The following is a 51715-nucleotide window of genomic DNA, read 5'->3' on the forward strand; positions in this document are numbered from 1 at the left end:
AAATTATAGGAGTGTACGAAGAGACACCAAAGATCTCCATATTGATGATGCATGACTAGAAGAATAGCAATAGGAAGAGAATGATAATAGGAGAGATAAATCATCATGCACTTGCCATAATTTAAGCAGGTAGAGGGGCAGGAGTATGGGAAGTTAAATAACCTGCCACATTTACAATGCTGCATCTGATATCCGTGGAGGATGGGATACTGCAGGGCTATTATACAAAGGTTTATGTTTAAGAGGGCTGTGTAAGATCACCCTGCTTTTACTGAATGTTAGTGGCAGAAATTTCCATTTTTCAAGAGTGACGGAAGCAGGCAACAGGATGGCGCAGGATTGGTAACAGGCTAGGAAGCCTTTTGCCATTGGGAAGCTTGTTTGTTCAAATCTAGCCCAGGTTTAAATAGCGGCTGGAAGTGGATATTACCTCACTGCTGTTTTTACTCTGAGAAACTTACTGTTGGATATGCCGACATTTTAAAGCAAAAAAGCCTAAACATTTCATATTGATTTAAATCCTGTATGATACTATGTCAGAAAACGCTAAATAAGTGGCTTTAATAAGTATACTTGCATATTTAGGTCCTAGTCCTGCAAACACTTATGCACATGTGTTGAGTTTGTAGCACTGGGTCCCTAAAATTCTGTCTCTCTCCATATTCCATATATCTTCTGCCACTTAAGGTAAATGAATGAAATATATTCCCCAAGCAGGCAAAATACCTGCTGCAGTCAAAGGGAGCATTATCCAGGAAAGAATTACAGGATTTTACTTATACACAAAGATTAAACCAAGGCCCTTGGGCTGGAAATTTTGCTCATACAAATTTTTCAGTAGAATATTGCTCCCCATTACTCATTCTGTGCCCAATTTCTTCCTGGCTGGGACTTTCACAGCTCCATCTTATTCATCTGTTGACTTTACATGGTGCCTGGAGTCCAGATCTGGACCTTCAGAACCACTTGAAGTATATGGGCTCTCTCTCTCTTTCTCTCTGGCATTTCTACAGCATCTAGCTCAATGAGCCCCTGATCTCTGTTGGAGCCTCTAGGCACACCTATCATAAATATATATATATTTTTTTTAAAAATGCATTAGACAGAAGAGCTTTATCTTTATCTAAAGGTTTTAGAGGTGGACCCATACCACTTAGTTCAGATCCAGATCCTAACTTCCCTGAAGTTGAAGTGTGCTCAGAGCTGGCCTTGGGTTTGAGCTCATCTCCGGTGGTTCCATCCCTGAGTACAAAGGAGCCAATGAATAGCCAAATGATGGCATTCTGAAGATGCTCAAGGGCTTCATTAGCCACTTCTATACACATGTTTTTAAAAAAAAAATAAAATGCTGTAGTTCAAACAGGAATTCATTCAGAGAAGTCCTATGGCCTCTGAGATCAGGCTACATGATCAGTGGTTCCTTCTGGTTTTATAATCTCTGAACTTGAGAAATCCAAGAGCACGGAGTATAGTAGGAAGGAAGCAGAAGATACAACAGCCGACAAGGTCATGAGGCAAATGACACTTCTCCAGACTCTCCAGCCCCTGTTCTTAGAGCTCTTAGCATATGTATTTTGTTGTTGCTGAAATCTCCAGAACCCTTTCAGAAGTCTAGATACGTGAGAGAAGTAGTACACAAGTGTCTGTCAAGGGGAAAACAAAGCAAGAAAAGAAGGAGGAAACAGTGAGTTGTAGACCACCATTGGTGGGCTCTTGAATAGGGCCACTGTGCTTGACTCACTGTGACTTTGAACAAAACCGGAGTCATACAGCTATTTGTCAAGTGTAAAAATGCACCAAAGTTGTGAGAACATGGCTCGTCTGTATAAATGTGTCAAGGACTTTCTGTAGGGCTGAGCTGAGACCCCTGATGGATTGTTGTACTATAAGTGCACCATTGTCCAAGGTAATAAAGAGACATCTGGTCAGTTTTCTTTCTGAAAGAATATTCTGCCTCAAGTAGAATCACATGATCAATTCCACGTATTATGCACAGACTAGACTGCCTTTATTTCCACAGCATTTCCAGTACTGATCTGTTATTCAGTAGTTGTAACTTAGAGCTACAGTGCTTTCCAAATCCAGCTTCCAATCTGCCCTCAAAGTGTTTTTATCCAGAGATTAGGTTTAATAATACTTCAATATCCAAAACATCCAGCCAGAGTTGTCAGTTGCCCCACTGAATTTTTTCCTTGAGTGTCTTAAAGACAGTGATTTCTCTTTAAAAGAGTATTTGTATTTTTACAGTACAAGCATATACTGCCACGTTTGGAGAAGAGTCAGTTACTTGCTATAAGAAAAGGAGGACTTGTGGCACCTTAGAGACTAACCAATTTATTTGAGCATAAGCTTTCGTGAGCTACAGCTCACTTCATCGGATGCATACTGTGGAAAGTGTAGAAGATCTTTTATACACACAAAGCATGAAAAAATACCTCCCCCCCACCCTACTCTCCTGCTGGGAATAGCTTATCTAAAGTGATCACTCTCCTTACAATGTGTATGATAATCAAGTTGGGCCATTTCCAGCACAAATCCAGGTTTTCTCACCCACACCACACACACACACAAACCCACTCTCCTGCTGGTAATAGCTTATCTAAAGTGACCACTCTCCTTACAATGTGTATGATAATCAAGGTGGGCCTCTAAGGTGCCACAAGTACTCCTTTTCTTTTTGCGAATACAGACTAACACGGCTGTTACTCTGAAACCTGTTACTTGCTATAAGACGCTTCCCCAGATGAAGTACATAAGAGCGAACAAAAGCATCCAGATGAACAGCTTAAAAGTGATACAAGACATTGTAAAATCCCAAGGATTGGGCTTCTTGAGAAGCCAGTTAACCACTTCAGAACTGAATTCTTTGCTACCATGTGCAGAATGCAGCATCCTGGGTTCATAAACAGAATATCCTGCCTTTCTTCATGGAGGAATCAGAGCCTGGAAACTGTGCATTTATAACGTGGAATTGCAGTATGGGAACATTTTCTCTCTTCAGTCCTTATACGGTCTCCATTGCTAGAGCATCTGAACATTTCACACTCCTATGGATTTATCCACACAACACCCCACATGGAGCAAAGGAATACTATTAACGCCATTTGACTGATGGTGAACTGAGCACCGACTTGTGGCAGAGCAGGGTCTGCTGGACTATCCTTCCTCTTTGAGAACGTACCTAATAGACACACATCTATGACAGCCTGAAATGATGATTTAGATGCTTACAGGCAGGACCACAAAATAATTCTAATGTATAAAGGCAGTTCATTGAAAGGAATAAGTAGCATTTGTTATAACAGCGCTTTTGACCAGTAAAACTTTAAGTTTCCAAAGAAACCACCGGTGTGGCTCTCCAGATGGCATAGTACATTAGGAGCAGCCCGTATTCATTGCCTCAGCTTAATGTTCAAAGCTGGCAGGAGCTAGGAAGGCTTCACCTCACTCTGGGGAAGGAAGTTTCTCGTCTCTGAGCTCTAGCAAAGTCTGCGGCTGACTCACGGAGCCGTATTGATGAGCTCAGGTCTCTGGCAGGCACCTCATTGAGCTCTTCTGAGCTAGGGGCCGGTGTCACGGACTCAGGACCAGAGGATACTGGGAAGTTTCCTGAGTGGGGACAAATGCCAGAGTGATTCAGGGGAAAGGAGTGGGACAGGGAAAGATGTATGGGCATGTTAGCCAGCTGCCAATGCAAGCAGGATCCTATGATGGCCAGTAAAACAGGCAGCTCTTTGTCATCCACCTTCCCTCCCTATGTGCACAGCAGGCCCATGTGCAGCCAGCAGTGGACCGGCCTATGCACTCAGGCACTCCAGTCTTTGCTCTGCTGTCAGTGCAATGAGTTCAGCTGTGAAAGCATTAGCAGCCCGCACTATAGAGCCATTTAATAGACCTTCCATGGGTATTGTATACCCCCCCCCCCCCTCGGTGAGTGGAGGAATGGGGGGAGCAAAGAAAACAGGAGGAGCAAAAAATACCAAGAAAATAAAAAAAAATTACATCAAAGACAAAAACCAAAGTAAATAAATAGAGGAAAAATAGATAAAGTGATCAAATAGACCAGAGCTAGCCAAAAAACATCAATTAATTTGTGTGGGAAATTTAAACAAAAATAATTGACAGTCTCCAGAATTTCCAGTGAAGAGCTCCATTTTTGGTAAAAAGTGCTCTCTTTCTATTTTATTACTGTCATCCCCCCCTCATGTCATATGTCTGGTTTCTCTGACAAGTTGTCAAATTGCACTATTCTATTGGTGGTCTCATGAAGTGTACAGTATTTTGGAAAATACACAAGCTGTACGTCAGTTATCTTTTTGTACTTTTCCTCGTCTGTCTCCTTATGAAAGATTAATAAAGAGAAAAATCACAATCCCTCCCCACCCCCAAATGAAGATTTTTACTAAAAAAAAGTTTAAACCAGAAAATTTTGCTCCACATACATTTCTTTGGATCAAAAAGATATTTTTTACTTGAAAAAAATAATCTTCCAAAAGATTTAACTGCTGTAAAGCAGACACCCATGTGCCAGGAGATGGCATAGGAGGTTTAGGGTAAAGAATAGTCCATCCACTAATACACAGATCCGCTCTGGGAATTACTTTGGGGAAGTTCTCTGGCCTGTGTTATACAGCAGGTCAGACTAGATTATCACAATGGTCCCTTCTGGCCTTGAAATCTAAGAACCTATGAAAATAGCAAAGTAGAAGGGCTAAAAGATAGGGTGCAAACTGCTGAGGTAAGGGAAAGGAAAGAAAATTATGGCAATCCCCAATGCTTCAGGGGCTTCCCTAACCAGGAGGGAAGGTGTTTTAGCTGCTAATCACTGCTTGGAAGGCTTTCCTCTGAAGAGAGCCAACTGCCATACGGAAGTTGGCAAGACAAGGTGGGTGAGGTAAATCTTTTATTGAACCAACATCTGTTGGTGAGAGACAAGCTCTTTCAAGCCACACAGAGCACTTCTTCAGGTCTGGGAAAGCTACTCCCAGCGTCACAGCTAAATGCAACATGGAACAGATTGTTTAACATAAGTAGTTAACACATATTCTAAGGAACTACTCTAGGTACTGAGGCCCATTAGCGCCTCTGCAGTCATAGGACAAAAAGGGGTGTTAGTGGGTAACAAACTGTTATAATAAGCCATAAATCCAGGGTCTTTGTTCAGCCTGTGATTTTTAGTGTCTAGCAGAGTTATGAATTTAAGCTCCAGGCTCGTCCTTCTGAATGTGCTGTGTAGGTTTCCTTTGAGGATGAGGCCTGAGAGGTCAGATATGCAGTGATCGCTTTGTGAAAAGTGTTCACCCACAGGTGACAGGGTGTTTTTGACTTTTATTGGTTTCCTGTCTGAGCTCATTCAAGCTGGTTTCATCCACATAGTTATTATTGGGGCATTTAGTGCACTGGATAAGGCACACCTCATGTTGTGATAAGCATGTGTAGGATCCCTGGATCTTGAAAGTTGTGTTGTGGGGGGGGGGGGGGGGTTGTTGATCATTGTAGCAGGGGAGATATGTCTGCAGGTTTTGCATCTCTTCTGGCAGGTTCTGATGCTACTTTGAGTTGGTGTGTCTTGGTCTGTGGGGCGCTTGCTTCTGATGATGAACTTTGAGAGGCTGAGGAGTTGTTTGAAGGTCAGAAGTGGGGGGTTCAGGAAATATTATGGGTTTGAGTTATATGATGATACCCTGTACAGGTTCCAGTGTGGGGCAGTAGGTGAAACTAGGAGTGTGCGGTTGAAGGGGGTTTTATTTCTGTATTGAAGCAGATTCTCTCCGGATATTTGAGTGGCCCATTCTATAATCTACTTCTCTTGTGGCGTGTCCCTGTTTGGTGAAGGCAGTTTTGAGCATGGTAAGGTGTATGCCCCTGGACTTTCTCCTGGAAGCATATTATATGGTATCTACAGCCTGGCATTCAGATAACAGATTTCCTGATGTATTTTGCGTGGTGACTGGATCTATGAAAGTAGTTGTGGTGATCTGTGGGGTTTTTTGTATATGGTTATCTGTAGAGTTCCATTGTTGAAGCCAATTGTGGTGTCCAGGAAGTTGATGCTAGTGTGGGAGTGTTCCAGAGAGAGTTTAATGGATGGATGGTGGTTGCTGAAGTTGTGGTGGAAATCTCTGAAGGAGTTTAAGCTGTCTGTCCAGAGGATGAAAATATCATCAATGTATCTCACATATATCACTGGTTCTGTGCTGCATTTGTCCAGAAATTCTTCTTCAAAGATAGCCCATGAAGAGGCTGGCATATTGGGGAGCCATCGTAGTACCCACAGCTGTTCCCATGGTTTGGGAAAAGTATTTGTAGTTTAATGTAAAATTGTTAAGGGTCAGGACGAAATGGAAGAGTTTGGCGATGTGTTTGGGGTCGGTATCTGACTTGTAAATATTTGAGGCAGGCAGCAATGCCTTCATTTTGCAGGATGTTGGTGTACAGGGAATTGACATCCATGGTGGCAAGGATGGTGTTCTGAGGGAGGTTGTTAATGTTGCAAAGTTTGTGGAGGAAGTCAGTTGTGTGGTGGAGGTGTTTTTGTGTTGAATGACAATCATCAGATTTTTTTGATACTTGTTTTGGATTTCTTGCATGATTTCTAGGTGAATTTCCTTGTTTTTTGACTCCAGTATGTGGGAGTATGTGTTTGGGGTCGTCCCTTCTGGAGTATGAGAGGTGAAGCAAGGGGTTCCTCAGTTTCTCTGAAGTCCACCTACAGAGCTGTTCAGAGTATTTGGAGTTGTATGTAGTGGTCAGAGGGTTATAGACAATGAGACTTGAAGAAGAGCTCTCTGTGGCTTGAAAGCTTGTCTCGCTCACCAAACAGAAGTTGGTCCAGTAAAAGATATTACCTCACTGTGACAGAATATACCCCTGTATTCACACCCTACAGTAATAATCTTTGTACGAAGTATGTCTTGAAAGGTAAGATTGGAAAATTTGTAATTTGCTGGTCAGTATAGTCCTGGTAAAGTATATGTGGCAACTTTGTATGTGAAGTTATAAGATTCCCCTGTATGGTGTTATTAACACTTGTTCTAAACCCCACAGCCCTGCCCAAACAGAAGTTGGCTAACTGATCTGTCCGAAACAAAGGAATGTGTGCTCAAGCAGGAAGGGAAGACAAAAGAAGTTCAAACAAATGAAAAAAAGAACCCAGAAACCAGCAGGGAATATCCTTCCACATATACTCTGTCTCCTTGTTCTCAGCTGGAAAAGTTTTTCATGGGGGGGACTGAAACTATAAAAAGGAGGAACAAGCACCCGAAGGCACCCCTTTTTCTCTCGCTACCTATCACATTTACTGCACCTGAAGAGACAAAGGAAGCAGTCGTTTGACTGAGGGAGGGTCCTGACACGAGAGTTTGGTCAGTAATCTGCTGGATCACATGATGAAAAACTTTGCTGAATCTAATATATAGTTTGTTAGGTTAGGCATTAGTAAGCATTTTATCTTTGTTTTTCTTGTAACCATTTCTGACTTATGTCTCATTGCTGGTACTCACTTAAAACAATAAAACAAGTTCGATTTTAGCTAATCCAGTGTGTTCAAGTTGAAGTGTCTGGGTAACTCCATTTGGGGTAACAAGGAATAACAGACTCAGTGTATTTGTACTGTCCAGGAGAGGGCTGGGCATGTTTCTAGGCGGAAATCTGAGACTCGGAGTGTGGTGGGGTCACCCTGGGCTAAGCTTAAAGGCTGGCAAGAGCCAAGGTGTGGCTGGCTGGCTGCAGCACACACATAGCTGGGAGTGACTCAGGCTGGAGGCTGTTTGTGAGCAGCAAAGCAGGATAAAGGGCACTCCAGATTAGAGGGCAGGGGTGACAAAGCTACTCACTAGTCTGGATTGTGTCCTGGTATGTCACACTCACCCATCTTGGCTCTCCAATATTCTGGGACCGACACAGCTATTTTGGGACCGACACTGCATACTGAAGTTGCCCATTTCAGCATGCGCTTTGCCGGGTGTGAGGAAGATGGGTGTTTTTGCTCTGTTTTTAGAGTCGTTTCGATCTTAGCATTGCCACACAAGAACTTCCCAAGAGATACCATGTTCCAGCCAACTCCCTTCTCTTTTGTGCTGCTAACTATTAGCCTAACATCAGCGCTGTCTTCATTCTGCAGACAGGAAAAGCTTTACCCACTTAGAATGCGGCAGGTCTAAACTGCAACCATTTAACATGTATGAAAGCCGTTGTTTGGGCTGCATAACAGAGAGAGGCAGATTCCTGAATTAACACAAATGTACAAAGTCACAGCCTTGGATGAAGCGAACACAGACCAGTCTGTGCTACAAGCAGTCTGTTCTGTGCTGTTTTGTTATTTGCAGACTATTTCAAAAAAAGGAAAGTGCAATCTTAAAACCAGTTCAACCATGCTCTGGGAGTGATGAGATAAATGTGCTCAGCATGTGTGAGGGTGATAAATTGTACCCTTGGTAAAGCAACTGAAATGTGCATCATTACCAGCACAAATCCTTTCCTGCACCACAACAAATTTACCAGAGAAATGAAGACTCCAATTCTCTTTCGGTTTTTGTTTTTTTAAATCCTTTCCTAAAGAACAAGGCGGGTCCTGGAATTTGTAGCTCGTGACAAATAATCTGGGTGTTTTAATGTGAACAGCAAGAAGGATCTGTCCCATGTCAGGGCTCTTTAGCCCTTGTGAGCTTCTGAATTTGAAAGGGAACAGAGTCTGACCATGCAAGTGGAGGAGGTAATGGCTTTTATTGCTGAGAATTGAGTAAGGCTGCAGCTGCCTAAGAGTCTGTCACTTTGCTGCACACCTGACAGAAGTCTCACAGCCACGGGGAGGAGAGAACTTAGAGCCCCCGCAGTGTATCCTGTCAGAACCTGAGGGATTGGGAGGGGCAGAGTACAGGACATATGTGTGTGCTAGATAGCTTGAGCAGGCAGATAACTGCTGGTGAAGCTCATAGAATCAACTAGCAGAGGGAGTCTGTGGAAAGCTGATTGGCATCTAACTCTGCCAGGTTCCTCACTCTGTTCAAACCTGGGGTCCACTCATCAGCCAACAAAATAGTTTCAGGTACCTGAAACCATCAACCTTTTGTCAGGAGGGGAGTTGCTTGCAGCTGCTGAGATGGAAGCCACCATGGGAATGGAGACCTTTGTTTGCAGCTGCAAGGCTTATCGGTGGAGTCTTTCAGAACTACCCAAGGGAAACAAGTGCCCCAATCCCTCCCCTTCCCCTCCCCCCCTGCCCACGCACATCCCCATCAATTTTAAAGAGTTTCAGCATCCTCCTTTAATTTAGTGGTGCACACATCTGGTTCCAGGCAGCATTGCATTAGCTTCACCAATGGGAATGAATTTGCATTCTGGCCTCCTGGGGAAGGGCTTTAGGGCCTGGTGAATTGGGCACAGCCAGCAAGAGGAGCCGAGTCAAAGGTCTTTCAGGGAAAACTAATATGTACTGGCCACTACTCCCATGGATGTCTTTCCCTTCTACACTGCTACCTGGGCCCCATCATGACAGGAAGGCTCCACTAGGAGCATTGACAGGATCCCCTCTCTGACAGATGAAAAGCCTCACTGGGGAGATATTGTTGCCTGCATTCAAGAGCATAGACTTCATACAGGACATCGGCCATGTCCTGAGGGCACCATGCCACAAAAACCCTCCCACATACAATAACTCCCGCCCTTCAAAGCTCAAGCTACCTGGTAGGCCTGGAGCAGGGGTTCTATGGACTCCCAAGCGGGTGGGAAGTACAGCTGACCTGAGAACGACAACCCCATTTCACTGCAATTTGGAATCTTCAAACATTGCTTTTGTTCCGCATTGGAATGAAACCAACAGCTTTCAAGAATGTTCGTGCAAACAGAGTTGGGTCAGCATGGGTCCGTTTCTGGAGCAGAACCTGAGCGTCCCACCGCAGGAAGGCAGGTGTGTGCATGTACTGATGATTAAGGCACTGTCCCAGGAGGTGAGAGACCCAGGTTCAAGCCCCTGCTCTGCCTGATTCAGAGCAGAGTTTTTCCTCGCAGATCACAGACTTGAACCTGGGTTTCCTGCATCCCAGCCCAGGGCTCTATCTACCAGTCTCCAGAGTGTGAGTCGTGTCTCCTCCTTCACCTTCAGCAGAAGTGTTCCAATTAGCTGTAGTTCCACAGATCAGTTGCTGATCCTCTGCAGCACACAGGAGAACATTGGGGTCCTTGGCTTTTGGTCACTCTCCCCCATGTATATTTCTCCCTCTCTCTCCATGGGGAGCTGGACACATTTTATCCCCCCTGCTTCAAATCAGTCCTAATCTCATTGTTAAATTGAATTCTGCACTCATTTTTAAGAGATAAGAATCTGGAAACTGTCACAGGTGTTGTCAGGGCCAATGACCCCACATCCTTTTAATCATATTTGGTAGGAAATTGGCCCCAGTGTGATGCACTAAAGTTACAGTTTCACTTGACAGAGCCTGCGACCAAGAGTGTAATAAAATAAACCCTGAAGAGAAGCTGGCTTGCTGTCATTAAAGTGAATGGTAGCAGAGACTATGAATCGCCCCAGGCATGGCTCCTACTTCCAACCCTCGAAACCTCCTCCTAGGGCTCACAGAGGGATCATCAGCTACACATGTGCCATAAACACAGCAGCAGCTCAGCAACTGCCCTGCAATATAACGATATAGTAGGCCCCTGTCGTCGGGTTCAGGGCTTCCATCACTCTGCCAGAGCTCAAACAGAGCTGCTACAGAAAGACTTTTAGAGAAAGGAAGGGGGAAGTCATCAGTGGGTCACAGCTGCTGTTTGTTTCAAGCTCTAAGGGCAGACAAGAGTAGAAGTTAGCCAAGCCACAAGATTTGGAACCAGATTTCCAGCGCCTTCGAGTTAAGATCACAAGTTCCGTTCTGGGCTTACTCCTAATAATTAGGGCCAAAAACTTTCCCTGTATAGGCTTGCAGAGCACTCTCACCAACCATAGCAAAGAGGCAGGATGAAGAGGCAGAATAAAGAAGAACTGAGATGAAGCAGCTCTATTTTAAAAAAGAACAGGGTAGTTATTACTTCTGTAGACACTAGATTGCACATAACTAGCTCCCACAAAGTACCCAGTAATCACTACCCCAAAACCAGTCTATATACAGCTAGACTCTGCCACGTAGGATGCTCCTTCCTACCTGTATGTCCCCTTTCAGGGCTTACAACCTAGCATTCTTCCCAGCACAGCAACCATCATCTCCTTCCTCAGCAACATCTTGCCTATCAGTGACAGAAGATTAGTGCCTGCTAAAGGAGACTGACGTCTAGCACCCCTTCCTTGACTCTTTCCCTGTGCTGTGGCAACACCTTGAGTCTACTCTCCAGAGACAGATAAACTTCCCAGGGCCTGCTTCCTGGCCTTTATCCTGAAACCAAACAGTCCCAGTCTGGTGTCTAATGATATCCTCACCCAGGCTTCTCTGAGGGCTCCATCCTTGTGGGCCTGATACAAACAAACTTTCTCCTAACTCTTGTCAATGTCTCCCCTGTCACAGGCTCCCATGGTAGCTTGCCTTCTGAACGGCCTGATCTACCTCAGTGTCTTCATTACCTGTTGCCCTCAGACACGCTTCACATCACAACAGGGGAACCATGCTAAGTTGGTGCTGACAGATTCTCTATGTATTTTTTGCCTGGGCCCATCAGAGTGGTATATGACTGCCTGGCTGGGGCCTGGGGATAAGGATGATGCTGTCACCTCCAGCCCCCACTCATGGAGCACATGCAGAGATCCATCCTTCAGATCCACCTCTGACTGCAGAACCATCAGAGAGCATTTGGCTGAAGGTGACCACCAGAAGCAAAGTGCACGGCATTATGGGTAGCAAACCAGTAGCTTGGTAAATACACTCATATTTCCTTTTCAGTATTAAAGTCCGCAAGTAGTACAGCTAAAACTATCCCTTTTACATTTACTTGACTATATCTGATCCAGATCTGCATGAGGTTGAATAAACAAAGGTCACCAGGAGAATGTGGTCGGAACAACATGCAGGCAAAATGCAAAAACGCATCCAAAATGGTTTCATACACTACCACTGAACAACCACAGACAGTGCAGCAATTCATCCCCATCTGCACAGTGTAAATTTTACACCATGTTTATTTTTCCGAGTTGGCTAATTAAATGTGATGGGATCCGGCAGTTCTGGTGAGTAAACAAGGAGGACAGACTGTCTGAATGGAGTCAGTGCACACAAGAGGTATTCATGGAAATAACTCATTGCAATATTTTCTATTTCATTTCCCTTTAATCAGGCTCAAGAGCTGGGTTCTGCTTGGGGAGTGATGACATTATGCTGCCATCTTTCAAGGGAGCAGGGAAAAGAAAGAAAAGTTCATGAATAATAATGCATTAGTTTACTGAACTGTCACGTACTTCATGGGCTTCCTGAAAAGAATCCTGTATGCTTCTGGAAGCCCTTGAGACAGTACTGTGCTCTGTACGAATGGTACTCAGCACATACAAAAGGATTTGTTGGCGTTCAGCACCTCTGAAAATCAGGCCACACAGCTCCAGCCAAACATGGCCCACACTTAGATTTTTTCATTATCCTTCTATTTTTCTGTAGTAGAAGGACACTGAGCATCTAATAGTTCCCACTCCCTCAGTTCCTGGCGTCTATCCAGTCTGCATGCTCCCAAGGCCTCATCTCTGCAGCACAATGATTGGCCCTGGGATTTGGCCAATTTCAAGCAGACAGAAAGCTGGAGTAGTGGTTAGGGATTGGGACTCAGAAGACCCAGGTTCACTCCCTAGTGTTACCATTGGCATAGCAATCCGTCTCTCTTGCTATTCTTTGTCTATCCTGGCTATTTAAAGTGTCAACTCTTTGGGGCAGGAACTGCTTGTGCTTTGTATTTGTATAGCAGCCAGACAATGGGACTCTGACTGCAACAATAAATGGGTTAAAATAAGGGTCTACTTCCAGCAGATGTCATTTTTCATCCTCTCCCTTTCCTAGCACCCATTCTGCATGCCTGCTGCCCCATCACCTGTTCTCACTTGATCCAGTGATGCTTTCTGACCAGTTAGAACACCTCTTTCCTTGTTCAGCCTTCTAATGTTACCCAGTAACAAAGGTACATCAAGGTCACAATGCCTTTGTGAGTAACATATTGTTCCTTCTCGGGCTGAGCCTCGGGAAGCCAGCTGGCAAGTCAGACTGATTTCTCTGATGAACTAAGGAATTGTAAGTGACATGATTGGAGAAAACAAGTTCAAATCCCCCTTTGCAGGACGTGAATGTAGAAATATCCAGTGTCAGCACCCCGAATCAGACTAAATTGGCATTCTGGTTTTCATCATGTCAGACTGCATGTAAATATGACATAGAAACTAATTGGAGGTAATAGCTTAATGCTTCTAAAAAGAAGGATCACAACCTGAGAGAACCAACTCTTGATTCGGTGAGATCGGTGCCTTCTGATTTTCCTCTAGGTACCTTAGGTACGGATATAGTCCCATTACCTTAGCATCAGAGCACCTCACAATCTTCAATATATGTATTCTCATAGCAACCCATTATTATCCCCATTTTACAGATGGAGAACTGAGGCATAGAAGTCTAAGTCATTTGCCCAATGTCATACAGAAAGTCTGTGGAGAAGCAGGGCATTGAATGCAGGTCTCTGGGTAGTGTCCTAACCACTGGACCCTCCTTCCTGTCTATGGTATAATTCTCTCTAGTGTTTCTTGTACCATAGAGACAGAATTGAGTCCTGGTTGGAAAAAGCAGAATGTCTTGCAGGGAAAGGGGAAAATAGGAAGAAGGGGTGGAGGAGAGAAAACCCCCAATGTACAATTTTGGATTTTCATTGAAAAAAACTTCTGAAAAATTTCATCCAAAACTTTTCAAAACTTGTGGCACAAAATAGCATTTTTCAACCAGCTCCAGTAATAAGCACCTCATTGCCTAGGCAGGCATACTCTTCAGTCATCGCTTTGCTTTAATCGTTGCTGTTCTTTAGACTACGACAAGGAAAAGGTTTGGAGCAATGTCACATCCACTTCTCTGCTGTGTGTTTGAGATCTGATGATTGTACTGTATGAAACGATATGCTGGTTTTCATGGCAGACCTAATGCCTGGCAGCTGTCCCAGGGAGCCCTGTGAAACGAGCTATTGCCTTTCATGAGGCTATCCTCAAATACACCATTGCAAATAAATAATGTGGAAGCTGGAGGCTGGCCATAATCTAGTGCACACTGTGTGTCTGAAAATACAGTTTTGTTCTTTGACCTGGTAAACCAAAGAGTCAAAAGATCAGCGCTACACCGAATCAGCAAGAATCAAATGATTTTTCTGAAGAATGAATGAAAAAGCTTCTCTTTTTTTTCCTATTCAGTTTGCAAAACCATATCAAGATAATACTCAAAGTTAACAATCACATAATGCACAGGGCAGGTCTTAAATCCTGCTATTCAGATCTTTCATCTCGTATTCATTAGATATTAATTTTATTAAGCTGTAGGAGGTTAGGAAAGGACATAGTCACTGGAGACATAAGGGCATTAAAATACATGCTACCTGCATCCACCATCAGGACAATGTCATTCGTGAAAGTAATATAACTGTACCAGCAGAGCAGCATTGCTGGTGAGGAAATGTCATTTGCACAAGAGTGTCATCTACTAGAAATGTTGCTTTACAAACTGCTGTTGCAAATACAGAGGCAGCTCCCAAATTCCCTGGAAAGGTTTGTTTGTCAGCTGCAGACTCCTTGGCGCTATCACTGAAAACACCTCTATTTTACTGCAAATTGCAATGGACCAAATTCATCTGAAGTCAGTGGAGTTAGCCCCAGGGATAAATTTCCCTTAAGATGTTGGGTTTTCTCGTTACTTGGGTCTTCTGGTAACTGTCTTCATGCTAGTAGTAAAGAGTTCAAGTTTGCTGAAAGCCATGAAGGTTTCCCAAACTTTCTGGTGGGAATACTGCATAGAAATGTATGAGCATTTGGCTTGTGTTTTGTACCATTATCATTTCCAGCTGTTAATGCTCTCAAAGAACTTCCATGGGGGAATGAGCTGTAGTTTGCTTAATTAAATTCAATAATCTAAATCACAGTAGCAAACCAGCGATTCTAAGATCATTCTGTGATCTCTCTGGAGATAGCCTGGAGTCTGGTGGGAAAGATGGGACTTCATTTCCATGTTCCAATTAATTTCTATCAGGTTTCTCACATGACTGTATGTATACTCTGGTAACTCAATGGCATTGTTTCAATCGTAGCTCTTACAGTTCTGAAAAGGAGCGGATAGGCAGCCTATCTCCATCTTCTGTAAATAACTAAGATCAGTGCTTGTCAAAGGGGGATTGATGGAGCAAAACAAAAAAATGAACCCACTAGCAAGAATCCAAGTGGCTTCTGAGAACCACTCAGCGAAACAGTTGCTAACTCTCCTACAATCAGTTATGGCCAAGTCCCAGGATAGGGTTTCAGTCGTAAATGCTGTATGAGTGGACCACACATATTAAGACTGAGAGGAAAAACACATGTAGGGATCATGGAAGTCTAGGGGCAAGGAAATTACTGTTAATTGTGAAACCTTTGATTGGAAGAGGGTCCAGATGGCCAGCCATATGGTTCTGATTATAAAATTAAACACAATTAATAAAAACAGGGTTTCCACAGCATTCTTCTAGCACAGGCTTGGAAATACTTTCTTAGCACCTTACTGGGCTACATTATAGTTACAGTTTGGTGAGATAGTCTTCCCTGGCTTTTCTAAACTGACTGGGCCAAATGCTGTGCTGATTTATGCCCTGCAATTAGAGGCATGGAGCAATTTTCAGATGAGAGCTTGAAAAGCTTGAGACAGTTTAGTATAAGGGAAGACGATTATTAAGAGGGGTCATTTCAAAGGGATACAAAATAATTCATGCAAAAGACCAGGGTGCTCCTATTTACTGTCTCACACACAAGATTACAGGGGTTATTTACTGAAATTTAAAGGCAATTATCTGAAAACTGGTGAAGGAAAATATTTTGACACAATGCATAACTAACTCGTGGAACTCATTGCCACATGATGACACTGAGACCAAGTGCTTGGCAGGATATTAAAACGGATTCCCCCCTAGTTGGTGATGTGACTGTTTTAACTAGTCAAGACTCCAGGTCAGAAAGATACTTGAAGGTAGGGAGGTGAAAATACCAAGTGGATAGAGCAGTGAGCTAGGACTGAGGACACCAGCATGTTATTCTTGATTCTGTCCCGGCCTGCTGAGTGACCTTAAACAAGTCACTTCCTAGCTCTGTGCCTAAGTTTCTTCATTTCCAAAGTGGGGATCATGACACTGTAAAGTGCTTTTGCGAGCTACTGCTGAAAAAGAGTTGGGGATTACTGGCATTCTTAGTATGAAGCACCTGTCTAATTTGAAGCATGTAAGTGGTGTCACTGAGTTAAATGCTTAAATTGAGGCACATGCATCTGTACTTTGCGGGCCAAGTTTCCAAGGAGCTTTCTGAATGAAAAACTCTCTGTGTCATGTCAAGCCAGTTAAAATATGCTAGCTCCATGATTCTTCACATTTATTTTAGTCCTTAGTTCACAGCTGAAATAGCATTTCAAATTATATTGTCACTCATAGGGGATTTTTACCATTATGTGTGTGCACTTCATTTGCAACGTTATGCAATATTTAGTTTTCGCTGTCAAGAGCTCTGCATCCCTCAAAGTCAATCCCCTCCTCAAGCCCCCGGATAGGCAATGCTGTGGCAGCTTCTTCTTTGCTTCTAGTGGTTAGCAACCACAAACACACCACACGCCAGACCTGCTCCCGCAAGGTGCTGAACACCCTCATCTCCAGTTGGCTTGTGTCCCTTGCAAGATTGGGCCTATGACTTGCTACCAGACAATAGCCCTGATCCCGGGGAATGGGCTCAGAGTGGGAGTTCTGCCTCTCTATGAAGGATTGCAGGACTGAGCCCAGTAATTGTAGGATTTTTACAGTCACTCCCAAATCTGCTACTGTATTCAGCTGCCATGAATGCTTTACCTGCAGGCTGGAGTGCAGCCAGAAAGATTCCTCTGGACTCCACGCTGTTATCATAGGCACACGCGGCATAACTCGGCATAATTCGGCACAGGCATAACTCGGAGCTAAAATTGGCAAGACACTTGTCTAGTTACAAGCCTTTCTCATGCAGATTACTCATTTATTCAAAGCAAATTAATTATAAATTGGAAATAAATATGTATTATGCTACCATGCTTTGTATAAATTCCCCTGGCATAGGGTGCCTTGCTTTCAACTGTGTTCTGAACTTCTCAATAACCATCTCACTCCAGCCTGCCTTTCTTATCATGCCCAGCCAGAATTAGGGTAATAATATTGCATCAGTTACAAACAGACCAGAGCTGCAAGTCATGTCAACTGAAGTAGTAATTTTTTTTTTAGCCTTGAATGTCTTTGCTTTCAGGATTCATTTAGACTGAAAAATACCTTTGTGTTCTACCAAAATGTCTTTTCCTTAGAGGGACAGCTCATTGACCCATGTCCCAAGCCACGGGTTTTGTTTGCTTCCTTTTTTCTTTTTCTAGGCAGCAGAAGGGCTTAGGATAGGAGCAGGAGCTAAGAATGGGAGCAGAGAGGGGCAAGTACAGAGGCTAGTGGTAAAGGAAAACAGACAGAGGGGAAAGGATCTATTACCATTAAAAAACACTCCGCTCCAGAGATTGGAATTGAACCCAGGATTCCTCAGTTCCAGCATTGCTCTGTTGTCAGTACATAGCTGTGACACCCACTGGCAAAGTGTGTAAGTTATCTTTCTAGTGGCTGCTCCACCTACAGATTAACAACCTACTACTGCTACCAGTTACTCTGTTATCTCAACTGGTAGAAACTTGTCTTGTGGATCTTAATGTCCTAACCCTGCTGTTGACAGGAGGTCAATAAGGTTCCATGTGTTGGATTTTCTATTTGTTTCAGTTTCCTTTGTTAAAAAACTGAGGCAATTACATACAATTTCAAAAGAAGGTTGAGGTTGCAAAGTCGAGCAATGTAAAGATAAGAAAGGCTAGAATTAACATCACACATGCACCCTTGATTGTGTCTTCTTGTGGATATGCTTTATGAAACAGTCTTCAACTACCTCATCATACACTAGTTTTTCTCTACAGGAAACCTGCCTCTTATCAGAGCAATCTAATATAGGGTGTGATCCTCCTTTCACATTGGCTTTATAGTATTGTTACTCATTTAGCTTCAACAGAATAATTCTGGATTTACACTAGCGTGAGCAGAGAAGTTGTCCCTGGAGTATCTAACACCATTTGTTACCGTGTCCGTTCCCTTTATCTGCAGAACCTACCTCTCAGGATAATATACTGTGATGGTTTCCGTCCGCATGGTCTGGTATTTAAAGCAGGGGGGGCTGGGAGCCAGCTCCTGAATTCTTCTGAGAGCTCTAGCATTGATTTGCTGTGTGCCAAGCCATTTAGCAGCTCAACGGCTCAGTTCTCTCATATGTAAAATGGGGGCAAAATAACACCCCCTCCAGGGATATGTGGTGAAGCAGATTGCACTCGTGTTTGTAAAATTCTTTGCAATCATCCAATGAAAAGCATTACTATTAGCAGTAGTGGCTGGTGTTTGGGGGCTTGGATGCAAAATTCCTGCGGCAGCCCCTGAGCTGAGTAATGTGACCTGTGGTGATGGGGTGTGTTGCTCATTTTGGGCCTCATTTGAGTTAGTGTGAGCTTTTCCATTGCTTTCAGTGGCAACACATCAAGCCCCAGTAGAACAGCCATTCCAAATGGAGATTCCAGCCTGGCTTTGACGAGCTGCTCAGCAGCATTCTGGAGACCAGCTTTAAGCAGGTTCGTGTGTATCAAATGACTTCTGTCATTATGTTTTGCAGAGTTTCCTGGAAAACAATTCCCAGGAGGGCTTGGAAGTAGGCTGAGCTCATCCCCTTCATTCCCAACCCACATCTGTCTGCTGGCAGCCACTGCAGAGGAGGGATTTCCTGCCACCACCATCACCCCAACTGGAAGGAGATCCTAACTCTAGCAATTCCCTTTCAGTCCTCAGACTATTCATGTGTCAGTCTATGGATATCCAGGGTCCAATCCTCAGCTGATGTAAATCATGATAGCTCCAATGGAGCCACACCAGTTTATATCAGCAGAGGATCTAGTCTCCAGATACTACAATGAGCTTAATCAGCTACTAGAGACAGTTCCCCGTAGGATGGCTAGAATCACTGTGAGTACATCCTGCAGCTGACCTTGAACCAGGATCTTCAGCTCTCCCAGGGGAGCCAAAGTGAGTCTCCAGATGGATCTGTGCTAAGCTTGGCTCAGCTGGAAATGGCTGTAACAAAAAGCTGTTTTTAACAGAGACCAGGTTAGCTCAGATCCTAACTCAATGGACTCAACTGGTCGGGCTGCCACCTTTGAACAACAAGGGCTCATGGTCAGTGCTCGATAATGATAATGTGCAGGATGCACATACACTGAGGCCGCCAGCAGATGGAGGACTGTGCTAAATGGTCAAATCCACTCTCGTGTGTGACCACCAGCTAACACGAGGCACCAACTGCCAAATTTCAGGTCCCTGCTCCAAAACCATAACCAGACAAAAGCATCTCAACGAAAAGGTTGCCAAAAACGTTAACATGGCGAAACAATGTTTTTTCCCTTAGTCTCATTCTCAGAAACAGCTGAACCATTTTGGCTGAAATTTTCCAAAAATAATACAGCCTGGGGCAAACACCCAGCATGGAAAATTTCAGTACAGAGCATTAAAATTTGACAAAGATTGACAAAGATGGTTAACGTTTGAAAACAGGGTCTTATAATGGGAAGTGTCAGGAAACCTTAACAATAGGTAGTGCTACCAGCCCCACCTATAATAATATTTAGTATTATAAAATGCATCTGAAAAGCCAGTGTGACATTACCTAGGATATAATCTGGACTGTTGGACGGCTTTGTCTCCTCAGTTCTCCAACCTGAGGTGCCTTTTATACTGCTTCACTATGAGAGCCACCACTCCTGGCCTGCTCACACACCCCCTCCAGCATGTAAATTGTTCCCAGCTGAGTTATAGGAGTGCTTTTAGCCAGCCACTCCTGACTTATATTGTAGAGTGACACCAGCAAATTCCCAGTCCCAGACTTGTCCCCAGAAACGAGTATCTTGTACTGCCCAGCACCCTCCTGGACTATATTAGCTCATCAAAAATCCGTCCTTTCATTAACAGAAAATGATATGCACAAACCTTGTTATCTCAAATGGAGTTCCCCAACACTTCAATCCAAACACACTGGTTTAGTTAAAACAGTAAAAGAAACTTATTAACTCCAGAAAGCTAGATTTTGAAGTGATTACAGGTAATGAGGCATAAAAGTCAGAATTGGTTACAAAGAAATAAAAGGTAAAACACAAACTTATACTTAACAAGCTAAAGTGAATTCAAAGCAAAGGATCTCTCTCACCACATGTCTTACTGTCTGATTCTTCAGCCAAGGTCACTCCCCAGTCCAATGCTCCTTCCCTTGTCCTTCAGGCATTGTGGATGTCATGGATAGAGAGAAAGGGAGGAAAGATGATATAGGGCCTCGGTTCCCCATTTTTATGTCTTTTCCTCCTCTTTGAGAATAATTTCCAGCTGGGATTCAGGAGATGGGAGTCTAGGAGATGGAAACTTCCAGCTGCTTCTTTGCCAATGTGTAAATTTCTCACTCATACCCTTTTTTCTGCCAAAGAATGGTGATAGTCCATTTGATTATGCTGACACCCGGCAGATATGCTGGTGTCAGAGGTAGCCTTTTGTTTCTGAGGAACTGATTTGAAGCTGTTTCCCAAGACTTGGAACAAGTCTTATACAGTAGAATTTTATAACATCACATACAATATTGCCACACAGATTTTACCAGGACAGTAATGTTCAGCAGATTATGAGTTTTCCAATATTCACAAGACATACTTTGTACAAAATTTATCAGAGTCTTATGAAAATGGTGAACATAAGGGTACGGACTGCCACAGCCAGTAGCTAAATTAATGGATCAGATATTCTCAAAGGGACTTTGTGCAAATACATTTTGTGCTTTAAAGGAATACACATATTAGGTGGAGATTCAGCCTTCAAAGGCAGCCATGTCATGCTCATTGACAAACTGAATTCAGAGGATTCTGTAACTAATTATTTCCATATAGTCTTATGGAGCCAGTCCCTCAGATAGAGCATAGCTCCACTGACTTAATTGGTGCTATAACCATTTACATCAACAGGGGATATGGCCCATGATATATAAGCAGAAAATCTAAGCAAAAAATTTTTAATATAAAAGCTTTTTAAGCATGATTTATCTGTGCTGGGTATTCCACTATCTGTCCACATGTTTCCAAAAGTCTGACACCGAAGAAAAACCTATCATTTTATCTTAATGATATATTACTAACCCACTTTGGACTTGCATAGATTCAACCACAGCTGCAGTAGACAGAACAAAAACATAAAGACATGTGAGTCATGTATTAAAACAGCAGAGACATGGACCATCTATGGTACATCTCTAGGGAGCTGATTAAAGAGGAAGGCTTTGTGTTATTAGACACAAGAACATATGTATTGTGACTGGGAGGTCCTATGCAGCTACGGTTCTTGGACACATTGTTTTGAAGATGCATTGTAAAAGATCCTTTGTACCTAACAGAGGAAGCCATTCATGTCTTTCTGTAACCAGCAGAGCAATGCTCCCCTAACTGTGCACTCCAGTGGCCAAGATATACCATACCTGCTCAGTCAACTTCCACTGAAGATGGCTTGAGTCCTGTGTGTGCAAGGTGTGATGGGGCAAGGCCAGATGGCTATAGAAAAGTAGTGGGAGATAGATATATTAGCTCCAGGCTAAACAAATCCCTGGTACCAGGTTAAGTGAAATGGCAGCTGCTCCAGGTCAATTAAGACACCTGGGGCCAATTAAGAACTTTCCAGAAGGAAGGGAGAAGGCTAGGTTGATTGGGACACCTGAGGCCAATCAGGGGCTGGCTGAAACTAGTTAAAAGCCTCCCAGTCAGTCAGGTGGGTGTGCACGTCAGGAGCTGTGGGAGGAAGTTGTGCTGTTGGAGAGACTGAGCAGTACACATCATATCAGGCACAAGGAAGGAGGCCCTGAGGTAAGGGTGAAGTGGAGCTTGAGGAAGTGAGGGCTGCTGTGGGGGAAGTAGCCCAGGGAATTGTACATGTCCTGTTTCTAAAAGGTCAGCTACCATAGCTGATACTATTAGGGTCCCTGGGCTGGAGCCCAGAGTAGAGGGTGGGCTTGGGCTCCCTCCCTGCCCCACCTTTGCCCCCTGATTAACCACTGAGACCGGGAGACAACAGAGACTGTGCAAGGAAGGATAATTTCTCCTCATCTCCCTTGCTGGCTTATGATGAAAATGGCTCAGTAGACTGTGAAGCTTGTCTCTAGAGAAAGAAGGGTTATGTGGAGGGTCACAGTGAGCCTCTGAGACTAGCGAAATCCGCCAGGAAATGCGGGACCCATGGAGGCAAGGACAGAGCTTTGTCACAAAGGGTTAGGCTCTGTTTGATTGTAGGTTATTATTGGGTCGCACGGTGACTTTAATTACACATAGGAACAGGTTGTTACGAGTGGCAGGTCTATCAAATCAGTGAGAAAAGTTTTATTAAATGTCCAGTTTTATTAAGTGTCACCATCATAAGCCACTAGTACAACAGAAATCAGTGATTATATTCACTGTAGAGACCAGCCTTTACAATATAGGCTAGTTGGAAACTATCATGTATTACCTAACATAGGGAATGCATTAGCTTAGGCCCAGAGCCGCAAATATATTTAGGCACCTAACTTCCATTGAAATTAATTGAGTTGGGCCCCTACCTACCTTTGAGGAACTGGATCTTAGGACCTGATGCAAAAGCTCATTGAAATCAATGGGAGTTTTTCCCATGGACTTGAATGGGGTTTGGATCAAGCCCTTTTTACATTACAAGCAATAGCCCACAGTGCAAGAGAGTCTGTATAACAATAAGGTTATTAGTTGTTATTTTTATCCTCATCATTTGGCTAGGTGCAATGCACTGAGTTGCAGAGTATGTTAGCATGAAACACATGTAGCTCTTGTTGCTTCTTTTTCAGGATAACAAACAGCTTGTTCCAAAGGATAATCATTGGTATCACTTGGGTGTTTGCCAAGAGAAGCACAGAAATGACTTTTTACAAACAGCTAATGGTGTGACCCAACAGAAGTGACAGTGAATACAATTCCCTGATAAAGGAGCTCATCGTTTTAGGTTGCAGTGTCTATCTGTCTCTATCAAGATTCTACAAAATAAGGCTATACTTCTTCCAGGCTGTTTTTCTCCCACAGTTAAGGGTTTCCACTGTTGATCAGGAAATGAAATCCTCTGATTCCAGACAGAGAACGCCATTAATGGTAGAATGTTAGAGTGATGACTGAAGTTACACAGGATAGAGTAACCAAGAATATTAACTCTGTTTGCCGTAAGTCAAAAGCCAGCCAATCTCACACAGCGACCCATAATTCAGCATAATTCACCCTCCTACAGTCCTGGCCAGCTATCTCAGGCTGGGAATCTGTGCTTAACCCAATCAACCCTAAACCCTCTCTAGGCCATGCACTTCAAAAACACCTGAAAAATGGTTTAACATTTCATGACTAACTGAGTGCCCTTGACTTAGTACAAAGGATGGCTTGGCAGTGTGAATCAAGTTTCTAGGTGCTAGTGTGGTACAGATAATAAGCAATAATAATGAAAATCTGTGTGCTTGTCACTCCCTTGTTTTCAGCTGTGTGACTGTTACACTACACACCAGAGGGCAACATGATCCTCTAGATAGATAAGCTGGTTAGCCAGGTGGGTAGTAACTGGGCAATTAAAAACGGTGGACTATATCTCCACAGACTTACTGGTGCAAATCAGAAGTAACTCCACCGAAGTCAATGGAGTTGCTCTGCGGTAAGCAAGAGGAGACTCAGGCCCTGTTTAATTGCGGTGCATATGGTTGGGCTCAGGCCGCAGCCCAGCTCTGAGATCCTCCCACCTCTCAGGGTCACAGAGCCTAGGCTTCAGTCCGAGTCTGAATGTCTACACCACAGTTAAACAGCCTGTCATAAATGTAAAGGGAAGGGTCACCACCTTTCTGTAGACAGCGCTATAAAATCCCTCCTGGCCAGAGGCAAAGTCCTTTCACCTGTAAAGGGTTAAGAAGCTCAGCTAAGCTGGCTGGCACCTGACCCAAAATGACCAATGAGGAGACAAGATACTTTCAAATCTGGAGGGGGGGAAAAGGCTTTTGTCTGTCTGTGTGATACCTTTGCCGGGAACAGATCAAGGATGCAAGCCCTCCAACTCCTGTAAAGTTAGTAAGTAATCTAGCTAGAAAATGTGTTAGGTTTTCTTTGTTTTGGCTTGTGAAATTCACTGTGCTAGAGGAAATGTGTATTCCTGTTTTTGTGTCTTTTTGTAACTTAAGGTTTTGCCTAGAGGGATTCTCTATGTTTTGAATCTGACTGCCTGTGAGATTATCTTCCATTCGGATCTCACAGAGCTTTGTTCTCTTATCTTTTTTTGTTCTTCTTATAAAGTTCTGTGTTTTAAGAATCTGATTGGGTTTTTTGGGTCTTAAAAATTTAAGGCTGGTCTGTGCTCATCTTGTTTATTCTCAAGCCTCCCCAGGAAAGGGGGTGTAAGGGCTTGGGGGAATGTTTTGGGGGAATAGGACTCCAAGTGGTCCTTTCCCTGTTCTTTGTCTAAATCACTTGGTGGTGGCAGCATACTGTTCAAGGACAAGGCGAAATTTGTGCCTTGGGAAAGTTTTTAACCTAAGCTGGTAAGAATAAGCTAGCGAGAGATGTCAAAAGTAACAAGAAGGGTTTCTTCAGGTATGTTGGCAACAAGAAGAAAGCCAAGGAAAGTGTGGGCCCCTTAATGAATGAAGGAGGCAACCTAGTGACAGAGGATGTGGAAAAAGCTAATGTACTCAATGCTTTTTTTGCCTCTGTCTTCACGAACAAGGTAAGCTCCCAGACTGCTGTGCTGGGCATCACAACATGGGGAATACATGGCCAGCCCTCTGTGGAGAAAGAGGTGGTTAGGGACTATTTAGAAAAGCTGGACTTGCACAAGTCCATGGGGCCGGACGAGTTGCATCCGAGAGTGCTAAAGGAATTGGCGGCTGTGATTGCAGAGCCATTGGCCATTATCTTTGAAAACTCGTGGCGAACGGGGGAAGTCCCGGATGACTGGAAAAAGGCTAATGTAGTGCCAATCTTTAAAAAAGGGAAGAAGGAGGATCCTGGGAACTACAGGCCAGTCAGCCTCACCTCAGTCCCCGGAAAAATCATGGAGCAGGTCCTCAAAGAATCAATCCTGAAGCACTTACATGAGAGGAAAGTGATCAGGAACAGTCAGCATGGATTCACCAAGGGAAGGTCATGCCTGACTAATCTAATTGCCTTCTATGATGAGTTTACTGGTTCTGTGGATGAAGGGAAAGCAGTGGATGTATTTTTCTTGACTTTAGCAAAGCTTTTGACATGGTCTCCCACAGTATTCTTGTCAGCAAGTTAAAGAAGTATGGGCTGGATGAATGCACTATAAGGTGGGTAGAAAGTTGGCTAGATTGTCGGGCTCAACGGGTAGTGATCAATGGCTCCATGTCTAGTTGGCAGCCGGTGTCAAGTGGAGTGCCCCAGGGGTCGGTCCTGGGGCCGGTTTTGTTCAATATTTTCATAAATGATCTGGAGGATGGTGTGGATTGCACTCTCAGCAAATTTGCGGATGATACTAAACTGGGAGGAGTGGTAGATACGCTGGAGGGTAGGGATAGGATACAGAGGGACCTAGACAAATTGGAGGATTGGGCCAAAAGAAATCTGATGAGGTTCAATAAGGATAAGTGCAGGGTCCTGCACTTAGGACGGAAGAACCCAATGCACAGCTACAGACTAGGGACCGAATGGCTAGGCAGCAGTTCTGCGGAAAAGGACCTAGGGGTGACAGTGGATGAGAAGCTGGATATGAGTCAGCAGTGTGCCCTTGTCGCCAAGAAGGCCAATGGCATTTTGGGATGTATAAGTAGGGGCATAGCGAACAGATCGAGGGACGTGATCGTCCCCCTCTATTCGACATTGGTGAGGCCTCATCTGGAGTACTGTGTCCAGTTTTGGGCCCCACACTACAAGAAGGATGTGGATAAATTGGAGAGAGTCCAGCGAAGGGCAACAAAAATGATTAGGGGTCTGGAACATATGACTTATGAGGAGAGGCTGAGGGAACTGGGATTGTTTAGTCTACAGAAGAGAAGAATGAGGGGGGATTTGATAGCTGCTTTCAACTACCTGAGAGGTGGTTCCAGAGAGGATGGTTCTAGACTATTCTCAGTGGTAGAAGAGGACAGGACAAGGAGTAATGGTCTCAAGTTGCAGTGGGGGAGGTTGAGGTTGGATATTAGGAAAAACTTTTTCACTAGGAGGGTGGTGAAACACTGGAATGTGTTACCTAGGGAGGTGGTAGAATCTCCTTCCTTAGAAGCTTTTAAGGTCAGGCTTGACAAAGCCCTGGCTGGGATGATTTAATTGGGGATTGGTCCTGCTTTGAGCAGGGGGTTGGACTAGATGACCTCCTGAGGTCCCTTCCAACCCTGATATTCTATGATTCTATGATTCTATAAGCTTAGGGGGTCTTTCATGCAGGTCCCCACATCTGTACCCTAGAGTTCAGAGTGAGGAGGGAATCCAGACACAGCCCCATAGCCCAAGCCCTGGGAGCCTGAGTGTGCTGGTATGGGCCAGCTGCAGGTGTCTCATTGCAGTGTAGACATGCCCTTTGTAAAGAGAATTGTTATTTATGGGTAGGTCCAGCTGGCACCTGTAAAGGGCATTGTTACATATAAACACCATACGTGTGAATTACAATGGCAGAGGCACAAACCCGACTTTTCAAAGTGCCGGTGGGTGCTCAACCCCTGGCTCTGCCCCAGACCCCGCCCCCAAAGCCCCAACTCTTCCTGCCCCGGCTCCACCCCCACCCCACCTCTTCCCGCCCAGTTCCGCCCCCTCCCCCGAGAGTTCCGGGTCCTCGCTCCTCCCCGCCAGAGCCTCCTGCACACTACAAAACAGCTGATTGTGGTGGACAGGAGGCCCTGGGGGAGGGGGAGAGGGGTGCTGCGGGGGGAAGTAGCTGATGGGGGGTTGCCGGTGGGTGCTCAGTACCCACCATTTTTTCCCCATGGGTGCACCAGTCCCAGAGCACCCACAGAGTCGGCACCTATGATCAGAGGTGACACTCTGTGACTGAATAATTTTTTTTCTCCCTCCTTTTCCTACAGAGCCACCATACCCTAAGTTACGGGTTATCTTAGTGACTTAATCAGACATGTTTTAGTTAGCCTGCGACCTGTTGACTTTCCCTAGAATGTTAGCATTACCTCTTGAAGGAGGATTTTTATATCAGCTTGGCAAAACCAACCATTGACATGCACTATTGTAACAGGAGTTTCATGACGTGCAGTTCCTTGAGAATTCCCTTTGTATTGAAAATGATTTGCACGTAATCTAATGCCTCATAAAATGTCAGGGCTTAGGTATTCAGCTGAGGATATTAGAAGTTCTGTGTTATCGACCAAGTAGCACTTCCGGTGCTTTATGATTGAGATGGTTATGTCTCCTTCCCCAACTGTAGGATTGCCTTGCTAGTCTTTTAACAATAAAAGGTGCCAATTTTAGCTTATGCTCTGAGTCCTTTACCTTTTTGATCTATGTCTCCTTCTTCTTGTATTGCAATAGCATCTAAGAACCAGAGTCATGGACCAGAACCCCATTGTGCTAGGTACTGTACAAAAACAGGACAAAAAAGACAGCCCCCACCTTCAAAATCTTACTCCTCCATGTGTCCCAGCTCCACAGTATCTCTGCATGTTAAAAGCTGGTGGGAAACCATGGGATTTTGGGTCCTTTGAGGACTGCAGAATTTTCCCCAATGGGACCAATCACATAAGTGAGGTCTGGTCACGTAAGGTGTGCAAGATCAGGCTGTAACATGCCTATTCCCAGCTGAGTGGCCTGCTCAAGTCTCACTAGAGGTTACAGCCATGCTTTGAGGGGATCGTGTACCTCTTAATAGCTGGAGAGTCAAGCTGTAAAAAGCTAAGACGTGAATGATAGAAGATTCAAACTTGTGCATCGTTGGCCTAATTCTGATTCCAGCGGTAAACTTCCCTCTGATTTCAGTGGGAGCAGAGTTTGGGTTTGGCAAACGCCGAGGGTGAAATCCTGACCCTATTGAAGTCAATGTCAAAATTCCCAGTGATTTCAATGGGGCCAGGATTTTGCCCTGAAAATCCCACCCTAGAACCTAGAAGTTAATACTGAAACTCCCCCTTTAACTGACTCCTTGGCCCAAGCATCTCCACTCACGGAGAGACAGGTCCTCACAGGCGAGTCCCACTGTAGGGGACTGTTTGTGGAATGAGGTGTTCTTCAGCACGAATAACTGGCTCAAGATGAATATCATCGTGAGTCATCATGCAGCTGTGGGTCCCATCCTGCTACCACTAAATCAGCAGCCAAACTCCCCTGGAGGAAGCTCTATCAAGTTGCGTATATGCCACAAATGACAATTCTCACAGTGGCAGAGGGAGTAAAAGCAAGAGGTCTAACAATGAAGTTTTCTGGCTTTTCTGAGCTTTAAGTCAATCACTCAGGCCACATTTGCAAAGCTCTGGCCCTTGGGGTGAATTAGAGAAGACGTGAGGCTGCTCTAATTTATGCCGCCTTGTCATGGCTCCCTTGAGGCCATTACGCCAGCAATGATTGCCCGAAGACAGCACGCCCCCTATGGTGGAGGGGGCAACATGGAATTGGCTACATCAGCTTGCAGGGAATTCCCCTACTTCAGGGATTTCCCCATCTGTCTTTGGGCCCTTTTTGATGTCATACAGTTTTTGGGCCCTTTTGTGCTGCTGGAGCACCCAAAGGAGCAGTAGCATAGTGCAGGATCTGATTCCTAAGACTTATTTCAATGTCTTTTCCTTTGGTTGAATTTCTTTAATAACTGTTAATGCTGGAAGATTTTCTTTTCCTGACACAATGTATACGCTGCTTTAAACCAACAGCTTGACTTGACCAGGAAACAAAAATTAAAATACCCCAGGGGGTCCTAAATGTACTTCAGGCAAAGAGCAGCAGGCTAGCTATACAAAACCCTGCTTTCAGGGCCTGAAACTCACTCTCTAAGGTAGCAAGAGAGAGGAGTTCATGAATATATGGATTGCATTAAATCGCATTCAAAAATGTCATCACAGACCCAAGCATGCTCAGTTACTCACACAAGTAAATCCCATTAACTTAAATTGAACTAAATCCAGATCCTCCGTTGGTATAAATCAGCAGAGTTCCACGGAAGTCAATAGAGCTACAATAGTTTACACCAGGAGAGAATCTGGGCCTTGGAGTATGAAAGGCTGGTGGGATCTGGCATGTGTATGTGGAAAAAAACGCAGTCTTCACTCTTCGGTTGTTTGCAACAAGTCAGAGACAGTTTATTCTCAAGCAATTGCAAGGGGGAGAGTACGCACAGACAGGGATTCCCCCTTCCTAGGCAGGTCTCCACACGATAAACAATTAGGGTAAGCATTTATACCTTTTGTTACATACAATAAAAAGCAACCACTGCGTCTTGTTTATACATATTCCTTCCTGATATCTTACTTTTTCTCAGCAGTTCCTGCTACAGTCTGAGTTCCATTCTTATCTAACACAAGGTCAAAACAGCTTCTTTTACAGTTTTCCCACTCGCTTCCCGCTCGCCCAGGCCCTGCCTTAAAGTCTCGTGTTATTAGAGTTAGAGTTAGTCTGACTCTTGCTCTATTCCTAAGAAAACTAAGATGTCTGCGTTCAAATTCCCTTTATCCCTTTTTCCACTTCCACATGTATTTCATCCCCCAGGGGCAAATCTACTCAGCTAAAATAGGAGCCTTTTCCCAGCACACAAGAGAGTTGGTCTGAAATTCCAATTTGGTCTTGGAATAGAACCTTTCTTGAGGCCTGCTTTTGTTCTTTATTAATCATTAATGCACTTCTGGATTTCAATCTGGCCACAAGCAGCAAGGACTGGAAACCTCATAAGATTTCCAGCCTGATTTCAAAGACCCAAGAGTTTTGTCATTTGGAGTCACCTCCACACTTTCTGATGCCGAGACAGACTGCTAATTCTCAGCCCTTAGGAAGGTCACCGGCCACTAATAGTTTGCAGCCAGAAATGTGGGTGTCTGAAAGCGTAATTGAATGATAACAATATAGTTTCACCCATTTACACTGGCAGAAAATTAGGTCCACGGTTGTCCTGCAAGTGTAGACCGAAAGCTCGCCTCTGCTCAGTTAAATTGGTGTAAATGAGAGCAGACTCTGACACATGGCCTTGGGGCCAACTTTTTTTAAAAAGACTTCTCCTTCTGTAACATTTTCTCACAAAATGTTCTCTTCTAATACGCTCTTTCCAAGCTTGGAACATTCCTTTCCTAGAAATCTCCTACGGATCCAGGCATCAACCCTAATTCTGTAACTTCATTGTACAAATAGTGACATTGTATTTGGATTCACAATGGGAAATGATTGGGTACTATTTGTTACTTTCTCAAACTTGCATGACAGAGTCAAAGGCTGTTGAGACCCAGACATAGTTAGTTAAAGTTAAAGGAAAAATCTAGTTGGCATTTTACTATACAACTGTACAAAGAGGAGCATTCTCTTCTGGAACAAGGAATCTGAAACATTTCCCTTTTCATGATTCACAGCAAAGGCAGAGCAAGAGGTATACATTCTAATATTCCAACCTACTTGCTCATTAAAGCAAAAACTTCAGGCTCATGATAAACCAGTCTAGCTGAAAGGAGGCAGCAGACAGTGATCCTGAAAGCTTGCAGAATCAACGTTTCCAAGTGACTGCCTTTCCAACTCCGCAGAACTTTTCAACCCAAAATGTCACATTCACCAGGCTCTTTTTACAAACCTCCCAAACGGGAAGCAACCTTGAACTTCAAGGCATTTTTCAACACATCCCAAGAGGCCCAGATTGTGAAGGAGCTCAGGGCCTGGTTTTCAGGTGCTCAGCACCCACAACTGGGGCCAGAGTGTCAAACATTTTTCTTTTAACTCTTTTGGGTTTTTGTACCCTGCAGGGTTTTTTTCACATATCGACATGGTTAAAAAAACAGAGCAAAGAGATGGTCCTGGCCCCAACGAGTGGACAAGCCAGGACCGTTAGTTATCATGATCCTATCAAACACAGCAATATTGGGGGCTAAGTGTTTGGTCTGTTTTAATAGCCGTCTTTCATGTACAGCAGTGAAGGCAAATGAAATACTCGTCAGCACAACGTAGTTGTCTAGCCCTCATAGACAATCTCTAGAAGTGATAGTCCACTTCTGTCCCGTCTCTCCCATGGATGGTGAAAGAAAATTACAACAGGTGGAGCATTGCCTGTCTTACTGTATCCGCGGGCACAGAGCATGACAGAGGAGGTAGTGATGCCTAGTGGACAAAGCACTGGACTGGGAGTCCAGAGACCCGGATTCTATTCACAGCTCCACCTCTGATCTGGTGCAAGTTGCTTTCCTTTTGTACCTTTTCTCGACCTAGAGTAGAAACTAGCAGGGTTTGTCTCGCCCTGCATCCATGCACAGCGTCTAGCACAATGAGGCCCACCCCTGAGCAGGGCCTCTGGGGGCTACTGCAATACAAATAATGACCAGATTTCTGACGCACGCTCACCACTTTCCACTTCAAAGACTGGGCATGTTTCTTTGACCTTGCCTCCTCTAACAAACACATAGCAACATCTATATTTAAAAGACAAAGCAACAGCAACACCAAAAAACAACCAACCAACCTACCTTCCCTCTTCCCCCTCCCCCCCCCCGCCCTCCACACACACACAAAACCCTACCAAAACAAGACACTCCACCCACATGTGCTTCTCCCCCCGGGGGAGAGGATGAGCCAACAAACACTGCTGTGTAGTCACCTTGCTTAATGCACTGCTGGAAAGTGCTCGGAGACTGTGGGGAGGAGTGAAGCATACAAAGCTATCTAGAATAGGGTTCTTGATTCCACTCCAGTTGTCCAGCCACTGTAAACAACACTGCCTCCCTTATGAATATAAAGGAGATTGAGACCCAGATCCACGGGGGGAAAACAAGGAGGAAATAGCCCACATATAAACCCAATTCCAACACAATATAGTGCCATACAGGACCCATTCATTCCACCTCCCAGTCCTTCCAACCAGGCATCAAAGGATAAATACTTATTTTATAAGCTCTTTCCGGCAGGAACTATTTCTCACTATGACAGGTTTCAGAGGAACAGCCGTGTTAGTCTGTATTCGCAAAAAGACAAGGAGTACTTGTGGCACCTTAGAGACTAACCAATTTATTTGAGCATGAGCTTTCGTGAGCTACAGCTCACTTCATCAGATGTATACCGTGGAAACTGCAGCAGACTTTATATACACACAGAGAATATGAAACAATACCTCCTCCCACCCCACTGTCCTGCTGGTAATAGCTTATCTAAAGTGATCAACAGGTGGGCCATTTCCAGCACAAATCCAGGTTTTCTCACCCTCCACCCCCCCACACAAATTCACTCTCCTGCTGGTGCTAGCCCATCCAAAGTGACAACTCTTTACATAATCAAGTCGGGCTATTTCCTGCATAGATCCAGGTTTTCTCACATCCCCTCCACCCCCATACACACACAAACTCACTCTCCTGCTGGTAATAGCTCATCTAAACTGACCACTCTCCAAGTTTAAATCCAAGTTAAACCAGAACATCTGGGGGGGGGGGGGGTAGGAAAAAACAAGAGGAAACAGGCTACCTTGCATAATGACTTAGCCACTCCCAGTCTCTATTTAAGCCTAAATTAATAGTATCCAATTTGCAAATGAATTCCAATTCAGCAGTTTCTCGCTGGAGTCTGGATTTGAAGTTTTTTTGTTTTAAGATAGCGACCTTCATGTCTGTGATTGCGTGACCAGAGAGATTGAAGTGTTCTCCGACTGGTTTATGAATGTTATAATTCTTGACATCTGATTTGTGTCCATTTATTCTTTTACGTAGAGACTGTCCAGTTTGACCAATGTACATGGCAGAGGGGCATTGCTGGCACATGATGGCATATATCACATTGGTGGATGTGCAGGTGAACGAGCCTCTGATAGTGTGGCTGATGTTATTAGGCCCTGTGATGGTGTCCCCTGAATAGATATGTGGGCACAATTGGCAACGGGCTTTGTTGCAAGGATAAGTTCCTGGGTTAGTGGTTCTGTTGTGTGGTATGTGGTTGTTGGTGAGTATTTGCTTCAGGTTGCGGGGCTGTCTGTAGGCAAGGACTGGCCTGTCTCCCAAGACTTGTGAGAGTGTTGGGTCATCCTTTAGGATAGGTTGTAGATCCTTAATAATGCGTTGGAGGGGTTTTAGTTGGGGGCTGAAGGTGACCGCTAGTGGCGTTCTGTTATTTTCTTTGTTAGGCCTGTCCTGTAGTAGGTAACTTCTGGGAACTCTTCCGGCTCTATCAATCTGTTTCTTTACTTCTGCAGGTGGGTATTGTAGTTGTAAGAAAGCTTGACAGAGATCTTGTAGGTGTTTGTCTCTGTCTGAGGGGTTGGAGCAAATGCGGTTGTATCGCAGAGCTTGGCTGTAGACGATGGATCGTGTGGTGTGGTCAGGGTGAAAGCTGGAGGCATGCAGGTAGGAATAGCGGTCAGTAGGTTTCCGGTATAGGGTGGTGTTTATGTGGCCATTGTTTATTAGCACTGTAGTGTCCAGGAAGTGGATCTCTTGTGTGGACTGGACCAGGCTGAGGTTGGTGGTGGGATGGAAATTGTTGAAATCATGGTGGAATTCCTCAAGGGCTTCTTTTCCATGGGTCCAGATGATGAAGATGTCATCAATATAGCGCAAGTAGAGTAGGGGCTTTAGGGGACGAGAGCTGAGGAAGCGTTGTTCTAAATCAGCCATAAAAATGTTGGCATACTGTGGGGCCATGCGGGTACCCATAGCAGTGCCGCTGATCTGAAGGTATACATTGTCCCCAAATGTGAAATAGTTATGGGTAAGGACAAAGTCACAAAGTTCAGCCACCAGGTTAGCCGTGACATTATCGGGGATAGTGTTCTTGACGGCTTGTAGTCCATCTTTGTGTGGAATGTTGGTGTAGAGGGCTTCTACATCCATAGTAGCCAGGATGGTGTTATCAGGAAGATCACCGATGGATTGAAGTTTCCTCAGTTACCAGCAGGACAGTGGGGTGGGAGGAGGTATTGTTTCATATTCTCTGTGTGTATATAAAGTCTGCTGCAGTTTCCACGGTATACATCTGATGAAGTGAGCTGTAGCTCACGAAAGCTCATGCTCAAATAAATTGGTTAGTCTCTAAGGTGCCACAAGTACTCCTTGTCTTATTTCTCACTATGTGGCTGTACAGCACCTTGCACAGTGATGCCTTGATCTTGGTTAAATTATCTTGGTGTTACTGCAATACAAATAATAAGTAATAATATTTGAGGGTGGGGGATCCTTCCTTATGAAAGGCCAAATTCTCTGCTGAGTGAAATGCCATTAAGTCAATGGAGCTGTATCCATTTAGACCAGCAGCCTGGATAATCCCTTTGGGCCAAAAATGAAGCTGTTGTCCCTGAGAACAGGATTATAGAGTGGAATCACTAACACACCCTTAATCAAAGTCACCAACATGACCCACTTGCTTCTGCACCACTGAATACACTGAAACAAGCAGTGCTGAGATCCTTATAGTTGGTGTATATTGGAGTAGCTCCATGGATCTACTTAGATTCACACCAGGTGAAGATCTGGCTCATTATCTATCCAGATTTCCTGCTGCAGAATCCAACAACGTGCCTGTAGATGGTCCAAAAATGCTGACTTGAAAAAGATCTGAATGCAGCCTCTGTGACCCTTTTGCAGAACTTGCAGATTTTTTTGTTTGTGTTTGTTTCCTAGGATTTACTTTTTCTCTTTGTGTCACTTGCTTTTCATTCATTTTGAGACCTTCCAGTTTGAAATTCAAAACACTTGTCAGTCACATCAATCCTTCCCCACAAAATGGACTGCCAGTTGGATGGGTTAAAAAAAACAACAACAACAAAAACCCAGCTTCGATCAAGCTGTGACTTCAACACCCTGTTCAGTGCCATCAAGACAATGTTCAGAGGAAGCAAAACAGAAAGATCTGAGTTTTCATACTTGGTGGTGGAACTAAATTGATTAAGGTCATTTCCTAGGTAGGTTCGAAATCTTTTGTAGCAATTTTTTAAAAAGAAAAAGAAAAACCCCTCTCCAAAACAGAAAAAGTCATTTCTGCAAAAGCATTAACTCTGCTTGGATAACTCGGAATATATGTTGGCAAGGCAACATAGTGCAGCTTGAACAGTAATAGGTCAGCGGCTCTGCTATGTATGAAAGAGACTTGGGTTTCCATATAGCAGGCTGAATTTGCTTCTTTTCAGCGTTTCATGGTAAAGTATTTGATGTTAATCCTTTTGCTGCTGCAATCGATAGGGTGACCTTACTTAAAAGTTCCCTGACCTTTGCTGTTGTCAGGATTGTGCTGTTAAAATGTAATTTAATTCTTTTGCTTTATTCTGAAAATAGTACAGTACAGGATGTTAGTATTTTTCTTTTCCTACCTTGAAAAGTAAAGGTAAAAAACATCAGTCAGCTTTGAACTACTGGATAACAGGATCCAACGTGATATAGAACATCATGGACCAGATTCTCAGCTGGTGTAAAACGAGTTTAGCTCTGTGGATTTCACACTTTGCAATGGCGCTAAGCTGAGCTACACTGCCAAAGGACGTAACCTGTTGGTTTGTTTTAATATTTCTGTGTATATATTAGATAAGGTGGCAATCCCAGGAGGACTGATTCTGGGGCCCTTTTGCAGGTTGAATAGCAGCTTCCAACAGGACCACTCTTGGAGTCAGGTGCTATGCAACATGAATAAGAACATCAGGACCTGGCCTTGTGGTGAGGGAGCTCCCAAGCTATCATTCAATAATGGATCAATGAGCTGGACACCACAGTAAGAATGGAATGTATGGTTGATTAGTCCGGCTGACCCTCATAATTAGAATTCCTAGTGAAAGGAATTAATGTGAATCATTAAAAGAGGAGTCTATACAAATAAGGTAGGATAGAATATCCACTGCAAAAGATGAGGATGTTGTTTTTTTTCCTTTTCTTGTATGTGTATTTTTGTGGTTATTTTGTATTCTAAAGCTAAATTGTGACATCTCCTTATTCAGTTCTGCCCTTAGATAAACTATCCACTAAATGCAGTGTGTTAATCAAGTGAGAACTAGAGATCTGAACCCCCAGCCCTAACTCATGGAATTGACTCATGACAGTAATTTCTCCATCAGCGGGACCGTATGTGTAAGAACGACTAATGTGAGTAATGTTTGCAGGATCAGGCCCTTAAATAAGGACTTCAGGATCTGTCCCTTATGCTGTTGACCTATGTAAATATGTTTTATAATCCTTGGAAATTTAATACCCCTTTTGAACATAAGCTACTGGTTAGCAGAAGAACAAAAACAGGCGTCCTCGCAAAACAGCAAGTGCTGAAAGGAAAGAAAGCCACGGTATAGCTATAATGATAACTCTGCGGGCAGCAATATGTACTATAAATATTATGTATGTTCCTTACTGTTATAGCTGAGATATTCCATAACAATATCTTTTAAAATCTTTCTGCAATCATGGAATGTGCACATACAACCTTTAAGCTATTTTGCAAAACCCAAACTCCCAAACAAATGCATGCAAGCCTTTCAGGATCATTGCTGGGATTCCAGAGGATAACATGGTGCTCAGTAACACCAGTGGAGATCCTAGATAACCTCTAGTAAAATCAGTGGAGTTACTCCTGATTTACTCTGGGGGTGTAATTGAGAGCAGATCCTGGCCCAAAAGGTCCATAGCCACACACCATATTAGAGCTGGGATTCTCAGTGTCAACATACAAATGAGACTACTGCTTTGTACGTACCACCCACCTGGGCCATCCCCTCTGCCCAGGAAGAACCCCACTGATATCACAGAGGCTCCATGCAGGTGTACGGTCCATCCATATGGTTCAAGTCTTAAAACTCCACCATTCACCCCACCAAGTAGCTCTTTTAAATGGATTAAGCATTATCTTTGGCAGAGCCACCATGGACATGGGCATAAAACTTCCTTCACAGTTAAGTTATTTCTTACCTCTAAGGAACTTTAAATGGATTTTATGCCCAGTGACCTTATCACAGGCTGGGGTCTGAAGTCAGCCTCGTTAAGCCAAAGGAGAAACAGGCCAGTTACTTAGGCACTTCCTACAATACAAGGTTGCCAGAGGATCTGATTTAAAATCACTGTGCTACCCCCAATGGCTATCATCTATGACTCATAAAAAAAAATATGTGTTTGAATAATAATAAAACAGGCCTGCACACAGTCTTTTCTCATCCAGCAGATGGATTTTTATTTGGTTAGTCCCTGCCTCTAAGGCATGTGGACTCTTACTGCTCTGGAATTCTTTCGGCCATAAAGTAAACCAGCGAAGCAGAACGACGGGTTCCAAAGGTATGATGACAGGTTCTGTTTGATGTTTATACGTTTTGCCATTCAGAGCTTTTGTACATAACCCAGCCTCTTGGTAACTGAGCACGTGCAATTCCCAATGAAGTCAAGAGGATTTCTGGGTGCTCAGCACATCTGGGAAGCGGGTCACTGAGTAATTCTCTTAGGCTGTATTCCCGCAACTAGCCCTGTGCAAACACAGGGCTCCCCTTGCACAAAGCAGGATTGGAGCCTTCATTATTAGACAGCTTGTAGTAACCAGCGCTACTGTTAATGCTACAACTTACAGTCACTATTCCATTCTGTAACGGGGTTGCTGCCTCTAGAGCACCGCATGGTGGAGCCCTGCACATCTCTGCCTCAGGTTCTTCATCTGAGGGGGGTCCCCTCAGACTTCCCCATGCAGGTTAGTGTTGATGATGTGGCTTGGCTCTCTTGTGGCACCTTAGAGACTAACCAATTTATTTGAGCATAAGCTTTCTAAGGTGCCACAAGTACTCCTTTTCTTTTTGTCACCCAGCTGTTCACAATCCCCCACCCAGGGCTGGGCCTGCAGCTTTCTCCAGGCAGCAGCCATGTCAGTAATCAGGGTGCTGCTGATAGTGCCCTGTCACAGACAGCCTTAAAATGGTGCATGAGGGGAGCAACACATGCGTTCCACCTCTGTGCTGGAATTTCCCCCAGCAGAGCAGACAAAAAGTGGAAGGGTTTAGCCTCCCTTTCATTCAAGCCTACCAGGCCATTCTTCAATTCTTCCATCCATATGCTGGGACGGACAAGGTCTGGTAGCCATCTTGGGCCAGGAGCTCGCTCACAACAGGCGATTGTCAAGATCTTCCTGTTAATTCAGACCCTAATACGAAATGCAGCACTTAGGGGAAGATGGTGTGTGAAGCTTGGAAGGTAAATTGGGACTACAAACCAATGATTAGATTTCATTCATCTATACAGGTATTCCTACCCCATGGATAGCACTTTTAATGCAGGTCACATTCTTCCTGTATGAAGTCATCCAAGTATAGTTAACTCCTTACCAATAAGTTCTGAACTATTTTGTTTGATTTCACTGGCACGGCTCATGGACCCGGGGGTTTATTCCCCTCCCCCTCCTCTTCACACAGATGATTTCTTTTAATTTGATTCAATTTTGGTCCCAGGTACTGTATTCTTGTATAGAGAGGAAAGTATAAGATAAGGTGTAAATTTAAACTGATACAGGCATAACACCCCTGGTGGACACACTTATTCCAGTAGAAGTGTGCCTTTTTCCAGTTTAGTTTATGTATTATTGGAAACGGTCTAATCTAAACTGTTAAAAGTCATTCTTATGCTAGAATAAGAGTGTGTCCCCATGGGGAGTTATATATTGGTTTAACTATACTGATATAACTCGTCAAACTTTCCCAAGTAGACAAGTCCTTACCTAAGAGAGTCTAATAAACTAAGTCTTCTTTAACTCCTGGTTTCTGTTTTGTTTTTTCTTGCAAAGGGAAACTAAGGCCACATTTTCACTACAAAGTTTTACCAGATTCAAAATTGTGACCAGAGCAGTTGTCAATGCAGGGATAGGGGCACTGTGGGATTGCTCCAGGAGGACTGTTTGAATCAGTAACGGTAATGCAGAGTCCACTCTGGCACTGTACTAGTGAAAGAGTGACACTAGAGGACTTCCGTTCTTTGGGGAGGCAGTTTAGTTTGACTGACAGAAAACTCAGGGTTTTGAAGTCTCGCTTTTGAGTGGCTGCATATAAAGATGTGCTGAAATAAGGCAATTTTTAACCTGTAAAATTTTGCAGCACCAAACAGGCCTAAGGAAAGTGTGGGGGAAGGGATAGAAGGCTTTTGAACCCTGACAGACAGTTTTTAGAGCATCCAATTCAGGAACACCATATCCAAATTTTGTAGGAAAACCCCAACCTTCCAATTTCAAAATTGATTTTTTTTTTTTTTAAGGGGAGCCAAAATTAGGTTTCTAATGGAAGCTCTGCAGCAACCTTGACTGGGAAATAACTGCCAGAGCGCCATAATTAAAGCGGCATGCAAAACAGTGAAAGTAAGCCAGTCAGCACAGAAAGAAGTTGCCCATGTGATCGGATATCACCTGGCCAAGGAGTAAAGAACCTTTGTGGTGCTATGAGTTTCAGTGGCTCTCCTTGGTTGGCTGAATTTGGCCCAATGGTTTGCAAATTTGATGTTGCAAGTACTTACGTTGGAAGCTGCTTGGGGCAAGGAGCACCTTTCTGTTCTGTGTCTGTACGGCCCCTAGCAGAGTGGGGTACTGGTCCATGACTAGGGCTCCTAGGCACTATCGTGATACAAATAGGAAGCCATAAAGCGAGTTAAAAATAAATGGACTGTCAGAAGGAAACTTGCAAACCTCTGAATTCTAGCGCAATGAAATAGCAAGGGACTAAGCCTAGTTTATGTCAAATCCTATTGCTTTATTATGCTCTCCAAATTTTGTTTGTGTATTCATTCTCAGGATCCTGTCTTTTCTAGCAGCCTTTACCTTAAGAAGAAAAGGAGGACTTGTGGCACCTTAGAGACTAACAAATTTATTTGAGCATAAGCTTTCATGAGCTACAGATCACTTCATCGGATGCATTTACCTTAAGAGTACAGCTGACTCATCTTCTAAATAGATTGTTTGTTCAAAAGCCTACTCCCATCCACACCACTGCTTTTCCCCCTTAGCTTTACCATTAGCAAATCCTATTTGACTTTCCTCTTTAAATTGTTTCTGTCTGCCATTAACACACACACACACACACACACGTACACGTGTATGTGTTAGGTCTGCTCTTGCATCAAAGAAAGTAAAAGGGTTAGTTTAAAAAAAAAAGAAAAGAAGTTAAACCACTGTTGTGTATTTTTCCAGATTTTTATTTTTTAAAAAAATAACTTACAAATAGAGAGGACTCTTGGAAATAAGGTCATTCATTTTGTGCATAAGGATACTGCTTGGTGAAACATGGAAGTGGGAGTTAACCTCTTACGTTACTGTTAATTTTAATATGATGTCAAACTATATCACAGTACTGTACATACAGCTTATTTCCATACATATAGGTATAAACCACAACAAAGCTATTGTAAATAAAGTGTGCCAGCCAAAGTAGACAAACACACACATAATACATAATCTCCATATAGCTATTAAAGTCATCCTTTGTCATTCATTTTGACTATAATTGGACTAACATTCAGACTACAGCACTCTGGATACAATTATCAGCAATATACTTCAAATACATGATAAAAATATATTTAAACTTTCAAATACATTTGTATAAGGTACACCAACAGCCAGAAAATAAAGTCTTGGGTTTTTAAATACAATGCACTATATATATCTATATCTATATAACACATATACAATGAAACCAAGAGAGGGTCTCCTTTACACATGGAAAAAAAAGCCTATCCTGAAGACACATGATACCTGTGGTACACAATGGCTTTGTTTACTACAAATTCTCACCCATTTGCATAGAATTTGCACCGTGGTCTCGGTCCAGAAAGGCTGGATTAGCTAGCAGTAGATAAAACAAAACACATTAAAATAATGCATGATTTTGGTTTGCTCAAAAACTCTAAATTTACATTATGGTTCTTTATTTCTCTTCCAAGCTGTGAATTCATGCCCCATCAGAGACAAGTATGAAAAGGTCCAAGATGAGTCCTTATGGAGTGGCGATCATTTGGCATTTTGCTCCAGAGCAGAGTACTCAGCTTCCGATACTCTGGAAGCATCAATAAGTTTGGTGAGGCCTGTTTTGGCCGAGTACTTGAAAATAAAGGCTTTCATGAGCTCGTATCTGTAATTTCGGTTGATGAAGCTGTAGAGCATGGGGTTGACGCAGCAATGGATGAGGGAGAAACACTGGGTGACGTGAAGAGCCGCATACAGAAAGTTCTCCATTTGACAACTGAAGGGTATAAAATGAAGGACCGAGAAGATATCGAGCAGGACGACCGCATGGTAGGGCAGCCAGCAGACAAGGAACACAACAACGTAAGAGAAAATGATCTTCCCATTGCTCTTCCTTTCTTGGTCACTGGAGGCAGAGATGGACCTTGCAAGGAGAAAATAAAAAAGAGCAATGATGGGAAAAGGAATGGCAAAGCCCAACACAACAGAGATGAGCTCCATGCCAACCAGCCACTCTTTGAAGCTCTCCTCTGGATAGAGAGGGCGGCAGTAAGTTTCATTGTTTGAAGAGACAGTCTTCAGGTAATAGGTGTCTGGGAGAGAGACAGAGAAGGCAAGAAGCCACACAAAGATGCAGATAAAGCGTCGGATGATCTTCTTCTTGCGGTTACTGGAGTTGGTTAAGTAGGCAACCGAGAGGTAGCGGTCCACACTCATACATGCCAAGAAGAAGATGCTCCCATATAAGTTGATGGAAAATATGAGGTGAGTGATCTTGCATGTGATTTCTCCCATGTGCCATTGGTTATGCTGGACAAGGGAGACCACCCAGACTGGAAGGGTGATGACAACGCACAGGTCGGCGATGGCTAGATTGAAGATGTAGAGGTGGGTTTCATAACCAGTTGCTTTGGCCTGGAGATTGACCCAGACAACCACTGAGTTGGCCACCAGCCCTATCACAAAGATAAAGATGTAGAAGATAGAGAGGGTGTACAATAAGACACTTTTATTAAGTGTGCTAGGGCACGAGAGTGTATCGACAATGATGCAGTCTCCATTGTTGCACGTCCAGTTGCTATCAGAGAAATTGCCCACGTCCAGAAGATCAAGGATGGAAGTCAAGTCAATTGCACTCATGGCCAGTCAATTTGGAATCCAAATAACCTAAAACCAATATAAGAATAAGAAAATATCTTGGTTAGCAAGGGTTAGAGTTCTCTGCTACCATCCTTGTATCAAAACACTTGTGCTATCCCTCTGCGAACATTTTGTCTATTGGGTGCTTTGTTTAAATTGTGTCATATCCTCATAAAGTACTTTCAGTTAAAGAGAAAACTGGGACTGAGGAACACAAAACAAAACTCATGTGGTCTGCAAAAGAGAAACAACATTGGCTTTTTGTGTGCTTTTTTATTAGTCTGTGTATGACATCATCAGGTTGGCTGTAGTCCCTGGGTGTGAAATCCACAAAGTACACCATGGCCAAATAAATGTCATGCAACTGAATCTGTCTTCTGCAACAGAAAAGATGATGCTATCACTTTTAGCAGGGAAATCTTTAAGCCATTTTATCTGCACTCCCTCAAGCATAGTAGAATTGATCTGGCTGAGAGTACTGTAAAACAGTTACCACAGGTTCTGTTAAGCATCACATCAAGTACAGCTCCAGATGCATTAAACAGAAGTGTAGACCTAAGACCTTTGTACTCTCCTCCCAATTTCAATCCAGGCTCTTGCTCCCCACCCTCTCAATTACATCTAATGAAGCATCCCTCTGTGTTTAACAATTATGATGTCGCAGTGAGAGAATTGGAGCCTGGCTGCTGTGTAACTGAGAGCAGCAAGACTCATTTTTCTTTCTTAGAAGAGAGCTTGGATTTAAGAATATGCCCTCACCCCAGCTGCTGAAGCTCAGCCTCTCTCTCAGCAACACACACTTTCTATATATGTGTTTTATTATTATTTTTGCTTCAACAGTTCCTCCGTCTGCAGAGAGGAGATAAAGAGGTGAGCTACTTGTTACGTGTATTGCCAGCAGAAGGATGGAACCAACAGAATGTTACAGCTTCCCACAAAATCCAGGACCCATTTTGGCAGTTACTGCTACCCATTGGGAGTGGCAAACAGCCACCGCAACCCTGTGGACGGTACAATACCACCCACAGCAGCAAGTCAGCCTTTCTAAGACCTTGTCTTTGTGAGGGCTGCCAACGTGGCTGACAATATCAGGGACTGAACCAGTGATCTCAGGAAATAAAAGTATGAGTATCTACAGCATGCGCTAAAAGACCAGGCACAGTAGGTGGGGGCTGTAACAGACTCACATCCCTTGTGGATCGGGCAGAGAGAGACAGGTAAAACGCAGATCAGTGTGTAACATCTACACTACACTTAGATTTAGCCCCAGTTTCAGCCAGGCACCAGTTTTGTTGCACCAATACAAACCCTTAGTGTAGACATGATTTGCACCTGTACACCTAATTCTGTTTCAAGGACTAAATCCACCTGTAGTTTCCCTGTTCTCCACTAGGGGGTCGCACTGGTGCGCAATGCCAATGGCCGAAATCGGGGCTAATTCCAAGTATAGACAAGACCTTTGGGAGGCTGCTGAAGCCGTATCTCACCATCGAGGAACTGTATCAATGTGCCGCCAGGAAATGAGTAGGGAAGGGTCACCACAAGGAGAAGTGAATAGGGATTTAATGAGATGTCCCAGGTCTTTACTGGATATGCTAGCCCTCATCCACCTTTGTGCATATGCAGTAACAGCAGCAGAAGGCTTGAGGACAAATTCCTTGGAAGCAAAGGCTTATGTGGGTAGAATTTGGAGCTCTCCAAAGTGATTATAGATTCTTGCTCTGAGCTCCAGGTTTTATTTGGGGCTTTTAAAATGAAACCATTCTGGTTAGTTGCCACAAGTATGAAGCAAGACCAGGAACAGCAGCTGTGCCTGGGATCAGCCAGAAGGAGTGAGGGGTTAAGGGCAATCGGGACCCAATTCTCCTCTCACTCATTCTGGTTTCACCCCAGTGTAACACCACTGGGCCTGACTCCCCAGGGCCTGCAGTTGTAGTGCAAAATGAGCCTGAAACCCTAACACTGGTGAGAGGGAGCACGGAGTCCCAGTTTGGGCGCATCATATACGCTCTTAGCACTGGGATAAATGACAACACAAGGAGCAGGGCAGCAGAGAATCAGGCCCATTGATTTCAGTGGAGTTACCTCCACTTTATAAACCGGTGTGACTCAGCTGAGCGTGCTCTGAAATCACAGCGCTGTGCTGTCCCAAGGGAACAGACCCTTCCTCAAGCCATAGGGATGCTACATACCAGCCTGAGAAGAGGAAAATGGTACAACCCACCGGATGCCATACAAATGGTACAAACTCCCTCCTAGTGAACTGGAGTCAGTGGAGGGAGGGCATGCAATGCTACCCCTCCAGGGCGGGGCAGTAATTCACTCCCACACTCTGGCCCAGGCTTTGCGGAAAAGAGTGTTATTCTCCTGGTCCCTTCACCTTAGCATGGAGCTCTTCTCTTGTTTCACTCTGCCCACTGGGCCAGCCTTTACAAGCAGGCCTCCTGGGCAGGCCCGGAGGGATGGTACACAAGGGGTCAGCTGGACAAGAAATTCCTCAATCTCTGCCTCACTTCATGGTTTTTTTTGTGGTTCCCTTTCCTCTTCTCCCCCTTAGGATAGAACTGTTTTCTGAAATTTAGACATCTTGGATGGTTGCCAGGCACAAGGGTTTATTTTTTTTACACATACGTAGCCTCTCCCATTAAAGGAAAAGGGTGTAGCTATGACCCACTCCTTCTGCTTTCTGCTGCTGCCTTTGGGGCAATATTAATTTGATTTAACAAACTGTTACGCTGCCACGCCAAAGAAAGCATTTACATGGCAGTCTGCATTTGTGCACAGTCCCGATCTCCCTCTCTCCTCGTTAAAGAATCTTTCGGATACACAGGACACTTCAGCAGGGTTTGTGGGGCCTGCTACTTTGCAAGAACGAACAAGGAAAATCAGCGCCACGTGACATAACGTTAGGCTGCTCGAAGCACTACTCTGTTGGGAACTGAAATTGCAAGGAGTGCATGAGGCGAGCCTGGCCTTGCAGGGAGGTAGTTGCTTGCGTACACAGCGTGGCTCAAGGGGCATGCTCCAATTTACATGATTAGTGCTGGGCAAGCCCAACAGCGGGTGCTGCTGTTGATACAAGCTGAGGAAGAGAGAGGGGAGATAAGGGGAAACAATAACAGATGAGTATTAACGGGTCCACTGTTCCTTGGCTGGACACTTAGTGGTGATAATAACGGGAGAGATCAGACCCCTATGTAAAGAGTGAACAGACTGTCCTGGGACATGGTTTGGATCATCACTTTAAGTGCACGTGGACCATCATCCTTTTAGCCCATTGACAGTCTGAAGTCAGAGCTTTGGGAGCAAAATGGGCATCGTTAAATAAAAGAGTAACCAGTTGTTTTAATAAGGACAGCCTCGCTTCAGTAAAACGAAGCTGCTTCAGCTCATGCCCAGTACTGGAGGAACTGCTCTTTGTGGCTAATCATAGAGGCCAGGATCTTATTTGAAGATCTGTATTCCTTGCTGGTTTCCATTCAGTTCTGGGCATGTGCCAAGCAGTAGTGTTTAAATACAAGCGCAGAGAGAAATCTCATCTGACCTACGCAATGATGAGGATTTCATCTTCCAGACTCATAATGATCTATAGCAAAAGGAAAAACCAGTCCGCTGTGGAAATCAGCGTGTTCAGGTATCCTGGGAGCACGGCTACAGGCACTGTATAGAATGCAAAGGCAAGAGTTAGACCGGCACGGGGGGGGGGGGCGGGCGACGGGGCGACTCAGGTTTACTTCCCACTTCAAAGGCATTAGCTCCCACAAGCATTATTTGATTCCTGTAGCGTAACAGCCACAACAAACAGAGAAGCTTGCAAAACACAGTGAGCCAGATCCACCCCAGAAGTCAATAGAGAGACATCAATTTAAACCCTCTGAGGATCTGGCCCAAGTCCCATTCACTCTAAAGGCAGAACATGTCTCATTTCACACAAAGAGAATTAAACTCGTCACAGAGCAAGAATGGATTGAAGACGATCCGTTCAATATTCTTCCTTCTCCTTCATGGGGAAGGATAGTCCAGTGGTTAGGCACTAGCCTGGGTTCAATCCCCTGCCCTGCCCCAGGCTTCCGATGTGTCTTGGGCAAGTCTCTCTGGGCCTCAGTTCCCCCATCTGTAGAATGGGGAGAATAGGCCTGCCCTGCCTCATAGCGGTGCTCTGAGGATAAATGCATTAAAGACCCAGGTGTTGTGATGGAGGCCAGATAAGTACCATAGACAGGAGACATTGGGTTCGAGTTTTCCCAGGTGCTGAGCAACCGTAGCTTCTGCTGACTTCAGCTGGACTTCCAGCTGCTCAGCAATTCTCAGAACAGGCCACCAGAGTTTTGTAATAACTGCTGTTACTGGAGCAAAGCACAGGGAGAAGGCTCATGCCGACCTCTTGATTTATTCTGACGTGTAAGTCAGAGGGCACAAGACAGGCTTCCCTGCACTTTGCTGTTATGGCATCTCAGGAGAGGCCAGTCTCTGCTCAAATAAATCAATCATTCTGAGCCCATCTGCCTCTGAGATTTTGCTGAGGATTTCTCATCCACATCTGCCAAAACTATGCACCTGCGTGCTGTGTGCTTATGAGCCATCTGCCAAAGATGGGCCAAATCCCTCTCTGGTGTTATGCTATCAAGATCAGGGGAGTTACAACAGCAATGTATTTGGTCTGAGGAGACTAGAAGGCTCAGTTAAGACAACACTGGCTTAAAGGCACATGCTCCAGTGTGTCCCATGTGGAAAAATCAGCATATAAAACATACTATAGAGAGGCTATCTTGTCATCAGCACGAGGGCTGTGAATGGCGTTAAGATTGCTCAAGAAATAAAGCACCAACCATATCTTAGCCAGGGACATCTCAGGGAGAGGGCTATAAATAAAAAAGCAGTTTGTTTTCAGCGATCTGCCGTTCCAAGTCAAAATGTTAAAGTTGCAGTTGCCAGCAGGATTATGGGAGACTCTCCACTTTCATTTTTTAATAAAACACTTCAAGGCCTCATGGTTGTGCAGAAGAGTTTGAAAATGTGACCCCTGTATGCTCTAGCACCTCAAAACCCAGGAAGCAAACCGCACCCGGATATTTTTTTAAAAAAAAATCTCATGATTGTTAAGCCAATCATGTGATTCAAAGGGGGGGTCTGACTTGTGATTTTGGAAGAGTGGGGACTGACAATACTGCTGCATTTCAAAAGTATTTCCCTTTGGGTCACATTTACCCCTTTTGTAACACTAGTCCCTCTCCTTTGGATGCCTAACTGCAAACTGGAAGGGCATCACCTGATCTAGGGAGATATATTAATAGTTGAATGAACTGTTGACTTCACAAACAAAGACACTGATCCAAGTTAACTATCAAGGTGAAGACATCATCCTCATACCATTAGGAATCCTCTAAGGTTACTTGTAAGCAAATGTAATCTAAGACAAACCAAGGCAATGCATGGTGTTAGGTCATCAGGGTCACAGAAAACATACTGTGTAACTATTCCCTGGTGAAATGTATGCAAAAAATGGGAGCATAATATCCCTTGAAAGCAGAGAGCTTAAACTGACCTGAGGACTCTGGCCACCTGCCAGCACTGAGCCTAGAATAGCAAGGCTGTCTGGTCTGGTGAGCCAGCTAAGCCAAAAACAATGCAATCTTGACCACTCATTAAATAAGGACTCTTGTGATCTTGCTGCATGCAAATTAGGGCCATCCTGTACATCTGGTGAATCTTAGCAGGCCACTATCCCTTTACTCTGTGTGTGTGAGTACCTCCATGTGTGATTCTATATAAACCCACACACCCAGTCAGTGATAAAAGAACTCCATCCAGAAAGCTGATATGGTCCATTGTGCTCAAATCCCCAGCCAGGGAGGAGCTGCTGGAATTGAAATCCTGACAGCTATATTCATTCAGAGATTACAGCATGCAAAGGCCAGTCTGTCTGTAGTCTGGGATTGGCTGTGTAACAAGAGCTCAGATTCCCACCCAGGTTAGTTTCGGGGGTGGAAAAAAAGCCTATCAGTCCCCTCAGTGTGGCTGCCTAAAGTAATTTGGCTCTTTCCGTGTTCAGCTCGCTTTTTAGACATGATGGTGGTTTAGCATGGAAGGCTGATAACAGATGTAACCTTGCATTTAAAGGAACAATCTGTTTTAAATTAGAGAGATCAGTACAGGAGAAGAGTAGCTACCCGACCCATCAATATACACTGGACCCCTAACAAAGAGTTGTTCTGAGGTTTCTCCAAGCTAACTCTGGTCTGCAATTCTGCAATCATTCCCACTATCTGTGTCTCAACCAACCAATTCCAGACAGCTTTACACTCCACTCCCTAGCCCCGCCCATTCTTTCCTCTCTCTTTCTTTGAGCTGATAAAAACTATCTGCTACGAAAAGCATTTAGACAAGGTAAGTACTTGTTGCTGTCCCACTTGATAGGGGTAATCTATCATGAGATGTTATTTGGTGAGTGAGTTACAGTGGTGTTGAAAACCCTCAGCCATTACTGTATGCATGTAATAGAATTGTGTTAATCCTTCTTGTGTCTTTCCAGGGTCTTTTCTGGTTTGGTGTTTAGGGCCCGATCCTGGGAACACTTACAGAGTCTGAGGCCAGCACTTTATTCAGTGGTAGGTGTTTGCAGGGTCAAGCCCTTCACCTGTGAACTCTTAGTGCAGTTGCCCTCTCTTGGGAAGTGCAAAGCATGCTGCCAACGCTTACCAAACAATCAAGCTGTTCCCAGTCACACCAGTGGAAATCCACAGGAGATCCATTAACTTCCCTGGAGCTACTCTGGGTTTCCCTCAGTGTACAACTGAAAGCAGAGCTGGCTGCAGAGTTAACAGGGGTTGCAACCACCACCTCTTCAAACCCAGGGAGAGGGAGTTTCTTCTTCTGCCAAATGTTTGCATTGCACCATCAATACGCCTGGCCTTTAAAGTCCTCTCAGACAAGCATGGACAGTGGCTATGCATAATAGTTTTGAGAGAGATGCTGGAGCACAAATAAGCATCTTAGATACAGTTATGCTGCTCATTTTGCCTACCCTGATAGCCTGCGTTCTCTTCCACTTGTGTTACACTCAAGCAGCTCCCACATTCTCTCGATGGATGAAAACAGTTTGACTTTATGCCTGAAACAGTCGCACAAAAAGCTACTGTTCAGAATTTAAAAGCATTTCAAATCCAGAAAGTTGATGGGCCCCCATTAGGAGATATTTATAGATCCTCTGAGGATTGCTGCTAACCAGCCGTTCTCTCTGTATCGTGTGAATTATTTCACAGAACATCATATATCTTTGGGTAAGATCAGTCTGGCGGGGGGAATGCTTTTCATTCCACAGGATTTTTTTAGGGGTGTGGGGGGGGGGACTCCCACGCACACCCAGGATGGGAGGAATAGGTGAGGTTTGCAACATCATTTTACATTTTTGCATCCAATATCTGATGTATTTATTCCTCAAACATTTCACCCCAAAAATGGGAAGAGAAGAGCTAACCCTGATTTAGAAGCCCGGGCAATGACTTTCCCTGGAAACATTCCTAAGGTGAAGGATGAATTGCAAAAAAAAAAATATATATGTTCCCTCTTACGGGCCCGATCCTGCTCCCATTCAGATCAGTGGAAGTTTTGCCCACTCGAACTTCAACAGGAGGTGAATCGGGCCCCCTGCTGGTGAAAAGTTGCGAAGAGACTCCAGCCAGGCTGTGCTTTCTTTGCTAGGCATGCAAATAAAATGCAAGGCACCCTTCCTTCAGCTCCACGTTTTGCCTTCAGAAAGGCACAGACACAAAGGCAACATCTGCGTCAGAGAAAGAACAAAAAAGTTACCACCGCGGCCCTTCGATCTTGGCAGAATGCAAGCTTTGGGGAATGTCACCAAATGCCTCCATAAACCCTTTAATGAGGCACCCTCCCATTTTTAAACCTCATTATGCTGCTTTTAACAACGGGCTGGAATAACTTTACAGCGCCTCATTACCCCCCAGAAGTTCCCGTTTATTGCGCATCCATCCCAGGCTTCCTTTAAGGGGCTCTGCCCGACTACAGCCCATGCCGACGGTTCAACAAACTCTCCTAGCCCCGCTCAAAGGCTTCGCTTATTAAAACAGGGGCGTTTGCTGTCAAGGCATCTGCGCTTCCCTTCCGTTTTCTCGCCTCTAAGGAGAGGTCAGGTAAGAGTGAAAGACAAACAGATCGGATCGGATGAGCCCTGGTGGCCTCCAGAAACAGGACTCTAGGTAACCTGGAGATCTGCAGCTCCCGGAGCTGAGCCGCCTGGTAAGCAGCCCGGGATTGTAGGGGAGGTCAGAGGGTATCATCAGTTAGTTACCCACCAATACGCCTGCTGACGACCGCGGCCGCAATACGCACGTTGCACATTTCGATCTAGCCCGAGCCAGTCCCGGGGGAAAGAATCGCGGCAGGTTTTCCTAGCTAGTCTCGGGAACGCTGGACTGAAGTCGCTCACGCTGCTCTCCTCCCCCAAACGACCCAGGCATGTCAGTGGCCCGGGGGGGCGCTGTCTCTGTCCGCATCCCGAGACTCGGCCCCAGGCGCGGGGTTAAGTCTGGAGGTCAGAGCCCGAGGAGGGGAGTCGGCCCTGGAGTAAGAGGTCACTCTCTCCAATACAAGATCCACGCTGACTAATCTCGAATGCAAAACAAAGCCACTTGGGAGGATCTCTCCCCCGGGCCACTGGGTTTGCCTTCCGCCCGGGGGCGGGCAACCCCCCCAGCCCCACCGAGCGAAAGCAGCCCGCGTTTGCAGTTTAATGCTCATTTCAAGGCAGCTCTCTAATGCCCCCACCTTTCCCAGCCTCGGTGAATTCCCCCCCAGGAGCAAGCACGCGTTGGGCCCCAGGAGCCCAGCCTGCTTCGCATTCCCACGCTCTCCCTTTCTCTAGCCCTGCCCTACAGCGCTGAGCAGAGCTCGTTTCCTTACCTACCGGCCGGGCTTCTCCCCTCCTTCTCCTCCTGCCTTCAGACCCTGATCGCAGAGCCGTTTTCAAAAGACTGAGTGCTCTTTCCAGCTGCCTCGCTGTTATATACACCGCAGAAAAGCGCCTCTAGGTGGCAGCTTTGTAAGTAGGTTCCTGCCCAAAATCCTTGGGGCGGGGAGGTGGAAAGTTGAGGCAGGATTGTTGTTTCCTGCCTGGGCAGTTCTGCACAATCACCTTCCTGGGAAAGCCGAGTACAGCTGAGCCAGGGTCCCTCTGAGTGGGATCTGTCACCTGCATCCTGCTAAAAGCCCCAAAGCCAACATTAGCCTGTCTCCTTCAATTATCAAATATT

At 44.5% G+C, this 51715-nt stretch overlaps 1 protein-coding gene across 10 annotated transcripts; it reads right to left on the reverse strand.

The window, feature by feature from the left end:
* Positions 1-40513: 40513 nt before the first annotated feature.
* ACKR3 (atypical chemokine receptor 3) lies at positions 40514-51485 on the reverse strand. Of its 10 annotated transcripts, none has more exons than XM_048869414.2 (4): positions 50015-50162; positions 49468-49554; positions 45988-46103; positions 40514-42470 (listed from the first exon to the last, which is right to left on the reverse strand). In XM_048869414.2, the coding sequence occupies exon 4, from the start codon at positions 42441-42443 to the stop codon at positions 41349-41351; it is 1095 nt and encodes a 364-aa protein (XP_048725371.1). In that variant the 5' UTR covers positions 42444-42470; positions 45988-46103; positions 49468-49554; positions 50015-50162; the 3' UTR covers positions 40514-41348. The 10 variants fall into 10 exon arrangements, with proteins under 10 accessions (XP_048725371.1, XP_048725374.1, XP_048725370.1 ...); XM_048869417.2 differs by having other exon boundaries at positions 49921-50158; XM_048869413.2 differs by lacking the exons at positions 45988-46103; positions 49468-49554; positions 50015-50162 and adding exons at positions 50796-51024; positions 51366-51469.
* Positions 51486-51715: the final 230 nt, after the last annotated feature.

The sequence above is a fragment of the Caretta caretta genome, chromosome 11, assembly GCF_965140235.1.
Source record: "Caretta caretta isolate rCarCar2 chromosome 11, rCarCar1.hap1, whole genome shotgun sequence".
Lineage (NCBI taxonomy): Eukaryota > Metazoa > Chordata > Testudines > Cheloniidae > Caretta > Caretta caretta.

Excerpts from the sequence above, each read along its gene's own strand:
- ACKR3 (XM_048869415.2), bottom strand. The coding sequence starts at position 42,443 with ATGAGTGCAATTGACTTGACTTCCATCCTTGATCTTCTGGACGTGGGC.